This window comes from Amblyomma americanum, chromosome 1 (genome assembly GCF_052857255.1).
Source record: "Amblyomma americanum isolate KBUSLIRL-KWMA chromosome 1, ASM5285725v1, whole genome shotgun sequence".
Taxonomy (NCBI): Eukaryota; Metazoa; Arthropoda; class Arachnida; order Ixodida; family Ixodidae; genus Amblyomma; species Amblyomma americanum.
The window spans coordinates 276,357,502-276,419,543 of record NC_135497.1 but is presented as its reverse complement, the minus strand read 5'-3'; the positions used below and the strand labels follow the sequence as shown (position 1 = coordinate 276,419,543).

Here is a 62,042-nt window from a genome sequence, read left to right as displayed (position 1 = left end):
CAACAATGTGGCTCCTATAAATCATGAAGCTGCCCAAACTGTGCGTTGTCAAATAACATGTAGGAGTCGCTGTGGCGAGGGCTGGCAACGTCAAGCTCTGGCTCCCACCTTAGCTTTAACCTATGGAGTTTCTCTGGGTACAAGTTAATAATGATACCAAGAATGAGCATAAAGATTTATGGCTTCCTTTGGTTGAAGCTCCGCTCAGAGACAAGACACCAACGGTGACAGCAGAAAAGTGGAGGAATTGTGCACACCACGCCATGAATAATGAAGAAAAATTCAGAGCAAACTCTGCCAGCGGCCCTCATGTTCATTAACACATACGTGTTTCACAACACATAACTATGTAGCACATTGGCTCTGGGATGCATCACAATAGTAAACCAGCGCCGACATTTCTTGCACTGCAAATTAAGACTTTACATCACCAAGGTATCAGGCTTCCAAACTTTGGAAGTGGTATGCCAGGTTTAACATCCTGCAGCAACACATGGGCTATGAAGAACACCACAGTGGACGGCTCCGGATTAATTTATACCACATGGGGTTCTTCAACGTGCATTCACGTCACACAGCGCACCATTGTTTTTATGTTTTGCCACCGTCGAAATACTGCCACTGCAGCAGGATCGGGATCAACCCCGTGAACCTGAGATCAGCAGCCGAACACCAAAGCCACTAAGACATGTGGTGGGTGCTTCTAAATTTTCATCTAACTGCTTTTTCTATGTACTGCTTTCCTGTCGCACTAAAGAATACAATACTTGCTTTAACTATTCGCTTAATAATTCTTTAGGCATGCTGTTTTGTCTTCGCTGAGAACGAATAAACATCTGAGGCTCCTCGGGAACAGTGGCGTCTGTGTGATCAGTAAGCATAATTTCAGGATGACTGCTGGGGTTTATTACTTGCCAAAATTTTCGAGGGTTGTTAGTCAGCATAGATGATAGGTCAGGGTTAAAAAAGGATTTAAGTAAGGCCTGGCATTCTTTGTCGCACTGCTTGTATTTAAGCCACGATGATGTACGATTGCTCTTGACGGTTTGCCTGTATAATCACTTTTTTTTGTTGTTTAAGCATCGAAGTTGCTTGTTAAACCATGGTGCAGAACTGTTACTCCTAATTGTTATGGTGGGAATATACTTATCAGCAAGGGGGGAGAACAAATTTTTGAATGCAATCCAGTTTTCTTCAACTGTACGGGACGAGAAGCTAGTAAGAAGAACGTCAGTAAAGAGAGATAGTTCAGCATTCATTCCATCGAAGTTAGCTTTGCTATAGGATTTAATTTTCTTATTAGTCCCCTTCCTACCTCTCTCTGAACAATGTTTCCAGTAATGATGTCATGATCGGAGGGCCCATCAATATAACTGATGTTGGTGCAAATGTCAGGAATATTAGTAAGTATTAGATCAAGTATGCTGGAGCATGTGGGAGTGCGCCGTGTTGGTTCCATGATGAGTTCAGATAATGAAAAATCTAAACATGACTGAAGAAATGTGTTCGATTCTCTTTCACTCGCCGCGACAGATAGTGTAGCTAAATTAATATAGGGGTAATTAAAGTCACCAAATATCAATAAAGCACAATTTGGAAACTGGTTGCACACTTCACTCAGAATGCGATAAAATTCTTCAGCAAAAACACTGCCTGAATCTGGGGGTCGAAAAAAAACACCAATAAGTAGGTTTCTAGTACTGCATTTTAGAAAATTTGCCCATACACATTCATGAAATGTAGAAACTATAATGGGTACACAGGATGTCTTTTTTTATTGCCAACAGAACACCGCCGCCTCTCCGATTCGCCCTGTCACAGCGAAATATATTGAACGTTGCTTGAGTAAAAAAAATTTTGTCGTCAGGAACGTTGTCCGTAAGCCACGTTTCCATGAGCGCGATTAATGATGCAGAACATGAGTCGATGAGCGAGGAAATAGGAACGGCTTTCGAGAGGATACTTCTAACATTTGTATAAAAGAAAAACAACGCGTTATCATGACTATGCTTATCAAGTGGTGGCAAGGAAGAGTTACTTGAATGTGGTAAGGCAGGTAGGTGATTGGGTCAGTCATTGGGACTTCCCGGGGTCCGAGCTTCTACTTAAGGCACATCATTTCCTGACGTTGCCAAACCAACTGTGCAGTTGGCATCCGTGTCCCAGACGTAAATATTATCGTTTATAAACAGCTTGTTGAAGACAAGGCGGGCACAGTCACTCTCCTTCTTAATCAACTTCGAGAACTGCCAAAGTTTTCCACGCTTATCGCGCACATCAACCGAGTAGTCACATGCTATCCTGATGTCTGTTTCCTTAAGCTTGTTGCCATTGCTTAGCAAAGTGTTGATTTCTTTTTCATTGTAGAATTTCGCTATTATTGGTCGATTTTTATCAGTTGAATAGTGACCGAGACAGTGGGCCCTTGCAATAGACTGGACTGAAACACCTAGCTTATTTTGACAGAATTCACGAACAAGAGCCTCGGTGTCTTCCCACGTTTCAGAACAGTCAGTATCTTTAACACCAAAGAACAATGCATTCGACCTTTTTGAACAGTTTTCCAGGTCATCAATTTTTTCCTAGAGTTTGCGAACATCGCTGTTGCAGATTTCTGGGAGCTGCTTACAAGGCATAGGCACAAGCTTGGTTTCCAGTTCATCGACACGTTAAGTTAGCGTGTCTAAGTCACTTCTAAGGGTGATATGCATTTCTAAAACATTATTAACAGATTTGGGAAGGCTTGCATTATTTGTCTCTAGACGCTGGATTGCATTGCACACTGAGTCAAGCTTATCCTCTTGCACCTTCGTCATCGGACCAGGGTTCGCCTCAATATCACCAGCTAACAGCAAAAGGCGACACAAGTACAACGCCGCTGAACGAAAATGCTTGCAACAATCGGGTGGCCACGACACCGCAACAAGACAGACATTGTTGTCGCGAAAAGTGTAGGCATCGAGATAACTAATCTGTACAAATGTGAATGGTGAGAGCAACATCTCAACTGCGAAAGAATGGCAACTGGGAGAGACCTTTTCCGTAGATTTTGCACCATTTCGAAGCCGCTCATGGCGACTGCGGGAGCGGCAAAAAACCAAGCGGCAAATGCCAGTTAGTTTGGCTTCCTCGCAAAGCACCATAGCACACGGATGTGGCAGGCCAAACGCCAGCTAGGCTGGCTTCCTCGCATTACAGCAAAGTCGCGTAAGAAATCGGATGCCAGGGTAAAAGCTATCGCCGTTTTCATCACCTGCGCTCCGTGACAGTCTATGTGAGCAGAGGATGGCTGCTGGAAAGCTTCAACAATATATACCGACCATGTCGCTGGTTCCGGGGCACTATCTATGGGTGTGAGAGGTGCAAATGAGCACCGATCACCTGGCTACCAACTTTTCTCACCCATATATCTTCTGTGGCGCTGTTAGCAAATGCGCGATAAAGTGGGAACCATATATGGCGCTACCGCTTGCGGCACGACCACTAGTCACCTGTGTAGTGAGGCAAAGCCTGCCGCCAGCTATCCAAGCAGGCACAGTTTGGCGCTCGCCAGTTGGCGAACCGCGTACGATACATAAAATGTTTGCTGAAAATAATTAGGAGCAGTTCGATATTGCCAATAATTTGTAATATCCATGCTCTTTATAACGAGGTTTGACTACGTTAGTATGGTCTGTGTAGGTGGATTGTACACAAGGCTTGTACACAAGGATTGTACACAAGTAAATAAAATACAATCAGATAACTCAAATTAACTAATCAACTTTTTATTTTTGGTTTTAGAGTGTCAGATTATATTGCGAAATTGAAGGCCGTCAGCACAGAAGACGAGTCCAGTTTTAAAATTTTCTGAATTGGCACTCTGGTACGTTTGAAATATCGAAGGTGAAAAATGCACCTTTGAAAGCTTGTTAAGTCGGCTGTCCCACATTGCACAGTGAAAAAATGGCATTGCTCACATTTATAACGCAGCAAATACAGATGTAGTTTGTGTATTTTATGATTTAGAACTTATTGTGATTTTGACCATACCACGCACAGCGATGCCACGTTACAAATGTGCAAAGAGGAAAATTCAACTCAATGAGCTTTCAAAAGTGCTTTTTTGATGCTCGACATTTCGAACCACAATGCCAATGCAGAAAATTAAAAACTGGGCTCGCCTACGATGTTGACAGCCTTCAATTTCAGAATATAGTCTTGCACCCTAAAACAAAAAATTGAAATTTTGATTAGTTAATTTTAGTAACTAATTGACTTTTCATTGAGCTTTATCGCATACTTAATGCCTGCCTTGCAGTGAGATCCACATGAACAGATGTCACGACGTATCTCTCATGGTTTTTAAAATAGAAATCTGTAACGGTTAAAAAAAATTCACCCCATGCATAAGTATACTGCGTTTTCAAGGGTATTATACTGTCCTCAAATAGAGCGACTGATGGGTGTCCTTTACATCACTGATAGACATCCAAAAGTTTAACAGGGTGCTTTGTCCCCTGGATGCAAAACTTCAGCCTGAACAAAGCTAGCTGCTTAGACAACTGGCACAGTATGATGTAAAAGGCTGGCTGTTGCGCCTTTTATGCTTGTAGATGATGCCTACAGCAAGGAATTAGAATGATGAAGTGGGTCCAGCGAGCAAAATATACGAAAAGGAATATGCAAATAGGAAAGACAAGACACTGGTGAGGACATGAAGCTAATACAATATGCAGCTGCGCGTATCTCTGAGCAGAATATTAACAAAGCACACAATTTGAAGTCATTAGTTGGGTGCCAAATGATGGTTTGCACACCATTCTTGTTCATTATTCGATTCATTCAAGGCCATGTTTTTCTGACCTTAAAGGGGCTCTGAAAGGAGCTCTAATAAGGTTGCCGTATGCCTGGGATGTTAAAGCACGCCGCTTCATGAACGTTGTCCAGCAAGAATTTTTTTAATGCACTTTCTAGAAGCTGAGTTATCTGTAGTCAAAATCTGAATTTCAGCGTCTTCGCGCCTTTCCCTCTCCTCTTGTCACTTTCACTTTTTGCACGCTGGAAAGCTGGCGCTCCTCCACCGCCCCACCTCTGGGAGCGGAGCTTCCTGACCCGCCGTAGCTATGCAGTTTATTGGCCGCGGCCATGTGTGAGGTGCACAAAAGATCCTCACAGGATTTGTGAACGCGGTGCGTCGACAGTGGTTCGTCGGACAGCGGAGAGCTGCACGTGCCAGCCCAGCATTGCGCGTGTTCTCGTGCGAAGGGTGTGTGCGAGGCAACGGCGACAAAGTGCGTGGCGAGCATGAGGAGCGGAGAGCTGATGTGTCAGAAAACCGAGGTGTAAAAGAAGACAGCGCAGTGGAGATCAGGTGATTCAAGCGTGGAGGTGGCAGCCGTCGGACGTTGGGTCCGTGCTGCCGTGACCTCCTTTGGATCACCGACGCAAGCCTACTGCGTTCCTTGCAAGAGTGGAGGAGGCAGCCGATGGACTGAGGGTCCGTGCTGCCAAAAGGCACACTTGGATAGCCTGCTCTAAGCCTCCGGTGTTTCGTGACGCCGTCGACAAGACCTGGCTACGTTTTTCCTGCCGCGGCCAAGTTCTTCGGGATGTGGACTCGAGACCACCGGCGTTTTCCTGCAGTTTTCTCCGCTCCTAATACCACCTGGCTCTCTTTCGCTGCTTCTGTCAACGCAACGCCAGCGACATATCGCAGTTCATCAACCAGCATTCCGTCCTGTCAACAAGGCATCCCAGCTTCACCTGGGACACTCAGTACCGGGTGAACTCTTTTCTTTCTGTAGTGTTGTACGGCGTTGAGTGTGTTTTTCTTGTTTTCGTTTCCGTTTCTTATTGGCCCCTTTCCTTTAAATTATAAATACGGCTTCATTTTGTTTTGTTTGATCTCTTTGTCCTCTTGTTCGAACCTGCACGTGATAGCGTTCCGCTTTGGAAAGTCGGGGACGCGCTACCAATTCACCACAACTGGCGTCCGTGACAGGACGAAGCCGTACTTGTTTTCTCTTTCCTTTCATGGGTCCGTAAAAAAGAAAACGATGGCAACACTAAAGGATTTGGTCGAGTTGGGCGAACACATGGGGCTGGAAGACGCCGAGCTGCTCACGTGGGTGGCTGCCGAGCAAGAGAGGGAACACGCAGCACATGCTGCCGAACACGAGCACGCCAAGGCGCAAGCAGAGGCTGAGGAACGCAAAGCACAAGTCAAACGCGAGCACGCCAAGGCCCTAGCAGAAGCCGAACGCGAGCATGCCAAGGCACAAGCAGAGGCAGAGCAGCGCAAAGCACAAGCCGAATGAGAGCATGCAAAGTCGCTAGAAGAGGCCAAAGAGCGTAGATTGCAGCTCCAATTAAGGCTCGCAGAAGCTGGTGGGGGAAATCGAGAACCCGCACCGGGGCCCTCAGCAGCGGTTAGCCCACACAAGTTGATCCCGCCTTTCGACGATCGCAGGGATGACTTAGATGCATACCTCAAACGCTTTGAGCGCATCGCAGAAGGGCACAGCTGGCCCAAGAAAAAATGGGCTATAGCTCTCAGTATGTCTTTTACTGGGGAGGCTCTCTGTGTGTTCGGTCAATTGTCTCCCACAGACTCAATGGATTATGATAAGGCAAAACTAGCCCTGCTCCAACATTTTCGGTTCACAGCAGAGGGTTATCGTGAAAGGTTTCGAGAAAGTAAGCCGCTAGATAAAGAAACAGGCAAGCAATACACAGCACGCCTGCTCAGTCTTTTCGATCGATGGGTCGAGATGTCGGGAACGGCCACAACGTACGATGATTTACGCGACTTGGTGGTGGCCGAACAGTTCATGAGGAACTGTCATAGTCGTCTGGCGATTTTCTTCGAGACAGAGAGCGCAAAACACTGGACAAAATAACTGAGGCAGCAGACAACTTTCTAGAGGCCCAGCGGCAAAGAAACTTGTCTTCGTACAAAGAATCGTTCGAGGTGGGCATTCCAAGAGAGAAGGATATACCATCGAGTAGACAGTCAGGAAGGTGCCTCATTTGTAACCGACCAGGACATAAGGCTGCCGACTGTCACTCTAAGCCAAAACAGCTTTATTGCGTTTATTGTTGGAAAACAGGGCATGATGTAAGTTCCTCCTCAAGAAAGCATGAAAACCAGAAGCAATCATCCTGTTGTGTTCAGCCAGAGTGTGTTGCGCCTGAAACGGTGTCCACAACAGCAGAGAGGCTTGAACCAGCTGAGGATAAGGAGGTGGTCGGACTTGTCCGTAAAAAACCTGCAGACGCCCAACACATGCCTGTACTAGTGGGCCTACCCGTACGTGTTTTACGGGACACGGGGAGCAATACAGTGGTGCTGTGGAGAGCCCCAGTTCTTGACTCAGCTCTCACCGGCTCGAGATCTACGGTGTTCCTTGTTGATGGCAGTAGTCTAGAAATTCCCCAGGCAGAAGTCTATATCGCTTCCCCTTATTTCACTGGCACGGCCCTGGTAAAGTGCATGGAGACAGCATTGTACGATGTCATAATTGGAAATATACCAGAACCCCGTGAGCCATCAAATACAGATATTAATTGAAAGAAATTGGAAGGCATTGCTAAATTATGTCCTGACATAGTCAATGACGAGGTCGCCAGTGAAAATGGTGAGGGTGAGGGCCCAAAAGTGGTGTTGGCTGGAAAGGAAGTTTCCGGGTGAAGGAGAGAAAGTACTGCTTTAAGCGTTGGTCCCATGAGGTTCACCAAGGAAATGTTAGAAGCAGAGTAAAGAGACGATGAGTCATTGAAGGCATGTTGGGTGAAAGTATGGAAGGTGTTCCATGGCAAGCATGGCACTTCGCACTCGTATTCTGTTGAAAAGGGTTTGCTGTACCGCCTCTATCACCTCGCCTCTGACAGAGAGGTTCGGCAGGTAGTACTTCCCAAGTCTTGCCGATCACAGGTGTTAAGGCTTGCCCACTATAGCCCGTTGGCGGGGCATCATGGCATTAAAAAGACTACAGATCAAGTTCTGGAAGAGTTCTACTGGCCGAGAGTGCAGGAGGAGATTAAGAGGTATGTCGGGTCGTGTGACTCCTGTCAAAGGACGTGCCCAAAGGCAAAGTAGTGAAAGCTCCATTGGGACGCATGCCTCTTATCGACACTCCATTTGATCGGGTCGCTGTCAATATTGTCGGTCCGCTGTTGTCCACGTCGGTGAAAGGGATTAGATATATTCTCACTCTCGTCGATTTTGCCACGCGGTATCCCTACGACGTGGCTCTGCCAAAGATAGATTCAGCGACCGTGGCAGAGGGTTTGGTGGAGATGTTTTCGCGAATAGGTTTTCCGAGAGAGATCCTTTGTGACTAGGCTCTTGTTTCACTTCCGAAATGATGAGAAAGCTCAATGATCTCTTGGCACTGAAACACCTCAGCACGACCCCTTACCATCGAATGTGCAATGGGACGGTGGAGAAATTTAACGGCACACTCAAGCAGATGCTGTGGAAGCTCAGTGAGGAGCAGCCCAAAACATGGAATCATTATATCGCTCCGCTTGTGTTCGCATACAGAGAGGTGCCGCAGGCGAGTCTGGGGTTTTCTCCGTTTGAGTTGATATTTAGACGACATGTGCGAGGACCGCTCGCAGTCCTCAGAGAGCTCTGGACCAGGGAAAAGCTGGGAGAAGATACGAAGACAACATATGGTTACATTCTTGACCTAAGAGAACGTCTAGAGCAAACTGTGAGAGCGGCACATCAAAATTTGTTGCGTGCCCAACAGTCTCAGAAGAGATACTATGACAGGAACAGCAAGAAGAGGAATTTAATGGTTGGAGATAGCGCCCTCATTCTTTTGCCGAGTAGCCACAATAAACTCTTGATGCAGTGGAAAGGTCCATTCGTGGTTTCTGGCAAAACGAACGACGTGGATTATTGGATCGACTTGGGCCACACTAAGAAGCTATTCCACATCAATATGTTCAAACGGTACGAAGAGCGTGCGCCCCAAGAGACCGTGCAGGCATCATCATTCGTCGTAATCGAAGAAGGTGACTCAGAAGAAAGACTGCCTACCCTTACCACGAACCACGGTAAAGGGATTGAAGCTGTGCAAATCTCCAACAAGCTCGATGAAGACAAACAGCAGGAGATTCGGAGCTTACTTGACAAGTATGCAGACATCTTTTCTGAGATTCCCGGGAAGACTAATCTAGTGGAGTGTCAACTCAGGCTCTCGACTTCTGAAGTTGTGAGTACCCCGCAATACCCGTTGCCTTTTGCCATGAAGGACGTAGTCGAAAAGGAGATACACGAAATGATCAAATTAAGGGTCATTGAGCGTTCCAAATCTCCATACAACTCCCCTCTCGTTCTGATTAAAAAGAAAGACAACACCTATCAGACTTGCATAGACTTTCGACGCATCAATGATGTTTGTGTGTCTGATGCAAAGCCCATTCCAAGAAAAGACGTAATATTTACCGAGGTTGGAACCAAGGTGTACTTTTCAAAATTTGACCTGGCTAAAGGCTACTGGCAGGTACCCTTAGAGGAAGCATCGAGGCCAAAAACAGCGTTCTCTACCCAATCTGGTCACTATCAGTTCGTCTATATGCCCTCCGGCATTAAGACAGCATCGGCTATCTTTACGCGACTGATGTGCATTCTATTACAAGGCATGGACAATGTCGTTCATTACATCGACGATGTTCTCATAGTGACCTCTACCTGGGAAGAACATCTTTGGGCTTTAAACTGACTATTTAGCAGGGTGCGTGAGGCCAGCCTCACGATCAAGCCGCAGAAGAGTAAATCGGAGCAGCTAACATCTCTTTTCTTAGACACCAGCTTGGAGAAGGGTCCATCTGACCATTGGAAACGGTGGCGGAAAAGCTTGTCAACGTACCGCTTCCAAAGACGAAGAAGCAAGTGCGTTCCTTCTCAGGGCTTGCCGGATACTACCATGATTTCATCCCTGGCTATGCTGACAAAGTCCAACTGCTCCTGGAGATGACACACAAAAATGAACACAACCTTGTCTCTTGGACACCACAGCGGCAAGCCGCTTTTGACGAGCTCAAGAACGCATTAACCTCCAGGCCCGTATTAAGAGCTCCAATTCTCAGTAAGCAGTTCGTGCTTCACACGGATGCTTCCGAGGTCAGCATAGGTGCCGTTCTCCTGCAGGAGCATGATGGAATCCTCTACCTGGTATCATATGTGAGTCGAGAGCTGTTATCTCGCGAATCTCACTACTCAGTGATTGAACATGGGTGTTTGGCAATAGTCTGGGCTGTTGAGAAATTCCAAATCTTCTTGTACGGGACACTCATCATCATTCAGACTGACCACCAACCCTCGGAATATTTAACAAAGGCAAAGGACTTGAACAGCAGGGTACTGCGTTGGAGCTTAACATCACAAGAGTATAGCTTTCATGTAGAGTACATCAAGGGCTCCGAAAAGGTAGGCGCCCATTGCATGAGTCATTTGTAAATTACCGGAGGGTGATGCCCAATGTACAGTGCTACTGTCTCGTGTGTTTCCAATGGTTACCTCTGCAAATGTAGTCTAGGAGTGTCTAAGAGTTGTTTTTTAATTCTCTTCGTTTCCCGGTTATGAGTTGTTCAGTGTGTAAATTTCAACCTTTATGGTACAGAGGTGTGCAAAGTGTGTGTCCGATGATTTGTAAGGTTTCTATATTTTCTCTTGTGCCAGATGTATAATGTTGGGCCCCATGTTCTCTCTGGGTGTGTCACTATGTGCCTCCATGTGTCACGGTGTAAAGTGCCTTCAGTGACTTCAACAGCGTCTACCTTGTTCGTTTACCATGTGAACATTAGTGTTGTGTGCACCAACAGCAGTTTTTTCTATGTGGAAAAAACGTTTTCGAAGGGGGGGCATATGTGAGGTGCACAAAGATCCTCGGAGGATTTGTGAATGCGGTGCGTCAATAGTGGTGCATTGGACAGCGGAGCGCTGCGGGTGCCAGCCCAGCGTTGCGCGTGTGCACGTGCGAAGAGTGTGTGCGAGGTGACGGCGACAAAGAGCGTGGCGAGTACGAGGAGTGGAGAGCTGACGTGTCAGAAAACCGAGGCGTAAAGGAAGACAGCGCAGCGGAGATCGGGAGATTCAAACGTTGAGGTGGCAGCCGTCGGACGTTGGGTCCGTGCTGCCGTGACCTCCCTTGGATCACCGACACAAGCCTACTGCGTTCCTTGCAAGCATGGAGGTGGCAGCCGATGGACTGAGGGTCTGTGCTGCCGAAAGGCACTCTTGGATAACCTGCTCTAACCTCCGGCATTTCGTGATGCCGTCGACGAGACCTGGCTACGTTTTTCCTACCGCAGCCAAGTTCTTCAGGCTGTGGACTGCAGACCACCGGCGTCTTCCTGCAGTTTTCTCCGCTCCTAATATCACCTGGCTCTCTTTTGCCGCTACCGTCAATGGAACGCCAGCGACATGCCGCAGTTTATCAACCAGCATTCCGTCCTGTCTACAAGGCATCTCCGCTTCACCTGGGATGCTCAGGACCGGGTGAACTCTTTCCTTTATTCTGTAGTGTTGTATGCGTGTTGAGTGTGTGTTTTTCTTGTTTTCATTTCTGTTTCTTATTGGCCCTTTTCCTTTAAATTATAAATATGGCTTCATTTTGTTTTGTTTGATCTCTTTGTTCACTTGTTCGAACTTGCACGCGATAGCGTTCCCCTTCGGAAAGTCGGGGACGCGCTACCAATTCGCGACACCATGGTAGCTGCCTGACGTCTGAAAGAATCGAACCAATCGCCACCTCTCAACTTGTATACGCAGGTGCGAGCAACGGAGAAGGGTGCGAGCATGAAAAAGTCGCCAGGAAGGGCTTGCCAACTTTCGCGAGTGATTGTGGGTCCTCTGCTGTGTGTAGAAGTGTATTATTTGGCTCATGTTTTCATGACAACACAATGCAGTGATTGAGCGAGTTGACGTGCTCTCCATAGAAGGTGTTTCAGAGCCCCTTTAAAATCACAAGTCAATTCCACTGGACTGCTGAAAAGATACAAAAGGCAATTCTTTATAAGAACACCTTGTTCTAAAAGTGATTAAACACTCTCACAGCTTTACAACGTTGACTTATTTGCTCTAAACTGAATTATACACTCTCAATTCTATACCAAATAATACACGTTCAATTCTGAAAAGCAGCTCTAACAAGCGCCTTCAAATAAAAGAAAGGTGCAAATGATGAAAAAAAAAAACATACAAGTATGACTGCAGAGTCACTATATTGATGGAATATGCGTTTGGTGCTGAGGCCCTGCACACGTGAGGTTTATGTTTATGAGGAATGAAGTTTTCCAGGCATTGAGTTTTGACATCATTCCCATGCTGCCACATGTATAAGAGGAAAAGGTGGGCTAGTTGGTGGTTCATAATTAAATGCATCTTGTAACCATGCGTCCCTTTTCCTTTGTGCAGTGTAGCATATGTGCAGGTTTGTAGCATTAATATGGCAACACCATATCGTACTCTTCACACTGATGACACAACATTATTTATCTGCAATAATTATATAACTGACCTAACTACAAAAATCAATATAAACTTACAAAAGTGTTTCACGGTCTTAATGTAGCATTCTTCAAATTAATGTGACTAAAACTAGTTCCATGATTTTTCCCTACCCGCCGCGGTGGCTCAGTGGTTAGGGCGCTCGACTACTGATCCGGAGAACCCTGGTTTGAACCCGACCGCGGCGGCCCATTAAAGATCCCCAGGTGGCCGAAATTATTCAGGAGACCTCCACTACGGCACCTCTTTCCTTCTTTCTTCTCTCACTCCCTCTTTTATCCCTTCCCTTAAGGCGCCCTTCAGGTGTCCCACGAGATGCGAGACAGATACTGCGTCGTTTCCTTTCCCCAATAACCAATTTGATTTTTCACTCACGATCTCGCCAAAAGCAAGTTACATCACACGCCCACATACCTACTTAGGTGATCACGTCATTCCTATTCTTTAATCTGCTACAAGCCTTGGCATACTCCTTAACCAATATCCAAAATTTAATCTGCATATATCAAATCAACTGCTAAAAAAGATTTCTTTGAAATAAGGAAGGAAACAAAACCTACACATTATTTCCAGGAACATTTCATTCACAGTCATTCAACAATTGCACATAATCATGGGTACTAATACTATGCTTGTCATCTGTCATGCCCTTGATTACTTTCAAAATAATTAAAGCACATTGTCCATATACAGCTTCTACCTTGTACATTTATTCCAGCCTTGTTCTGTTACCATGCAGTCACAGATCACCAATACTGAAAATACTCATGCAAAGCATTTAAACTGTAAACAAAATAAAAAAGAACTGAAAAACAATCAGCAACTTGGTTCTACATTACTAATACCAAGAATATTGATGATGGTGGTAAAGGAACAATTTCTGTTGTGGTGCTCAGGCAACTTTCTGGCTTTTTTCAAAAGCTGTATCCTCATAAGCTACAAAATGCTTTAGTACAAAGACGCTAAGATGCGGTGAGTGCTGTGTTGTATGGGTAATAATGCACCCTGACGGAATTTTTATGTGGTAAGTGAAAATAAACAACATTAGGGGTTTTTATCAAAAAATATAAACTTAACATCAATAACTTTATTGGATGTCTCATGTAAATGGCAGTCTGTTATGCCCCATAATGGTTCATACAAATTACAAGAGAAAAGTGTTTCTGGATCTCAGCTGGAATATTACAGGTATCTGGTGAAGCATTAGGCCATAAAAACTGACCCACTACAATGTGCACCAAACCAGTGAAAACTTTCAATCAGAAAGCTAAAAGCAAAATAAAAAAAATACAAACACTGAGTAACTGTATTGTACATACCAACTCCAACTTTGAGCACAAGAAAATCAGGTGCTTGGAGAGATGAATATGAAGTGACAATTCCAAAATGATTTTCAACCCAAGAAAACACTCTTGAAAAGGGGCCTGCCTTCTGCATCACACGAAACTTGACATGGCCCTTGGAGGACACTTCAGAGCCAGCATTCACCTGCACGCATAAGGACAGCAGCATTAGTGGCATTAGTTGTTTAAGGGGAGACACGGGTCTTGAAATGAACATTTTATTATTAAAGATATCCTAATGAATCTAGGTGTGTGTATGTGTTTCTTCTTCCTGTTTTCAAAAATGTAATTAATTTCAGTATATCTCAATTAGTTCCCATATTATATGAAAATAACTGAAGCCTATTTAAATTCTTACTGGCTGTTAAGACACTTTCCTTCTAAATTTTTTGGTTTCAGTTGAAATGGGGCTGTAGCAAAGACCTGCCATCTGGGGCTATGCTAATTATATTGTTGTTAAAGTACATCACCATATAAAAATGTTAAACTTCGTCCAAGCACTATAATTATGAAGTATAGTTAGGCTCTATAGGTGACAACATGGTTCGCAAAATTTGAAATGTTTGACCCAGCCAAACAAAAGCAGCATAGCTCTACAGTTTAGTTCTTTCTGAATTCAACGATATAAGATTAATTGAAATTGCACCACAAAAACATAACAAAAACTTCCGTAAGGATAGTCATGTTGGCAAAAGATACGAAGCTGGAAAAATCACATTTGAAGTGCGCGCGCCAGCCATTTGGAGCTCATTGCAGAGGCCTCAAAAACAGCGGAATGTGGACGTTCCAAAAATATTTCACAGTAGTGAGTAACGTCAAGTACTGGGGAAGGGGCTTAGCTTTGAAACAAAACCAAGATGGCGGCCACCGGGGATGTGGTCGTGGCAAGCAATGGGCGTGAAGTCCAGTCGCATTTTGCTCCGAAATCACCATTTCCGGACATCGTAGGTGCAAAATATATACAAATTTTAGTAGCTGCAGGTCCAATTTAGACCTTAGAACTTTTTAGGCTGGAACTTTAAGTGTTTTGATTCTGAATACTCCATTTTTGAAAAATCGAAATTTTCACAATTTTTTTATCGTTTCAAGACCCGTGCCCCCTCTTAAGGTGCTTCAAATGAGCTTTTACAGTAATTTAATTTCTGTAGGGAAGCCTTAAGGGCACAAATATTAAAAAGAGACAAAAGCTATAAACTGACGTGACACAAAACAAAATGTCTATTTTACAACCAAGCTGTCAAATTTGATTAAAAGAAAAGTTTCCCATGCTTGCTGGTCTTATTTACTTGCTGATGAACCTGTAATTAATACATTCTTATAGCATAAAGAAAATGACTAAAATTGTACAGCTAACAAAGGGAACTTTAGAGCTGTGATGAAACAGCTTTCACTGCTTAAGTTCACGATGTAAGTGGTCAATAGTACCAGATATTGGCATATACACTCCTGCTTAAATTCAATGAGCAGTATAATCTTTTAAAGCGACACTGAAGACAAACTGAAACCAGCTTGTAGCAACAGGGCACCGCTTTCTAATCACAATGACACCGCTTTTGCTGAAAATGGATCATTAATAAGCTAGAAAAGACTACAAAACAAAAATAGTGTTGGTATCACCTATTTTTTGCTTTTTACTGCAACAGAATTAAATTTGAATAGCATTTTGTCATTTTTTTACAGTTATTTTACTGGACCAGCCCAATTTTCAGACTTAATTGGGCAATACTCTCAATGAACTTCTACAATTCTGCTACAGTAGACCCTCCTGTGTGTTTATAAATGGGTAAAAAAAAATGCTCCCAGCTTTGGGGTTCCTCAGATAAAGGAACAAATGTAGCATAAATTGATGTTCTGAGATAATTGGCTCTAATGTGATAAACAGAGCTTTATTACAAAATGACACTAAATAAAAGCATCTTGATTTAAGCCTTCAATAACCACCAGCCAAGTAATCATACCCAGAATCAAAATTTCTCTTTGCTTGCCGTGCAGCTTGTTCGGCCTCTTTTATTATTACACATATGCGTAGCCCTCTTCACAACATACACAGTCATCGCCAGTCAGCCTCATAAATATGTTGCACTGTCTAGCATCCTGGACAAACAACAAATGACTTTAAAACATTGGCTTAGACAATGCTCCCACCAATAAAATTATGCACAACAAATATCCTGGTAATTTTCAGCATCTGTTGACCAAAGAGCACATCTGTCACAGCATGCTCCCAAACAAAATTTTTGAAGACCAATTTGTGTTTTGCGCCTTCCCATGGAGGCATTTCTCTTTCTTTCTCACCCAGTGCATTCCCACAGTCAGTAACAGTATCCTTTGCGTAATTCAGGCAGTACCTGGAGCTGGATCTGGCTAAAACAGAATGACAGGCAGCCATTTTGTTGTTTCAAAACGACCACAAACAATCCCTTTAAGCCTGGATAAAGCTGGTGTACTTGTTTTGTAATTCTTATTCAACACAGGAGTGCTTATTTGCGCACAAGTATAAAAAAAAGGGGGCGTGGTTGGTCACCACTCATACTCCGTTTCATACATCATCATGTGCAACCCTGTCAAAGCTAGCGCTCTTGTTTGCGCTGCCTGCATCCGTGACCAAAAAATAGTGCGTTATTTGTGGTGAGCGAAATATAGTAAATGCTTTGCCTGCAGGCTTACTACATGACACATTTGTCATCAGCTTAATTAAATGTACTCTTACTGCTGATGGCATGCTGTCGCTTTCTCTTCACTTAGACCACTCGGCCACAGAACAAGTGCGGAGTAACACGCCTCCCTTTATTTTCCCATCCGGGCTACTTCCGCACCTTTCACAGCGTTGAACCTTATGTATGAAGCGGAGTCTAGGTTTCAAAAAAAGGTCATATGTTGTGTCGAAAAATTCACTGGCACACAAGTGAGACACTGAATCTTGTTTATGAAAAAAGCAAAAATTTTAAATCTTGAAAAAATAAATCAACTGCTATCTGAATTTTTGCCGTACCCTGTTCCCTTAACCCATATATGGCTAGGGTCCTACATGCAGAACACCGCTTTTTTTTCGCAGCAATTCTAAAGTTTTTTGTGTAAAAGCTTGCGTCCACTAGAGCAGGTTCAACAGGGTCTGAACTTTTCCTGAGCAAGGGCTATGTTGCGTGCGTTCAGAAATACCTGCCAATCTTTTCTGGATGCCATTTTTTAAATTTGGACCCATAGACTACATTGAAATTCTGCAAGAAAAACAATTAACTTTTGCACATTGTCATAAGGAAACCACCGCATGTGATGAGAAGTGTGATTTTAAAGTTGATGTCAAATGTTTGAATCTTTACCACATGTAACAGGTAGTGAATCCGCCTAGTATCCAACATTGTAGGACGGCTCAAAAGACGATGTTAATAAAAATATTTCCATCAATAAAAGAGTGATTCTGAATTGTGAAGCAAAAAAAACATTTTATATCAAAAAATATTTTGATATTTCAAATTGCTAAAGTTTCGGCATATGTAGGTTAAAGGGACACTGAAGAGAAATTGAAGTTGGCTTGTATCGATAGAATAGCAGCTCCTGATCACAAAAACGCCACTCTTACTGAAAACAAAGCTCTTGTAATGTAGAAAATAGCAAGAACCAAAATACAGATATCGCCGCCACAGGCCAATCTCGCAAGTACAAGCATGATGACATCATAGGACAAGAGACGCCACCCTGGAGGAATTTTCCTTCCTACTTGGACACCGCGAATCTCTGAGGCTAGCAAAGGAAGGTTGCACACCGCACCGCTAGCCGTCAGAAATCACGGAGTCTGCGTTTACGTCACGTATCACGTCACTCCGTTCTGTGACGTCATAAGAGTTCTCCGTGTCATCATAAGAGTTCTCGAGTTTGAATCAGAGCGGCGGGAAAAACTTTCTCAACTTCGAATCCAAATTTCTTTGAAATAAATGCATCTTTCGCGCACGGACAAGCGGCAACAAAGCCATGAAATGCCGAAGTATCAGATTTTGCTAACAAAACAAAAATGATAGAGTTCTCCTCAGTGTCCCTTTAAGGTATGAGGCCATTTTTGAAGCACAATATTTGTGATAAAACTAAATCTTTCATATTTTGTTTCATAAAAATACCAGTTCATTCCTGAATAAACTGAAAAAAAAAAAAGACATTACTAATTTTAACCCCATTACAAAGATACAGCCAAAGTTGTAACCACCTAATAACTCACAAAACCAAAACTAAATATTTTCCAAACAAATAAAAACCTAATTTTTGCATTATTAGTTATTTTTTCTTGTTCACTTTTCAGTTTAGCCTTATAACTGTTTTTTGACATCTGTCTATTTTTGTTTCTATTTAATAACTAAAGTGCTCAAAAGAGCGACACAAGCGGTTCGGGACACATTAAATGGTTCTGTCAGGATACCAACATTAAAGTTTGGTTTGCATGATGGCATGTCCCGTTTCAACAATGGTAACAGAGGTACACTAGATGCTTTGAACCACATTAGGATCAAACCCGGTCCACGTACCGAAAGCTTGTCTAACAGGTGACCAAAGCGTATCTGAAAATCTAGCTTCCAGTCTACTGATGCTGCAAAAAACACAACAAAATAAAGTGAGCAGCCACGCAAGCAGAATCAAGGAAAAGCAAGAATAAGGAGGAGCTGAGCTACAAATATGGTGGATTTTACCTCTCCAAGACATTCCTTTATGGTATTTGCAGTTATTTCGAATCTTTTTTGTCGTTTTTTCTCGAAACTCACTTTTTAGTCAATCCTTCTCGCCCGAGCAATCCTAAACTTCTCCCTGCATAAGATTTTTCATTCAAACTCTGTACACTTATTTCTTATATATCTAGCTGTGTAATGAACCACAATAAGTAAAATCATGCTATTTGTTTTCTTACTGCTGAATTTTTTCTCAATGGATGTCTACAAAAAAAAAACTGTTTTTGGTAATTCAACTATTACACAATGACAATTAATGGTATCAAAATTATCATGGTTCACTGCACAGCTCCTGTACTTATGTGTATAACAGCAAAAGCAATTTGACTTGTGATGAACTGAATTAAAGTTATGACTGCCGGCGTCAGATGTACAGTACATTTTTAAAAATAAAAATAAAATAATTTTTCTTCCTCTTTTTAGATTTTGATTGCAAAAAAACCATGTTCTTGTAAAGACAGAAAAAGCATTCCTGTTTTTATCTCCAATGAAAAATTTTTTTACGGAAAAGTGGCCTCATGCATACATATAATGTGTTATCATGCATGATGTGAACAGCTCAATTTTCACTATTATGTTCAGGTCATCATGAACACACTTTTCTGGAATATAAATATACAGGGTGTCCCAGCTGACTTTCGCCAGGGTTTAAAAAAATGCCGCGGCTCTCTAAAATGATGCGACGAGATGCATGTTGCTGGCTATTGTATGGAGCAAGTCACACTATTTTTTGTAATGTGCGTAATTGCATAAATAGTCGAGAATAATTAACCAACTTCGCAAGCAATGAAAATAGGCAAAAAATTCCAATGCGAAAGTTGTAGAACGGTCCGCAAAACGTCCGATTAAACAGTTTCTAACTTCCCATCTATTAACGTATATTATCTTTTTTTCGCTCACTGGAGGTGCCGGCGAAAAAAAAAAAAATACCACATGACATGCCCGCTTGCGCGCCGCAGTTGCAGCACTCTCAAACATTCCACGTAAGAATGAAGAGATCATTTGGCCGGGTGTGCTGCCGCTGCACTGGTGACATGCATGGCTTCGAGGCAGGCGCTGGCAGTGCGTTTACGCCAGCGCAAGCGATAAGGGCTTCGTCTGCTTATCGCTATCATGAAACGCCGCAAGGGAAGCATACCACTGGCGTAAATCGCACAGCCAGCTGCTGCGTCGCTGCCCTGCCGCCTTTTAAGCGGCAGCACAACAGGCTAAATGATCTGTGCATTTCTACGTGTGACGTTTGAGAGCACTGCAATCGCGGCGCGCAAGCAGGCATGGCATGTGGTATTTCTTTGTATTTTGTGGGCATCTGCAGCGAGCAAGAAAAAGCTAATACGTAATAGATTGAAAGTTAGAAACTTTTCAAATGGACGTTTTGCGGACCGTTCTACAACTTTCTTATTGGAATTTTTCACCTATCTTCATTGCTAGTGAAGTTGGTTAATTAATCTCAACTAACTATATGCAATTGGGCACAATACAAAAATATTGTGAATTGCTGCATACAATAGCCAGCAACATGGATCTGGTCGAATCATCTTAGAGTATTGCGAATTCACTGTAGCTGCGGCATATTTTTAAACCCTGGCTAAAGTTAGCTGCAATGCCCTGTATATGCCAAGCATACACACATCCTCTACATAATTTTATGCTGAGGAAATGTGTGATCGCTCATTCCAACAAGTTCTAACAACAAGAGCAAAAATTATGATGATTAAATCAACGACCACAACAGTATTATTTGATTTCTTACAGTAGCCTGGTCCATTCATGTTTTCCATGATAAAAACACAAACAAATGCCCACACTAACTCAAGACTGAATAGACATATTTATGCATTCCCGGTAAAGCCCTTCTGGCCTATGCAAAAATAATGCAACCGTGTTTCACATAAGCAAATAATTAGACTAAATAAAAAACACAAATGAAAAGGGATTTTCAAGGCACATTTGAACCTGATCTATCAAGGCAACACATAATGTCAGAAGATGCAAGATGGATGACACTCTGACACTGCATCTAGCTTACCATGAAACAGCCTAAAAAAATAACATGTGGTAAACCAAAAACCTATTATCAGTATTATAACATTTTCATATGACTACACAACATAGCTTGGGTTGCCCTAGCTGTGGCCACTTGGCCTCACTGCAGAGACTTATTTCCCTACCCCTGGTGTCTTGTGTGCCTTTCCTAAGAACTCTAGATTGACATCCACATCAGATCCTCCACCTCAGTAGGTCCTCAGATCCTCAGGTCCTTTAGACTTCAGATCATATTCCTGAACTCTGTGCAACTGCACTATGCAAGCTTAGAACTGCAGTTTTAATCACTAAACTTTATATACATATGATGTCCATATCAGAAGTAAGTTAAAATATAGATCCATAATATGGGAGCCAGCTATTAAGAAAGACTAAACATGTAAAAGGGAAAGGAGTTAGATTCATTTTTGGAACGAGGCAATTTGCCAACTGATTTATTGTTGTCAAATAATATCCAGATGTTGGAAACTTGTCAGATGATTAACAGACCTTTTTAGTATCTTAATTACAATGTGAAATTAAACAAAATATTTCCAAGTATGTGAAGTCTCTTACAACTAGCAGAATTCACCAGTAACCAGCTCCCCTTAACTCCTGTTTCTGCAAATACTAAGTCGCAGGTACAGTTTTTCCTAAGACTATAGAAAACTGAAATTTTCTGCCCCTAACTGTCTTTGAAGCTCCAGATTTTGTGCCACGATTGGAGCACCGTTTTTCCTATTCCTGGTGTCTATATTTTTTACCCTTGTTCTTTCCTTGCACCTACTGTGGTTCTTGCTTTTTATTTTGCATTTTCGTTTTATGCACTGACACCTGCTTAGGCGAAACAACTGGCATGCAAAATAATGAAATAAATGAATACGATAAACAAATCTGCACCCACTTAAGCAGGCTAAGGGGGGACCACAGCTCTCCCCCCCACCCTGTGCACACAATTTCGGGCAGCTGGTGGGATAGGTACTAGTTGTACTTCATTCGTTCACTTCCTACAAAAAAGCAACCCACTTTCCCGAAAGTGATTTCTGGAAAACACTCACAATGACATCTATAGTGGATGGAGCTGGCAGTCTGTGTTTCAAGCTGACAATGGGCAGCCCATGGTGTCCACAACAGCAGCACCAGGGGCCTTGCATGGGCACTGTGATTCAACCATGGTTTCACCAGCAACTGCACAAGCCCGCCCTTGGCCATTTGTTCCATCATTTGCACTGCATGCACCTCCTGCACATCAGACCACCCAGATCTGTAAAGAAAATGTGAATTTGAGAAGCAGTGCAAGTACAGGCTTAAAATCAAGAAATCGTGAATTTATTATTTTATAATGAGCACATTTTTGCAAATATATATCTATAGCCCAAACTTTCACTTCCAGGAAAACACACTTAAATGTAGCAATTGGTCAGCTGTCTTACTCTGCCTGTGCTCCAACCCACAGCTACACATTTTCATTTGGTTTAGCCCTTGGACTGAGTAGGTCTGTTTACTTGGTTTGTTGAAATAGTCTCGAAGTAAACATAATACGTCTCTGAAGTTTGACAAAGAACTAGGTGCTCCATTCAACTTTGGTGTGATCTGGCTCAGCGTAGTGCACACCGTTGCCTGCTATCGCCCCTAGATAGAAAAAAAAAAAACAGACTACTCTGTATTTCTTGTTGACACACGTAAGGCAAACACAAGAATTTGTTAACTTGTCTTAATCTCTCCTGCAGATTAACGCCAGTTGCAAACAATGCCAGTGTGTAAAAAACAAAACAAATCTTTACATGCCTATAAAAAATTTGTAATTTCGTTACTACATCAAATAGCACATCACAGTCTGTACCTGTCCACTTAAACATGCATGCTTGTATGTGGACAGAGCAACCCATATGTGTATGCAAAATAAGTATGCATAAATACAGCACAGATCTCTCTCAATCTTTCCAATCACATCAAAACTCTATCACAGTGAATGGTACAATGAAACAGCACTAACAGACGGGACGGAAGAGGAGACATACACATGCACTTGAGAAGGTTGACACATACAACAGATGGGTGGAGGCAAGAGGCGGAATGGAAAGTGCCCGATGTACAAGAAATGAATCCAAGGAGTGGGATGACTCCTCTTACATCCCATCCGTTAGCGCTGTTTGGTCATACTGTTCAACATGAACCAACCAGGCCGACTCAGCCCTCTCCTTGGATTGATTTCTTGTACATAGGGCACTTTCCTTTTCAAGTCTTGCCTCCACTCATCTGTTGTATGTGTCAACCTTCTCCAGTGCATGTGTCTGTCTCCTCTTCCGTCCAGTCCATTAGCGCTGTTTCATCGTACCATTCAACATGAACCAACCAGACCGACTCAGCCCTCTCCTCTATCACATCAGTAACTATAAGGGCTCGCAAAATTATGTAAATACTTTCCTGTGCCTATGCTTATCTAAATGGGTATACATCGATGAGCAGCCACACTAGGCATTTAGTTCAAATATGTTGGCTATCAGGGCAGGATTTAAAGAGGGGCAAGGGGGACGACCCCTGCCTCCCCCCCAACCAAACATTTCAAATAAAAACATGCTGAACCCCAATTTTTTATGAGAAAAGTCCAAGAAATACATGGTTCAAACAGGACCTCCCCTCTGAACTGCCCCCTCCAAGAGTGACCCATAGATCCGCTCCTGTGAACTACATGATGGCGAAAACTCGATATGTGTGATCTGTGATCTAACATTACAGAAGAATCTCGCCAATCATTTCCCTTTTTTCCCTGCCTATTGTAAATGAAAAGTGTGAGTACGAATTGACATGAGCATGAACACAGGTGTTGCAGTGCCAACCTCAGGTTTGCCAGGAGCACATAATTCCTCGCCTTCTGTCAATGGCACATGTGAAAGCAGCCTCAGTTTAGGCTCACTCCGTAATTGGGTCAATGCTGCAGGTCTCTGCACACCACTTCTCTTCATTTCCTTAGTGTGCCTACAGACAAAATTTTTTTTCTGCTTTTCCACACGTATTTAATACTAGCGTTCAAGAATTGATTGACACAGTGGTCTGTAAGCTTCCCTGTAAGCTTGCTTGGAAGTTAATAGAAAGCACTATTCACCAAATAACAGCTGATACAACTTCATGCCAGTAGCAAACAACAGAACCTAAAAAAGAAACAGGATGGCATCTTATCGTTTCTTTTTTATGTCCAGTGTTCTGTGCTGTTTGCTGACATGAGACACATACTGCATTTCTCACTCCCTTACACAAGGATTAAGGATAATTGGACTCCATCAACAACCTGTGCACTCCAGCTTTCGAGCGCACTTGACAATGGAATGTCACTAACTTCCTGGAGGTGCAGAAAAAATCCTATATATTGACAAGTGCAGCTTGCTATAGTGTAGTTTTTTTTTTCATTGTGGAGTTGTATTTTGACTTGAACAGTTTTTAATATGTCCTATAAATGATGTATAAAACTTTAGTTATGGCTAAATTGTTTTATTTGAATCACTTCTTTACTTGAAGTCCTTGACCTGCCAAGAGTAAGAAAGATGAAAAGTTTGAGCACGGAGATTCCAAACTCCTAAGAAATGTAGAACTGGTAAACAAAGCAGTACCATTAATGAAAAACAAAGAAGAAAGGAATGAGGCAGAAGAGTGAGAAAAAGAGAAAAGAAGTTTTTAAATGGTACCATCAGGGTGGCACAAAAGGCACAAAACAATGTGCATGAGAAGAGGTTGGCTCAGTTATAATCCAGTGCATGATGCCAGCTGAGCCAGAATATAGCCCAGCCAGCCATGCTCTGGTCCTTGTCCCTTCTGCATCCTCCTGCAGCTCCAATGGCTACAGCCTTGACAAGCGACAAAAGATGCTAAAGCTGATTTTGCTTCCAGAGCCAAGACACGCCAGTGTCAGTGCTAGCAACGTCACATCAATGCCATATAGCTATGGTGACATGAGACTGAGTCTTAGCGTGGTGCTCACAAAACCCTCTCACAGAGCGCAGGGGAGAAAGAAAAACTAAAGTTTCTGTATTTGCTCCCTAAAGGAGAAAACTTGCATAGGTGTGCTGTCTCACTCTCCAAAGCATCCAAAGTTATGATGAAGAGCCACTCTTTTTGGCAGCAGAAACCATGCTGCTGTATGCTCCTACAGCTAGCCGATTTTCAGCAATCAAACTCATAATCAACTACCAGACAAAGACCATCTAATTAGAGAGACAATTAAAAAAGTTTCTTGTTTGAGCACATGTGATACCAGCCTTGAATAGTTACTCCACGCATTACTTCAGCCCCAAATACCTTTTTAAATCTCATGCGCACAATAATCAGTCCATCGTAGTAGGGCCTTCTGAAAATTTGCTTTACTAAGGACACAGGCACGATATTTGTCCACCTAGTGAGGGAAGGAACACGAATTGTTTTTGTACCCTGAAGTAAATCACTGCTGAAGAAAAGTATAGATATTTACACAGCTAACCTGCTTACTCCATAGCACCAGACTTCACACAGATATGGCATATATCTAGTGCTAGGTGTTGTATGGCACATTCCTTTATTAGTGTGAAAGCACTCATGCGCTCACCTACCCCGACCATGAATCTTGTCAACTGATCTTACGGTCTTGAGCCATAGCTAGCAACTGTGACACCACGTTAAGTTTCTCGTGTGTGAAATAAAGAAATAAATAAAATAAATATCTCCACATTTGGGATTTGAACCTGTGGCCGCATGAACAGATCATCTTCGCTGGCCAGTGCAACAGAGCACTATGCTATCGCCGCAGCCAATCATGCCTCGTATTAAACTGCTACACACTCTCATGCTGTGGACTGCACGTCGTCATCTTCATTAACTACCATCTGCGGCGTGAAAAGATCAGATGTTAGACCCGAGTCTAATATTGTTGCCAGATGTGCCGGCGACCCAGCAAAGCAAAACCACGAGCCAACCAGGCTAAACACAAGCTTTTGCATGTCTACTCAGTTTAACTACGTTAAAGCCCTATCATTTTTCATTTCTTAAAACACGTCTAAGAGGGGGCCGAATTTAGGGGCACATAAGAGTGCCCAAGGACTCCAGAACTTTTTCTGGAGTGGGGGAGGCCAAGGCTTCAAGTTTGTTTTGTTATTTATTTAATCCATGCTTTACTGTATCTTTTATAGAATTTTATTTATATTTTTCTTATTTTGCACTGTTAAATGGTTTATTTGTCAATGATTTGAAATGGGCAGCTTTATAAAGATGTAAAAAGTGATCAACTGCATTAGAATTAGAAAAATTTGTGCACCGCCTGTTTCAATTTCGATAACAATTCTCATGAACAGAGGTCAGTCAATGAACGACTTCTGTTGGGACAGGATTGCTTTAGGTTATTGAAACGAAATACTTTACGACTGGCTAAAAAGGCAACTAGCTCAGCGTTGCTGTGATTTACAGCAATAATGTCCTAGAATTGAAGCATTTGTCAGAAATATGATTGGGATGCAGGGCTTCATAATTTCAAAGCTGACAGCACTTTGCAATATGGCTTCACAGAATGAGTAGATGCAGAACCATAATCTTGAACATGTAAATTCCCTTCTGGCTGAATATATCAACGCAGAGGACATAGGGAATGCAGAGGACACAGGGAAACGCAGAGGGCACAGAGAACGCAGACAACATAGAGACAGAGTAGAGGCTATATGAGGCCTTACAATTTGCTGAGGGCAGTGCATCTGTTTATGTGCCAAGAAAAGGCACCATTGCAAGCCTTTAGCAATCCATTATTCTGAATGACACCGTTAACTATGTGAGTACGTTAGTATGCACACCTTCGTGTTTCCACTGGTCAAGTGTGGTACTGCACAATTTCTACTATTTCTTTACCAACTGAGGCATCATTACTAACTTAGTAATCCACATAACCAGACATTACAAGCTGTTAGCCAGCCAAGTCTGTTAGTAAGCAAGAATAAAGTCAGTCTTGCTTAATAATTCCCGAAATGGTGTCTTCACTTTCAACATTTTCCGAGTTGCATCCACTGTGGGATAAAGACTTCTCCCAGTGACCACCAAATGTTCCTATCCTGAAATGGGCGTGGCCACATATACTCCCAGCAAAATTTCCTCAGCTCACCACATCATGTGGTGCTCAGTCATCCGTTATTACATCTTTCTTTCCTTGGTGTCTGTACTGTCACTTATAGACCACCGGTTACTGACTTTGCACAATAAAAGTCGTGCCCATTTCTATTTACTCATATTAATTAATGCTCCAATGTTCTCAACTTGTGTTTGATCTCCCATCCACAATGCTGTCATTCAGTCTGTTAGTGTAATGGTTAAGCTTATCATATTCATCTGCTAGTACTCGCTGCACTGTTCTCAGTTTCATTTTTAGCCTTTTTTGTTAGCGTCCAAGTAGCAGTCTCAAAGGTGAGTTCTCACAAGATACATCAATTATATACTACTCTCTTTTTTAAGCTGCTGTCCACAATTTTGCACTCGCAGCCTTTGCACTCAGCTTATTATTAGCCGCCGCGGTGGCTCAGTGGTTATGGTGCTCGGCAGCTGTCCCGAAAGACGCGGGTTTGATTTGGAGGCAAAATTCTAGAGGCCCGTGTACTGTGTGATGTCAGTGCACGTTAAAGAACCCAGGTAGCTGAAATTTCCAGAGCCCTTCACTACGGCATCCCTCATAGCCTGAGTCGCTTTGGGTTTAAGGATGTTTAATGTCCCAAAACGACTCAGGCTATAGGGGAGGCCGCAACGACAACGAAGGGCTCCAGAAATCTTGACCAGCTGGGGTCTTTAACGTTCACTGACATCACACAGTACACGGACCTCCAGCATTTTGCCTCTGCAGCGGCCGGTGTCAAACCCGCGTCTTTCAGGTCAGCAGCCGAGCACCATAACCGCTGAGCCACCACAGCGGCTTGAGTCGCTTTGCTTTGGAACATTAGGGACGTTAAACCCCCATAAACCTTATTCTTATCTGCTTGATATTTATTTAACGATTCAGATCTGTGCTCATCACTTCACCTATGGATGCCTTCACTGCATCCACTACCTTCTTACCTGCCATAAACTTTTACTCCTTTGCCAAATTGTTCAATATTAATTTGGTTTTATTCACATTATTATTTAGGCCGACCATTGCATTTCACGTCTACGTTCTCATTCACTGCAGTTCATCCCCCGAGTTTGCTTCCAGGGGTGTGCCGTTAATCCTTACAGCTATCTCTCCCCAGTTTGATGCTCTGAGTACTTCTTGCTGACTTGTGGATAAAAACAACATAAAACTGTGTCTCCTTATCTTAAACCACTTTGAATTGTTGTTTTACTGATCCCTTTATCGAGTACTAAGGTCGCGTATGAGTCTGGAAATTGGCAAATAACTCCTTTTTCAGTTTTTTTTTGTGTACTACAGCATGGGCTTAACTCTGACAAGACACCCAACTAGTTGAAGCTACCTAAGAGGTAGGTGCTTCATGGATTCATTGGTCGCTAAGGAAAGCTAACTTTCTTTACATGCATAGTATTGTTAGAAAGAGCAGTTACATAAGACATAAATGGTGCCAGAACAGCAAACACGCATTACAGCTAACTTCTGTTCATTCAACATCAGTTCATTTGTCTTTTAATTTAGTTTAACTTTACGAACAGCTTTTCCCGCACAAAGAGATGGCCGTGCACTATTGTGCTTATCAGCGCTCATTTTCAAGTACAAGCCCCCATCACAGGACAGATAAAGTAAAACAGGCTTAATATATTGCAAATTTTTTGTAGTACATTCTATACTGTGAGCCACCCACCATAATAGCTGAGCACGAATTTCGTCACAGCTGTGAAAACTGCCTTTTAATGGCAGCGATATATGAAAATGCTCGTGTACTATTTTTTCAGCATATGTTAAAGAATCCCGGATCATTCAAATTGATCTAGAGGCTTCTACTATGGAGTCCTTCATAACCTTATCTTAGGTCCGTAGCATTACTTTAGCAAGTAAAAGTGCACTAATCAATTATCTCCTACCATAAACGCCATATCATTAAAACTGATTTTGCCTGTTCCAATTAGGACTATCAGATGTCAACTGTATTCACTTTCAGGCATGTGTGTCAACATACAAAGATACAGATGCAACCTGAAAGTGCTTTTCTGATGCCTAACCACATCTATAGAAAATAGGACACAGTGCTACTACTTTTATACAGCAATAACCAGAGTTAGCTAGTGTAGTATCCGGTATTGCAACAATATAAGCTTGGATAAATACTCCACTTTCATACGTACGCAGCTTTTGTAGTAAGCTCTTGAACCCTGTCTGCCAATCCAAACATTAACTCACAGTGGAATCATAGATATTCCACATCCAGAGATAGCATTAGCAACCTAAAATGGGAGGAAATGTTCTTTATTTCAACTGCAATAGACAGAGAACTACAAAAATTCCTGAATTAGGGTTTGTTGTGTCCCCTGTGCTGTGTCCCCTTTTTCGTTCTGTTCTGTGCCACCAGTGTTCTTTTCTAACGGCCACTTGCCCCTCTTCGCGCGCCGTCGCAAGATGCCCCCACGGTGGGCCCCCGCGCCCTCTTGTTCTGGGAAGCCACTCCCTCGTGTGGACGCCGCGCCGTCCACTCTGTCCTTCGGGCAGCAGTTCAGCTTAGGACTCGGTCGACATTGGTCGCACCCTCTTTAGTAGTAAATAAACAGTGTGAAATTATCGCGTGTCTTTTGCTGCATTGACAACAACTACCGGACACGACAGTGGCGACGAGGATGAGATTTGACCTGCGCTACACAACGCTATTGACAAGTCATGGCTACGCGAGGGTTTCCCAACCAAATACCAGAATTCAACGGCTCATTGTGGGTTGGACGCCTCCAGTTCTACTTTGAAGCTAACAACATCACAGATCCAGCCTTGAAGAGGGCCAACCTGCTGACGCTGTGCGGGGAGCAGACCTACGACACTGTCTGCGCCCTTATTCAGCCAAGCACACCAGCAGCAGTGTCTTATGACGACATCGTAGCAGCACTACAAAAACACTACGACCCAAAGCCATCTGAGGTCTACAGCCGGGCTCGCTTCCAACGAAGAGATCAACTGGAAGGAGAAACTGTGAGCGCCTACATAGCAGCGCTCAACAAGCTTGCTGGCCACTGCAATTTTGGGACGCTGACTACAACAGCTACCGGGCAGGAAAGAGACGCAGCTTCTTCTGCTAACACCATGCTTCCCTTGGACGTGATGTTACGTGACAGATTTGTGTGCGGACTGAGTGACGAGTCACTGCAGCAGCGCATGTTCGTTGAGAAGGATTTCACGTTCAACAAAGCTTACAACATCGCCGTACGAGTGGAGAGCGCCGGTCACCAGCAGAGAGAGATTCGCCGGAACACCGAGCCGGTACACCAAACAAGCAACCAGGTGCGCAAAACTTCTGCTGTTGCGAAATCGGTCAAGAAAGCACAACGCTGCTGCTGGTGTGACGACCAGCACAACCCCCAGGAATGCCGATTCCAGTCAGCCACGTGTAATTTTTGCCACAAGCGAGGACATATCGAGAGAGCTTGCATCAAGAAACGCAAGCTTGTCAAGATAAAGTCACCTTCCCAGCTTAATCACAGCGTCGACGCCTCAGAGAATACGCCGCGATCTGATGTCCATGGAACAACATCAGCAGCACCATCTGTGTTGTTCGACCTGAAAACCATGACTCTCGGCACGCGGCCAAAGATTTTTATCGAAGTAAGCGTACATCATCGACTGATTAAGTTCGAGGTGGACTCCGGCGCAGCCTGTACTCTGATCAGTGAGGACACATTCCGAACTTCGTGGCCATCTGACGCACCAACCCTGCAACAAGACGACACGCACCTGCAAACGTGGTCAGGACAAAACCTGCCACTATTGGGCTCTGCCAACGTGTGGGTTAATTACAACATGGCAAAACCCATACGCTACCTCTGCTTGTTGTGAAGGGCTCAGGATCAAGCCTTCTAGGTAGAAACTGGTTTGCGTCATTAGACGTGACCATATGCGGCATACACCAGACGCCGAGGCAGGATGTGGTTGAGCAACTGCAAGAGAAATACGACATAGTATTCTCGGAAGAAATTCCAGGAAACGAAGGGCCCCCAGTCACACTGGAGTTGTTGGGCAATACGCAACCAAAGTTTTTGAAGGCCAGGCCGGTGTCATTTGCTCTCCAAGCTTCAGATGAAAAGCAGTTAGACAAACTGGAGCAGCAAGGTGTCATCGAGCCGACGCAACATTCACAATGGGCCACACCACTTGTGGTAGTTCGCAAGAAGAACGGAACCATACGCCTCTGCGGAGACTACTGGAGCACCGTCAACCTTGCGACTAAAGCATCCTCTTACCCGCTACCGACACCTGAGGAAGTGTTCAGTATATTACGAGGCACAAGTGTCTTCAGCACATTGGACCTCACCCAGGCGTATCAGCAGCTGAAGGTGAGCGAATCAACGGCAGAATTACTGACAATTAGCACACTGAAAGGCTTGTACAAAGTCAAGCGACTGCCTTTCGGCGTAGCTGCAGCCCCGGCCATATTTCAAAAATTCATGGAGACAGTGCTTCAGGGAATCACAGGAGTTTGTGTCTACCTTGACGATGTCATCATCAGTGGCGCTTCCATTGAAGAGCATGCAGCGCGCCTAGAGCTCGTTTTTCAAAGGCTAGCAAATGCAAATTTGCACATAAGCAAAGCGAACTGCTGTTTTGTGGTGCCAGAAGTGCATTCTCTGGGACACCGAATTGATGCAGAAGGCATCCATCCTTCCGAAGACAAAGTGCGAGTGATCCCCGAAGCGCAAGCACCAACAAACAAACAGGAGCTAATGGCATTTCTCGGACTATTAACGTTTTACGACCGGTTCTTGGAGGCAAGAGCTACCATGGCCAACGACTTATACCAACTCCTTCGGAAAGATGTGACATGGACATGGTCGTCACGCCATCAACGGTCATTCGACGCCCTGAAAGACCTGCTTCGAAGATGTACAGTCCTCCGCCACTGCGACGAAAGGAAGCCTCTTCTTTTGGCTTGCGACGCATCTCCGTACGGAGTCGGCGCAGTTCTGTCGCAGACTGAAGACCAAGGAAGGGAAGCCCCTATCGCCTTCGCCTCACGTACGTTGTCGCAAGCAGAGCGCAACTACGCGCGACTTGACAAAGAAGGGCTAGCCATCGTCTACGCGGCGACACACTTTCGCCAGTACATTGCCGACTGAAAGGTGACGTTTATAACGGATCACCGACCGCTATTGGGCATTTTAGGACCAAAAAAGCCTATGCCGTCAAAGTTGTCTCCACGAATGACCCGCTGGTGCATCAAACTCTCAGCATACAACTACGATCTGGTCTACCGCAGTGGGAATAAACATCAAAATGTCGATGCGCTGAGCCACCTGCCACTGGACGCAGCTGTTGATGAGCCACCTCCACCTGGAAACGTTCTCATGTTCGAAGCACTGCCAGATCCTCCGCTTACAGCAGCCACAGTTGCAGTATCTACGCAGAAGTGCGCAGCTCTCCGCCTAGTTTACACAGCTGTTCAACAAGGCAACGTGCACAAACTCAAAGGGGACAACTTCGACGCTTACCGCAGGCGAGCTACAGAGTTGAGCACCCATCGCGGCTGCATCATTTTTGGGTCTCGAGTTGTTATTCCGAGAGAACTACACACACAAGCCACGTCTCTCATCCACGCTGGACATAGGGGCATCGTTGCAATGAAAAAGTGTGCCAGAAGCTACATGTGGTGGCCTGGCATTGGCCACGACATCGAAACAGTGGTCCGAGATTGCAAGCCTTGCCAGAGCAGCCGCAGCGCCCCGCCTAAAGCTCCTCTCCCAGAATGGGAAAAACCAGACACACCCTGGCACACCTTGCACATTGATTTTGCAGGACCAATTGAGGGCTGCACCTTCCTCGTGGTCGTAGATGCCTACACCAAGTCGCTTGCGATAAGAGAAATGAAACAGACGACTTCGGCAGCAGTCATTGACAACCTTCGATCACTGTTCCCAACATTCGGCCTGCCTCGCAAGGTAGTGTCGGACAACGGAACACCGTTTGTGTCTGCGGAGATTCTCAAGTTTTATCGTGACAACGGGATCTCATCAGTCAAATCAGCCCCCTACCACCCAGCGACAAACGGACAAGCCGAGCGCTACGTGGCCGAGCTAAAACGCGCCCTTGAAAGAGATAATACAGGGTCACTGCAGCGCCGCCTTGCGCGCTTTCTCTTCAGGCAGCACACGACAGTTCAGAGCACAACGAGCCAGACCCCAGCAAAAATGATGTTTGAGCACGAAATGAGAACCCAGCTCACAGCCATCCTCCCCGAGCCCAAAGCGGAGACGTTCCGGGAAGAAAAACCAATTCCGCACTGCGGAACGTTTCATGAGGAGCAGCGTGCCCTCGCCCGCCAATTTCTCAAAAAGCCACGCTGGGAGGAAGCTACGATTGTCAGACGCATAGGCCCGCGCTGTTGGCTCGTCAACATACATGGAACAGTAGCACGCCAACACCTCAACCAGCTGCGTGGATTTACGACGCCTGCTGACAGCAGTCCGGCATCCGAGAAAACACGAGCACCGTCAAACCACATAGCCTGGCACCTCTTCCCGGAGGAAAAGATGTAGCGCTGGCATCGCCAGCGGCGCTGATGAAGAAGATCTGCCTCGCGCATCAGAGAACACTCTCATTCAACCAGCCCGGCCAGGGGCCAGCAACGTCAACAGCCCGCTCCGCCGGCTTAACAGCCGCGGCTACCGGGACGTCCAATAAATGTGGACTTCCTACCACTCTGGTGACACCGGACGACAGCTCTGACGCACGCAACACCGCTCCCACCGGCTCCGCACTTCTGCCCGTCCTGTCCCTCCACCCAGCCTTGCCTCTGCACGCCCACTGTTCGCACACGACTTTCGGCAGCTTTTCATCGCAATGTACGCACCTCCCATCACATCCGGTGAGCTCCTTCAGCCGTATCACCGCCCCTTCCTTCCTCGGCTGCCCGGCCTGCCCGCGTTTTATGCCAGGGACCCCGTTTTGTGGCTGGTGCTGCTGGACTCGCACTTTCATGTCCACAACGTGTCCAGCCAGCTGCTACGCTATCAGCACGCCAGCCACGAACTACCACCCAGTCTCCTGGCACAGCTGCGGTTGCCGCCTCCCGGTCCCGACATATACGCCGATTTCACGAAGGGTTTGACAGCATATTTTGGCTTGGAGCTCCCGCCGACTCTCTGCGCTCTTGTTCCGGACTCGGAAGCTGCGGCGTCACTCGACTCACCGCCCCTGGCCGCATTCTTGACCCGAGCTGCTTCGGTTTTTCCTCCACCAGCTTATGCACCAGAGCCGCTCCCCACACCGGTGTGTCCACTATTGCCGCCACCGAATGAGCCCCCACTCACGGTTCGGCAAGTGCCACGCGAGGACGCACCAGTCTCTTGCCAACCTTCTCAACCAGCTGCCTCAAACTACACCCCGATCTCTCTCAAGTTTGCTTCACCGGCCCCTATGGACGGCCATCCACCTGTGATCTCCCGTCCCACGGCGCCTCCTGCCCAGCCCTGCTTCCCAGCTGTGGCGCCTACCCTTCGGCCATCACCAGCAGCACCCTCTCTCGATCCAGGCCCGGACTTTCTTCTAGTCCCACGTTCGCCTGCTCCCTCAAGCCCGACCACAGTGAGCACAACTGTCATTCCTGTCGCAAGGCCCGCATGCACGCCATCCGAGGACCTTGTCGCATCTCACGCGCCACCCGCACCACCTGCCCCACATCCCTGTCTACCTGGCACCTTCACCAGTGCCTGTGCCTCCGCGACAAGCGAGACAGCCCTACCGTATGCTTGCGATTCCGACAACTACACCCCGGACTTGCTTCTTGTGCCCCCAGCCACCCGTTCCACTACCACAGTGTGCTCGGTTTTGCATCAAGCTGCCCCTCCCCGTCGACCACTTCGACCACTTCCCTACACGGCAGCCCGAAGACCACGCAGCAGACCTCCAGCCCAGTATTGTGTTCCGTCTTTTCCCCGTCGCCAGCGGCTGAGGCATCCCCTCCTCTTCTACGGCAGGTGTTTACGCACGCCATCCCTTTGTCTACACCCGCTGGGCCAGCGCAAAGCCCTTATCGGCCGTAACTCCCGCCGTGGGTGCATTTTCTGCAAAGATATTTTCCGGCCCGCTTCGACCCAACGCCTAGCTCGCCTCCCATTCCTCGATGACTTTTCCCGCCTTGTGCTTCCGTCATCCTCATCTTTTGGCTCCCCTCGCCCTTTGCGAGGCAGCCAGGCTCGACCGCCAGAGCTCTTTTCTTCCGCCCGACAGCCTTCCCCAGCTCTGACCCGGCCTTCACGAAGCTGTGTCCTGGACTTGAGAACCTGTACAAACTTTTACATACTGTTTTTTTCTCTTTTATCGCGCATCGCGCTAGGGGGGGAGCATCTGTAGCGCCGCTGGCATCGCCAGCGCCGCTGATGAAGAAGATCTGCCTTGCGCATCAGAGAACGCTCTCATTCAATCAGCCCGGCCAGCCACCCACGTCAACAACCCGCTCCGCTGGCTCACCCAGCCACGGCTACCGGGACGTCCAATAAATGTGGTTCACCCTCCACAAAGACTTCGCCCAGGGCAGACCTAGAAGACACAGTGACTAACTGCCAGCCTACAAGGCTTCTCCCCCGAGCGCACAAAGCCAGCACGCCTCCACGCGTCCGCGCAGACCCCCTGCACGCTACCAGGCAACTTTCTAAGGGGGAAGGAAGTGTTGTGTCCCCTGTGCTGTGTCCCCTTTTTCGTTCTGTTCTGTGTCACCAGTGTTCATTTTTAATGGCCACTTGCCCCTCTTCGCGCGCCATCGCAAGATGCCCCCCACGGCGGGCCCCCGCGTCCTCTCGTTCTGGGAAGCCACTCCCTCGTGTGGATGCCGCGTTGTCCCCTCTGTCCTTCGGGCGGCAGTTCGGCTTAGGACTCGGTCGACGCTGGTCGCACCCTCTTTAGTAGTAAATAAACAGTGTGAAATTATCGTGTGTCTTTTGCTGCATTTACAACAACTACCGGACACGACAGGGTTATAAGCACAAAATGAAAAATTAGGAGCCAAAGATGGGTCAAAAGGATGTAAGGTGCATTTGACAGTAGCTCGTCATTTGAACAGGTCATCAACCTCCGCATGCACTACTGTACTAAGGTTTAAAACCTACTGCTTTAACACCAAATGCTAGAAATTCATAGAAAAAGATTGCCTGCCCAACTATACTTTCTAAAAGACAAGACAAATGTTACCATAGCAATCAAAATGTTGCCCCCTTTGATTTTGCACAATTCTGGACTTGTAATTACATAACAGAGTAAGCCAAGGAAAAGAGAAGAACAATTGGAGGAGACACTTAAGCTCAGCCTTAAGGGTACTATGCGATAGTGTAGTGGGCTAATTCCCATATATGCACAAGGTCATTCTCTACTTTTTGTTCATAGATCCCTGCTAGTCCTCATACTCCTCCTGGCACACTGAAGAAGCGGTTAAGCAATGCGCCACTGCCCTGCGACGGCAGGTGCTCCCAGTGGTGGGCCTTGTGAGGTCCAGGATGCTCTCCCCGAGCGACCAATCATAAATTTAACTACCACCTACCATGGCAGCAGGGACCCCAGAACAGGGGGTAAGGGAAACAGTCGCCCCACCCAACATTTTTCCAGAGGGGGCACTCCCCCCCAGTCTCCAACTGCTTGCACTTGGATCAGATTTCTGACAACTGAAACACTTCAGTTCTAGGATTCCTAATGCAAATCACAATGGGGCTGAGCTACTTGGCTTCGTAGCCAGTTGTAAAGCATTTCGTATATGAGTAACCTAAACCAGTCGTGTCCCAACAGAAGTCGACTGTGTGACCCGTGTGTGTGATCATGATTAGCAGAATTTAAACAAACTATGCACAAACTTATGCAATTGATAACTCCTAGTGCGTAAAGCTTCCCATTCAATTCGTTTTATATTGCCATGAATCTTTGCACCGTTTGTTAGTTCGCACTCAAAACTACTGCGGCTTTATCATTTGGTTTTGTAATGCGAGATGCGACCAGACTTATCTCCATTGATCGTGGCCAGGTGCAAATGCTTCCACATTTTTCCAGATTGTAGTAGTAAGTTGCTTTTGGTTCTTTACCTCGAAGGTTCCTTGCCAGCTTTAAATTGAGTGTGGCTAAGAACTGCAGGCATTCAGTTCGATGACCGCCGAGCACGCTTGAGGCTATCGCCGCCGTCGAGTCATTCAGTTCTTAGTGGGCGCGAGTCAGCCCTTTAAACAGTTTCTTTTGGAAGCCTTTTCGTTGTCTTCTTGATTGCTGGAGTGTCGTTACCACAACGTGGCAGTTTGCATCAACCTTTGAACATTGGAAAATAAAAAAATAAAAATAGAAAATTTATTATTAAATGACCATTAAATAAATAACAAAATAAGCTTGAAGTCTTGCCCCTCCACTCAAAAAAAAGTTCCGGAGTCCCTGATTGGAAGGCTACAACTGACCATGCTGCTGGTTCCGGGGCACTATCGACGGGTGCGAGATAAAGCGCGAACCTTGGCGTGAACGCTTGCCACATCACCAGCAGTCACTCGTGTAGTGAGGCAAAGCCTGCCACCTGTCATCCGAGTGGGCACAGCTTGGCGCTCAGCAGTTCGATTTATCCGTTTTACGATCGACCACGTTCGATATATAAAGTTAGAATTGCATGTGTGTCAAAAATATTTTGGAACAGTTCAATATAGCCAATAATTATTCAATTCCTCGGAAAAGAGTTACTTTCCAAGAAGTGCTCCCTGCATATTGCAACGTGTAATTGCTGGACTGCTGAATGTGTAGCAGCAAGCACACAGTGAGCAGCTGTATGAGCTTGGCACAAGCATCTGCAACAGTTCAGGGCCCACATACATTGATTACGCTCAGTAAATTATTTAAAAAATACAGATGACTCAATGAAAGCTTCTGTTCTGTGCCAAATGGCCCAGAAATATCTTTAATGTACCAATAGTCAGTCTCACAGAAAGTGAGCAACTGAACGTATAAAAGGACTCCAGTTCAACCAAGAAATGGTATTCACTCTATTTCAAGCAGAAATTCTTTTAGTTTTTGCATATGCATGCAACAAAACTGCCCCAAGGAAATCAACGAGATCCCAGATTACTTAATTTGGAAAGTTAGATCTATTCGATCTTTAAAAAAACTTCAAATGTAAAGTGTCAACGAGCAGAAAAAGCTAACTTTCTGCAATTAAAATTATGAGGACTCAACCTTTCACAACACCAGGAACTTGAAAAATTACTTCATGATAAATAGCTGGCACACATAAATAGCACCAGATTTTTAAATACGACAGCATTTATTAACTCATTCCAACAAAAATGAGGTAGTGTTCAAGAATATGTGTGTGCCAAGAGAGTATGGCTGAAACAATTGCTACCACCCCACCTACTCTCCCAAGCACTCACTCTTAAGAGACCTAGTTTTGTATCGCACTCCTCCAACAGGCAGAAAGGAGTTGGAGTGCACTTGCAAGGTGATACAAAAGGCTTCTCAGGAATGTGCAGTGTAGCCCACTGCAGGTATTCAACACAAGATGGCCAGTGAAATGGATAATCAGTGGCAACTTGACCTGAAACACAAACAGAATGCTGCTCACGTTTGCTTCATATTCCCTTATTATATTTGAATACAAAGCATGGGCAGCAGAACAGTGCCATTTTTTTAACAAGCAGTAGTGCAATTCTGCCGTCATGTCTTTATTTTGATGTAATGTTAAGTCCTGCGATGAGCCCATAGATCATGTCACGTTTCATATTAATCTGCAATTTAGTGCACAGAGAGTGTGCCTAGTTTTTTACGAAACAGAATTGCTCCAAATTCACCCTCACACCATTTTGGTAAGGCATTCTTTTAAGGCACTCTCAAAATTTGTTGCACAAACACCACATGACCTGCACAAGCAATGAGTTTATGAGTTGAGAGTTAGCGCTCGCGTTGTCTGTCCCATCCTTCGTGGTGTTTTCAAGAAGCACATGATAAATTAAAATATGTACACATTGGTTTTTCACTTTACAAGAGCTGATTTAGGAGAAAAGTTACCATTTTCAATAATCTTTGTGAGTTCAATTCAGGAATACAAGAGCTAAAAACAAGACTCGAAACATAAAATAAAAAAACTCGGTATGATGCCATCTACCCAAACACAGATTCCTTGCCATATAATCCAAATGCATCCTATGCTCTAGAGTGTATTTTGGCTTAGCATATGAGACATGTCTATGCACTCAGTTCCCAAAATTCACCCTAATTTATTAAATTGCTATATGACAACACAACACTTTTGATGACGCGTCTCACTGTTAAAAAGTAGGCGTATTTTTTACATACTACTCAAATAGCTTTGCAAGTTCTCACCTCAGACTGATGAGAGATGTTCCTGCTAACACAGCCCGTCACCACAACAGGCTGCTCCAGCAATGGCTGAATGATGCTTGGTCCCATCTCACATGTATCATTCCACCAAGTCGTCTCTGTGTGAGAAGAAAAGGAAAAATATAAAGGACTGGTACTCTCCTGACACCCATGCTTGCTCAAGGCTGAAAAACACTTGAAATACGCAAATGTGCACACAGTATAGTGCCCTATAGTGCAGGTTCGATCCCAGCCGCGGCAGTCGAATTTCGATGGAGGTGAAATTCTAGAGGCCCGTGTACTGTGCAGTGTCAGTGCACGTTAAGAAACCCCAGATGGTCGAAATTTCTGGAGCCCTTCACTACGGCGTCCCTCATAGCCTGAGTCGCTTTGGGACTTTAAACCCACATATATATTGTTACGGCCTTTGCTCAAGGTCGGTACGCCAGGCGTACAAGTCAGTCCCCAATATCGTCCAACTTATCTAACTTCCACCTCGTACTCACTTCGACTGCTTCATCTTCGCTCGTCCGTGACAATATATATATACAGACCAGTGTTGGCGGTAACGCGTTACAAGTAACGGCGTTACCGGTAACGCGTTACTTTTTTTGGTAACTTAGTAACGTACTCGTTACCATTTGGGAACTGTAACGGGTGACATACTTACATTAACATTTTTCGGTAACATGACGTGTCACGTTACTAGTTACTTTTTCTTCCAATTGTCCCCAACTCCGCCCCTTTTCTTAGAAAAAAAATGCGCTGAGCACAAAGTGATGTTGCAAATAAACAAAATGTACAGGTGCTCTCGACGACCCTTGTTGAAGCTCGCGCATACCAGAAAACACCTGCCCTTGACGATGCACCCAACTAAAAAAACATACAATAGCCATAAAGCACGAAGCACGTGCACGAACACGCATCCACGCACTTGCCTTCACCTGCCTCCCCTACCGAAACCACTCACACACACACACAACTCTTTAAAGAGTGGAAGCATGCCGAACATTTTGAAACATCACATTTTTCAGAATTACTGTAAACTTGTTGAGTGTTAAGCGATGTTTTATTTGTGAAGTTATAACTGGGGATGAAGTGTCAATTTGTGCTTAATGCCGCATTCATAAAATGGCTTCACAATGTGCCACAGAGATAGAAGCCATCACATGTAACTCTACAGGCAACTTTAGGCCACTGTTGGTCAAATGTTTAGGGGAAACCCCCAAGGTGGAGTAGATTTGTAATAAGGGAGTAATTACTAATTGGCATCCAACCAAGCGCAGCCAAACGGCTTTCCTTTGTAGCCGTTTGGCTGAGCTTGGGTGGGTTCCAATTAGTAATTACTCTGTTATTGCAAACTTTAGGCCACTATAACATTTCTTAGCTCCTGCACATTTGTGTAAAGTTTTCTCTTTAAATCAGGATTTCGAGTAAAATCGTTGTTCGGGCTAGAAGTTTTAGGTGAAATATGAGGTTTATGAAATTCTTATCGGGAGTTCTTAAGGCGAAGACGCCCTGATTAAAATTTATGGCTATGAAGTAACGGGAAAGTAACGTGCGGTACTTTTTTTCGGTAACGATGACGGTAACGCATTACCTTTTTTTGTAGCTAACGTAGGGCAGTAACGATTTCCTTTTTCTTAGTGTAACGAGTAACTTATTTAGTTACTTTTTTTCCGTAACGCCTACAACACTGATACAGACTTAAGGGCAATCCTGTAATTTTTTTTTGTCCGCAAAGGCTCCCACCGTAGCCCTTGGGCCATGGGCCCTGGAGTGGCTGAAGCCAGCCTACCTTGTCAACGATTCTGTATCTCCTCGCGTTCTTGCTCAATTCTCCGCAATGACCCCAACACCTCGCTCAGTTCACTGGCACCAGCATTACTCTCACTCCTTGCACAGCTCCTCGCTAAGGGGGCGAGCCCTGTAGCAGCGCTACCTCTTCACAACGGATGGCGCTTGGGAGATGAAGATATACGAGCCACATGGCAGAGAAGCTCGGGCGCTGGGTCGGCTCATGGAGATTAGAATAAAACCTGTTCTAGAGTTCACAAGATGGCTGGGTACGAGTCCTGTCTCCACCTGCGCTCTACAAGGTTTTGTACTGGAGCTTTAGAAGCAAAAATAATAGCACTTCCACAGTTTCATGGTAGCAGAGCGAAGAGAAGCGAAAGTCTTAAAGGGCAAAGTTTCTTTTAACATCTTGAGTTGACAGTCACATCACATTCCCGTTACAAAAAATGTAAGGCGAGTGGCAGCTACAATCGCAAGGTGGCGACCGGTTTAAATGGGAGCATGTGAAAACTGCGCCTTGTGGAAATTATCACCTGGTGCTCGTAGCTTGCACTCTATTGCCAACAAGTTTTCAGTTATTTTTTGCAAATTTGCATGTTCTGCTGAGTCCTTGCTTTTATTGGCTTATGCTTCTCAGTTCTTTTTCATGTGTGCTAAAGGGCTGCTCTCGAATTCGAGAGCACAGCAGTATTTACTTTCTATGGTATGCCCTTGTAATTAAGACAGTTTTCCGCAGCTTGTGGTTGCAAGTGACGCATAGATCGTGAGTTCGGTTCACACTGGCCACTGGTGCTGCCTCCAAGCGCTCCCTGGCAGTTGCCTTATTCAGTGGGAGGGACAGTGACAAAAGGTTTTGGGGCAACTCTTGGAGCAGAAAAAGCAATGTTTTGTAGCAACTCTGGAGCAGACAGTGGTGCTACCGACAAACTCTGATTTGGAGAAATTTTCGGAGCCCCCAAAAATGCACTTTGGAGGAATTTGAAGTAGTTATAGAGTTCTCTTGGAGCACTCTGGAGCAGCAGAATCAGCATTTAATAGCAATTTGGAGTAGCTGTGCTCCATTTATAGAAGTGACTTGCCCCTAAGATGCCTGCTTTGAAACAGGTAATTATAATGTGAAAAAAAAAACTGAATTTTGGCTAACATTTAGCTGCTTCAAGAGAGTCTGTTGTCTGGGTACTTTGAAAAAATCATGTTCAAAACACTTTGGATACATTTTTACATCGCAAATGCTTCTGACAGTTGAAATTTTCAGGCTTGCACGTTTACTTGCAGTGCATGTGTTCTCATTAAAGCAATGCTCTCAGCCAGCTTTCCCAATGTGTCAGAGGCAGCAGAGCACGTACCAACACAGAGAGCAGGGGCATATTTAAGCTCATTCGTTGTTATGATAGATGTCAGGATACAGACCCAATACAGAAACAAACCAGCTGTTATGCTCCCAGGTGTTGTGTGTTCCTGGCTGCTACATCCTTGCGTGCCGGTCCCACAGTATAGCATCCATGGCTTTCCACGCAAACTCGACTCTTACATCGCATTCGTGGGAGCGTTCCTGCATGACAGGTCGCGCCTGCCCCGCAACGAGTGTCAGAAGTCATTTTAAATTCTGACACAGCCTGGCCTGGCTTGACTACAAAAGTATCAACTGCAGCGAGCACTACGGAGGGTGCACGCGCCTCAAGACACGTTTAGCGTGCCCGCACGGCACGGCAGTGCACCGGTCATAGCGGGACCCTATAATGCTTATCAAAGCTTGACCACACCCCACGTACTGTGCTCAGCGGCTTCCATACGCGCTCCTACAAGCTGACGGACCAAGCGTTTCCAGGCAGTGTGAATTATGTTGCGGCTGTTGATGAAGTTCCATCGCCGCAGTAAGGCAAGCGGACGCAACCTCAAGGGCGAAAACGAAACTATGCCTCGAGTGACGCCGCGCACGCAGCGCTGTACGAGATGTTATTGTGCAGGCTGTCTCCGGGGCTTTAATTCTGCAGTCCGCTTTTTCTTTGTCCCCTGTGGCTTAAAAGACAGAGTTTCTGGCTTCTAATAGATGAGAAGTGGATAGGATTAAAACGGCTGCACCGAGAACTGCGCAGGATCGTACGCACCCCGCTGCATTGCCCGCTCCCCTCCCCTGCTCCTTTCCCGCCACTGCTTCCTTTAATCGGCAGCTACTTCGACGGATGATGAGTCACCACCTTCAGCGTACGCAGAACAACCGCAAGTGCTGATCACGAGTGCCATAAAGACTTGCAGGCTCTAGAAAAGTATGTTGTGCTTGAAGAAAATGGAGAAAAAAGAAAGCGGCAGACAATGGCACACGAATTTTCACGCGCTGAGATTGAAATAAACTTCCGCTCAGTTCCCTCCCGCCACAATTCACTTTTCAATGTGTTTGGCTATTGTTTTTCCCGGCTGGTGCACTTCTTTTTCTTTTTTTTCTCCCACTGTCCCTTGAAAAACGTGCGTATGTGACAGGAGGTTATACCCTGTCAAGGTTACAGCTGGCTGGAATTCGGCTTGTAATACAGGGGATGCAACTCGTCAGAGGGATGCTACTTGTCCGTTACTGAGCCTCAAAATTTCGAAATCCCAATCTATTCAAAATCCCAGTTCATTCGAAAATTTTTTGAGCTCCCAAAATTTGAATGTCAATTCCACCGGCTAATTCGAGCAGTTAGCGAATTCGGTCGTGGCCTCCAAGCATCCCTATGTGGCCGAACGCCACGCAGATTCAGCGCCGCTGCATGCACATCTCAAAACAACTCGAATAATATACTTTCGGCGGTCCCAAAATTTACATCGTGAAAGTTACACTGCAGAAGTTGTGAAGCAGCGCGGCAGTGTGCACAAAACGACACAGTACACCACTTTAGCACAGCAAATTATTCACCGAACTCTTCGATGCTCCAGGAGGCGTCACGCGGATGGCGGCGAGCAGCCACGAGGCTTGCCGATCGTTCCGTTTATATGTACGAACGTGCCACGTAGACGTTACCGACTTAAATTCTGGCGCGGTAAAATTTCTCGCTTACCGTTTGCTTGCTTTTAATTAGTAAAAATCAACAGGCCGCTAAATGTGGAAAATTCTAGCATTCAGATGGGCTTCAGTTCTTTTCCCTGAGGACGTTTTTGTGGCAACGGCTGCGCTGCGACAGGTCGCGCCAGGCCTGGCATTATCATCATTGTCCAAAACATTGATTTTGGTGCAGAATGGATAGAATGGCGCAATTGGCTGAGTAGTGGAAGCACTTAGCAGAAAAAATGCGTGTTTAAATGTGCGTTTACAATTTCTATTGCTAAAACGAACTCATATGTGTCTCGAAATATCGATGTGGTCGAAAGTTGTTCTAGCCCTGTTACTGCTTATCTTGAAAGGTTTTCATGATGATATTCGGATGTATGGAAGTCTGGCCAGTGGAAATTCGTGAAAACTATCATCGGCCAGCGGTTGGCGCGGTCCGCAGGTCACACCATACCTCGAGCGAACTTCTGCCCTCGCGAAGCCAAGCAGAGCGCCGGCTGCCGCGCCAAACGCGCGCCGTTCTCAACAGGCCGTATGTAGACCGCCTAGCCCTCGTTAATTTCTCCTCACTGCAAGCCGCGCGATGGGCCAAAATCGCCAAACTCATGTCGCCAACCGCAAGCATGAAAACGAAACTACGTCGCGAGATGCAGCACGAAGGTCGCGCTGCATGAGACGCGGTTGCGCGTGTTGGCTCAGAGGTATCTGTTTGTCATCCACTTCTTTCTTGCCCCCTGCGGCTTAATATCCAATTTTTAGGTTTTAATAGGCGAAAAGTGTGTACGATGAAGGCTGTCTCCACAAACAGAGCATACTAGCCCATGCATGCCGCAGCTTTGCCCGTTCGACCAAACAGTGCTAAACTCCGAAGAGCCACTTACATGTGCGCCGTGTCGTTTGGTAGCAACCGAAAATGATAGTATGCACCGACGCTCGTTCGCCTGCCTTCGCCGACGCGTTCATTGCCACTGAATCGAGGCCCGATGTCAGGGCGCGCCATTTGGTATGGACCTCCTGCATGTTTGTAAACAAACAAGGTGGCGCTGCAGTCGCTAGCGAGCTCGTGGTAGGCAAAAGGTCGGGGAGTGGCGTCGCGGATAGGTGTTGAGCGCGGGTTTTCAAGGCTTGTAGGCCCGTTTCCAGTTTCTGCGAATCATAGCAATGGTCGATGCTTCCAACTTAGTAATTTGTCGAAGTACACGAGCTCGCGTTGGTCACGTGCGGCCTATAAAGAGAAATAGTTTGCCACTGTGTATTGTATATATGGTTAGTAGTAAATATGTAGAAAGCGTTCCTGCCGTTTATTTATGCGCTAGGCATTGAATAAAACAAGTTTTGACACTGCACTAGCCGGAATGATTTTACTTCGGGACAGTAGTGAGGGGAAGTGCTGGCGTTGTTTCGTCGGAGCAGACATGCGCTCATCGTCTGCTGACATACGTGGCTGCGTTCCAATAGTCCCAAGTAGACGGCTACTTAGACGTCTAGCCGGACAACCGCCATCTTGGGACGCGTTCCATTTCTCGGCGAAGCAGTCTCATAAGACTGCTTCGCCGAAGTCCACATCGATGCAGGCTAACTTGCTGTCTAAAGATGGCGGAGCTGATGTACGCGGATGAGCGAGTCGTGCTCTTGCGGGCGTCGGACTGTTAAAAATGTGAGTCATTCCATTATGTTATTTGGTACGCAAACTTGTGGCTAATTAATCTTCGTGGACGTGCGATTCCTAGCAGTGAATCACGCAGGAGAAAATCGTGCACTTGAGAGCTTTGCTACAGCAGCGGACGCTGTAGGTCTGTTTACGTGATCCGGCATCGTCCTAATACCTTAATTTAGAGAATACTCGTCGCTGTCGTTGGTTTCCTCGACGGGCGTTAAGACGGCTGGCGTGACGGTTAACAAATGTGTTCTTCTCTTGCTGTGTTAGTGGCATCAACTCTTTCGCGTGCATTATTTTTTATCTCTACACTCTCAGAACAAATACACCGGCATGTTGCGAATTGATTTTAGTCTTTGTAGGATTAAAGATCGCTGCTGTATTTAGGTCTCTCGCTGTCTCCGAGTGCCCCGTACGGCAGACAGCAGGTTTAATGTCACGTATGTGTTTTCCTGTTGCAGTGTATATAGCCGTATCGCATTTCGCGCATATTGATTACAGTCTTTCGTATTCTTTTTTATGTTTACAGGGCCGTTTGGACGAGCACGTTCGAGGAGCATGTACAGTTTAGCATCAATAATAAAAGAATAATCGCATATCTCTTTAGCGTCGTCTTTGGAGAGCGGCCCCGTCTGCTACAAGTAGACTAACCGATAGGCACATCCACCAGTCCGGTTTACGCGCAAAGTCATTGCAGAAGAAATGTGTAAACTTGTTGAAAACACGTTTTTAATTATCGTTATTGTTCAGTTTGTGAAAAATAGTAGTACAACTGTTCATAAGCTTTAGTTGCATTATTATGCCGCGAGGCGGCGTGAGCAGTAGACAAGTTCCAATACATGGACATGTAGACTGCTTCCTAGACGTCACACTAGACGTCTTGTTCAACGTTTTTAGATCTCTTTCAGTTTGAAAGCTCCGGCGCGCGGAGTGTCGCCTTTCTCTTTCCTGCCGCGCGGTGGCGCTCGCCACACTGTTTGCCCCTCCCTATCGTCGCCGCCGCTGCCGCCGCCTTGTCAAAGTAGCGGATTGGTGCGCTCATTTGGAGGCGACGAGTCACATCCGACAGTCGTGAATTTCACACAAATATTCCGACTGCTTACTCTGTACACACCTATAAAGACCGGTCTGCGTGGAAGTGTGGAGGGTGCACCGAGTGCTGTGCTTGTAGGTATTCAAGACACACTGAAGAAATCGAGAGAATCACACCGCTGTAAGCAAGCACACCTGCATGACCTGATTGAATCCAGAATTCTTGAGTTAACCTCTGAACCTAATGACTTGCCCCAGCACAGTGGCAGTGACCACATTTACTCCAAGGGAGAAGTAGATGAAAGCATATAATACTACTTTTCGGGCTATGTGGTGCATAAATTCAGCAAGAGTACAACATGCCCTTCCTGCATAGAGGATATCAGCTCCCCAGTGCCAGTTGTTAGCAGTGACTCGTACCTCACCGTGTACAGGAGCTTCGAGCAAGGCTGCCTAAAGCATCCTACAAAAAAGATGTTAGAGTTTACAAATATTGTAAACAGAGCAGTTTCAACTTCATTGAAAGAAGGCCCACTTTTCGCAGATATGTTTTGGGAGGTGTTAGACGAGTTGGAATTGAGAAACCTTGCGCGGCTTGGATGCGCAGAGCATATGGCCTCTTTTACATGCCAGGTGCTGAATTTTGTCATAGTTACACGCATGCACTTCTACGCGAGAGTTGTGAATCGCCGGCTGGAAAGCAGAGAAAAAGTCACCATTGCAAATAAAAAAGCTCGTCTTCTGTAGGCATTCCTTCCGTGTTTCGTAACAGGTGTGTCTGCATTCAGTGTTTGTGTGCATTTAAATAAATGCTCTAAGTGAACGTGAAAAACCCTGCTCTCTGTGCTGTGCTCCTTACGTCGGTAACAGAGCGCGGAATTTCGTGACTGTTCTAAAAACAGAACGGAACATGGATATTTTAAATCTTCCATTATGGTTCGTGAACTATTCACAAGAACTATTGATAGCGTTACGCCAACAGGCACTAAACTATCCAGGATAAACATCGTAAATACGATGCGATAGATAAAGCGCGAAGCAAGTAAACGATCGCAGTTTTTCGCGATCTTGCTTCAGCCTGCTCTTTATGTCACCCTTACTGCTCAGGCCAAACAGTTCTTTAACCATGAGACTGAAGTTTCTACGTGACAATTAAAAGACGGCCAACAAATTTGAATTCTGCGCGTTCGTTCGCGACGTTATAGCGGATGAGATCCGGCGGAGAAGGCTGCCGCAACCGCTGCCGAGCGCGAGCTCTCCGGGCCGACAGTGACAGCAGCGCCGCATGGTGAGTGGAAACGGAAGGGGGCCGCTTTCTCGTGCGCGGCTCGGTGGGAGCTTGCAAACTGAAAGAGATCTAAAAACGTTGGTCTTGTTAGACGTCTAGAGTATTGGAACGCAGCCCGTGTCGCTAAGGTGGGTGTCGCGTTGCGCGAAAAGTGGGGACAGCGTCGTGTCCCCGATCTCCTGTCTCGCTTAGCGCTGTTTTTAGCCGCATGACCACGCACCAGCCAGTCCGACTTGTCCTCTTGTTAAGCTGGTAGATTTGGTGAAAATTTTTGATTTCTAGAATTATTTTCTTTCCTAGCCCTGAAGTCTAGTTTCGTGACGAAAAATTATAGCAAAATATTGAGTACAAATTTATAAATTACGCTTTTTAGAAGTGTGGTCGTCAAAAATTGTGAGGTAATTTCTTTGATTTCAGTGCCGCATTTCTTTGACCAAAGCGAAAGCGAAGATGCCATAAACGAGGGAATAAACTTTAAGGTTCGTTTTCTGACCTCTCACATTTTCTGCGACTGGATCACTCACCTTCGTAATTCGCATGAAAATCAAATGATTCCATTTGTCGCAAACTATTCCTGAGACGTTGAGGAGCGTAATAAATCTCTCGGTTTTTTTTCCCTACAGGTGCAGTATTGTGTTAGTTATTTTTTGTAAGAAACGTTTTCATGTAACTATGCATGCATAAGTACTGATCATATAGAAAAAGAACTAATCGCGTCATCATACAGAACAGGGCTTTATGTACATGCTGGCATAAAAAAACTGCGCACTATCTACTCAATTATTTGAGAGCTTGGGGGGACTTGACGACGGTGTTAATTATAATTGCCCAGAACTGCACCAGGTATAGCTATAAATAAAAGGAATGACTGAAACTAGCGTAGGAATTTCATATTTGCACCAAGTTTAGTTACATATCACATGCATGAATAACGAAAACACTTTTCATGCCGCGTCCCCTCTCAATCTCGCCACGTGTCTGTTAGTAGCACGCCTGCGGCTGCTTCTTTCCAAACAAGCTTCGCGATCATGTATTACCTCTTGAAACATGACACATGCATGATACAATGAAAAAGCATATGGCGTTTAGCACACTTAAGGTACGCGACCGCGCAAGATTGACACAACTTACCAGACTTCTTTCTACTCAAATGAAATAATTATGTCGTCATATCAAGAAACAGTTTCAAGTAAATATTGAATGCCATAAAACGCGCCATTAAAACATGGTGTGCTATTAACAAAAAAAAACGCATTCCTTGGGGGCGAGTGAACCTGTCGGCGCACCGTGCACTCCGGCTCAAGGTGATAAGTATGTGTGCAGCTACATATGTCTTTTTTTCCTTGAGCAATTATCAGCCTATACTATCCTGAAGTTCAGGTGAATGAACGCAGTAACTTGCATGCTATTAAGTGCATTGAGTGGGAGTGCCTATCGACTCCCAGACATCGCGTTTTACTACCGTGGCCCAATGCCTGTTAGCCAGTTTCCGAATGCGGCATTTATGCGCGAGAAACCTATCGAGGCTAATTTAATATTTTTTTATGCTACTACGCGGATCCAGCAGTGACGCAGCTGGTCAATATATGCTGCTTCTGCAGTGCACAGGCTTGAAGCAGCCGCCGGTAGCTGCGGCAGCTGCGGTAGGCACGGGAAAGCGGAACCTGTTTTGCCTACCATGCGAAAGTCGCTGCTAACATCAGCGCCACCGCATCTTCGTGACGTCGCGGGGTGAAGGAGGTCCTCCGACCCTTGAGCGCGCAGCGGCCGCTCTCTCTCTCTCTCTCTCTCTCTCTCTCTCTCTCTCTCTCTCTTGGTAGCCGTCGACGCGTTGGTTTTATGCAATAACTATCACGCGTGCACTTTTCCCGCGTACTTGCAGTTGATTCTAGTAGGAAAGAGCAGGTTAAGTGATCTGACAAGCGCGTCGATGCAACACCCTCTCAATGCTAAGGCCTCTCCACCGGCCGCGTGACGTCACGCCAAGGGACCGTGCAGGCCCCGCGCTCCGCGATTTCAGCGCGCCGCGCCCGTCTGCACTATTCGGGTACTGCCGTACGTAGCTGCCTTATAAGTGATTCCTTCATTTTCATTTTTGTCGTTGCTGCAGAAAAGAAATTCGCTAGTTTGTGCGCGCCTTAGGCTATCATTTTATCTGCTTTATATATTTTTTTTATTGCAGAACACCTTATTGTCAAGAAAGTTCGAGCTGCTAATACAGTTTTTTATAATAAACAATTTAGCATACGGCCGCCAATTTCGCATTATTGGTCATTATAATAAAAAATTGATTAGTTAATTTCAATTAATCATCTAATTATTAGGTTCTATCACGTACATGATGTCTGCCGTGCGGTAAAATCCATCCGCACAGACCGCACATGCGTATATCTAGTTGTTAAAGTAGAAGTTCGTGAACATTGAAAAAAAAAACACCGTCTACTGCGCATTGTGTTAGTTTTATTCTGTATTGTGTTTTGCTTAAAGCTTTCACACACAGCAATAATGACACTCACAATAATGTTGCGCTGTTGAGTATTTGTACAGCTAATCTGACCCTTACAATAAAAAACGACGAGACACCAGCAATGAAGTGTGCGCAAAGCATTTTTATTGCTTGGGAATAAAACTTACTTCTTCTTAAGCGTTGCTGCTTTCCGGGCTGCGGCCTTCTGCTGCGCATTGTCTTGTATGGCATCATTTCTTAGTTTGCAAAAGTTGTTTAGAACAACGTTGGTTGCAACGCGTACTACCAAGCGCAGGAGAGTTTGTGCAGTGTGGCCATTTTCACATGTCTCAATGTCGTGTTCGTCCAGGAGGGAAATCGTCTGTGAAATCACGACACCACGTTGATTTCTACAGGAGAGAAAATCTTCCGCGGTTGCTCCAAAAGACAACTTCTCTGCAACTAGTTTAGTCATCAGTACCATGTGAACTGTGCATGGCTGGGGAAACTTCAGCCCTCCTCTCGACAGGTTAGCTATCATGGCAGTATTTTCCGCTTCGATCTCTCGATTTTCAATCACCAATGTGCTGAAGCAAGCAGAACATGAAAGCTTCTTTAAAGCAGCATGAGCAGCGTATCCTGCAATGTAGACAATAGCATCCATGTCAGAGTGGGCGTGTGTAATATCGTCGTCGCTGACAGCCACAGAAAAGTTGCATGGGACAAGATCCTCACTTACGTCTTCAAACTCTGTTTCCTCGCGTGGAAATGTCAAAAGTTTTTGAAGACGAAGCTTCTTCTCACATTCGTAGAGCTGACGCACGGAAATGTGGTACTGTGATCCTGCCAGCTGGCGGTAACGGCCGAACCGGTCTTCTAGCGCATCCGTCTGAAATTTGCCCAGCAGTACGTACTTGAAGTGAAGTTCTTCTAAGCAGTAGCGCGAGAGTTCTACCAGAGAATAGCATGTCAGTCGCAAAGCACTGTGAGTCTCTTTCGTCAGCGAGCCACTGGTGATGTTTATTCTTGCCCAAGCGTCCAACCAGTCCACAACGCCGCTCAGGAAAGCTAACTGTGTGTCATCAACAGACCTTACAGGGTCTTGCATGCTGTCCCTTAGCCTCTGGCCTTTGCAAGGGGTCTTAACATTGACTATTTGCCACCATGTGAGGATAACGTCAATGAAAAGAGCAGTCGACTCAGCTTGAGGAATCTTGAACGCGGAACCATGTGTCCTGAGGGCATTTGAAACAAACTGATTAATGACGTCGAGAGCGAGCTTTACATTTTGCCGCTCCATTGAGGTTGGATTCACGGCTTTTGCGTTCAGTCTGTAAGCAGCCTTCACAAGCGACGTCTTCTCTGAAGAATAAAGCTGCCGCACAGCTGCGAAAGAAGCAGCTTTCATACGAGGAGGCCCTTCGGGCATTGCTCCACTCAAGTCCATTTCAGGGAAATAGAGGCATGTTCCAGGGTTTTTCTGGTTAATCCAATTGTTCCTAATGCACTTCAAGAGATGCACAGGATCGACCACGTAGAAAAGAGGGCGAGCGTTATCGGCTGGATGGGGATAGACAATGCTCACCTGAGGACTTGTAGCAAATAACGACATCATCTTGCGGTTCAGAGCATTGTTGTCCGTTATCACAGCGATAATTTTGAGCCCCATTTTCTCAACATTAATGATTATGTTCTTAGCATGCTCGTGCAAAATTTCTGCGCTCAGTTTGCTCACAGGTAATATGTGAATGACGTCCTTGTTTGCAGAAAGGAGTGATTGTACCATGAACACATGGGCTGTTGTTGCTGGTTCCGTTGAATGAACCGACGATCCTACTATTGTGCCCCCTTTGTAGTCGAAGTATGGTTTTATGTGGATCTCATCGATCATCAGGGTCACTGTCTTCTCGTGGTCTTTCATTGATTTGACTCGTTCTCGGATGTAGGAGAGACAGTGCGGTTGATTTTGCTCCACAAGAGGGTCAGCTTTGTAATTTGAGCAAACACGGCGCAGTGTGGAAGGATGGGGCAGAATGATTCTTGATGCAGCTCTTGTGAAGTGATATGCGTGAGGAGAAATTGAATTCAAAATACTGGCGAATACCAGCAGCTCTGCGCTATACACATGCTGTTTCGCGAGGAGAAGCTCTATCTGCTCAACCAGAAATTTCAGCAAAGAAGACTGTTCTTTCGTCGTATCACTGTCCTCAATGAGGTCTGCAAGCAGTGAACCGACAAACTGCAATACTTTAGTATGTTTCGACTCTTTCGTCACCTCAGGTATATTATGCAAGCCTATCTCGAGTTCTTCTAGCAGCAAGGACAGGCTGGAGGTGTCGCATACTTGAGCTGGCAGAATCCTGCCTGAAGGAAGCGACAGAAGCTTCACTCCATTCAAGAAAACAGAAAGTGACAGATCAGGGAGAACTACCAAGGCGCATTTCACATTAGGTGAAGGATCATTCTCGATGAGAAGGAACCTAACGCACTGCTCATCGACAGAAACGGTCCAGAATTTCGTGTTGCAGATTCCAGGCAACTTAGATTTGAACTCCTCGTAAGATGAAACTTTGTTTCTTTTCTGTTCAAGCTCATTAGACTGAATGACTTCCTCATAGCCTCCTGCAAAGCAGCGTTTTCCCTTCTTGCTTTTTTCGTCTCTGGCGATTCACTCCGTCCAGGCGTTGAGGACAAGTATTTTGGGCAGTTTGGAAAAACAGAAGGCGCAGCATCAATCTTCAACTGTAGCCTGTCACGCTTCACCTCTATTATTTTCCCTGTCAGTTCATCTTGGTGTGACAACGTCGTAATGAAGTCGCCTGCGTGGAAGTGCAGTTCACACACCTGCACGAGAAAATGAAGCAAGGCCATTCGCCATGACTCTCCATTGCCTAAAACACTAAGTAAAAAGAGTCTGAATAGTGAACAGCTTTTACATATTTACACAGCTTTTACACAAGCCTTATGCACATCCACAGAACTAAATGCTTCCTGGACAATTCATACATAAGTGTAAGAAGTGATATCATTGCCTACAAAGACAGCATGCCTTTCCGGGAGCGACAGCTCACAACTAAGATAATTACCAGCGCCTATTAAGCAATATTTCAGAGTCTTACCCTCGAATGCTCTGTAGGTGTGAAATCCTTCCGTGGAATGGCTCGCAACCAGGCTTTTCTTCGTACTTCGTCTCTTGGGAAGCAATAAACACGTACTTTGGGACCATTCTGGTAGTTCCCGCGGCACCCGGGAACACAGCACCGGCCCATGTTTCACGAAGTTGCACTCGCTACACGGCAGGCAATCAGTTTCCCATTCGTGCGCTAGCACAGGTACGCACGCCACACAAGAAACGGCCACACGAAACAGACACAGCCGTGCGAGGAGCGAACGGAAATGCACCCAACGCCAGGCTGAAAGACTCAAGCAGCAGCTAGACGCTCACTGCAAGACTGCGTTCGTGTCTGTGCTTGCCCGGGCAAGCGCGAGCACATCGAGGGAGACAACCGAGCGGAGCGGAGCCGCGCTTGGTGAGCAGCCTGACCGGACACTTGGCGTGACGTAGCGCGTGTGGAAAGGAGGGCCTGGAGAGGCCTGAAGAAAGTATTTAGAGGGTGTTGGTCGATGCCGCAAGCGTCGTTTGGAAACGCCGTGATAAGTGAAAAGTCGAATATACCTAATAAAAAGATGCGTTGCGAATCGCATCGAATATCAGCGTTGCGAATATCGCATCGAAAACTTCGAACATTCACCCACTTACTCATACGAGAACGTGAAAGCCGAACAGACTAAGCAAAAAAAAAAAAGCGTTGGCCGCACTATGGCCTTCGGCGACACTTGGCGCAGACCATCGCGTTTATATCAAAATGGCGCAAGTGGCGCTGCAGGCCCACCCCGTCTCACTGCTCACTGCAGGATGCTGTTATAGCCCCAGGTGCACACACGAGCCCAACGAGCAATAAGTATGGCGATGCTGAGGTCATAAAGCTTTGTACAATTTAAACTATGGCTAAATTAATATCCTTCTCCAAAATAATGATGATTAAGACTTCATCTAAGCGTTACTTGGCTTCAAAGAACGCATTCCTAAACGAGCCCCTCATTACCTCTATCTCTGTCCGTTTGTCGGTTTTTACAACGCAGTTGTTACTGACTCGTTTGCGGGTTCAGCGGCGATCGAGGCGATGAAGGTGGCGTATAATAGATCACGTGACCGTAAAAAAAAGACGAAGCTTCTCGCACCTGACGCCGCACGATGCGCTCGTTTGTGGAGTAAAGACAGACGAAAGCGCTCGCGCACTTATGCGCCTCTCCACGTGCAGCCTTCCTCCTCTCTGCTGAAAATAGAGACATTTAGCACAGCGTGTACCGCCCCCGCTTATCGCAAGCCGACAATGCGCATGCGCAGATATCGCCCAAGCCATGTGCCGGCACCTCGTGCCTCTGCCCTTCCGCACTGGCATTGGCAGAGGCACTGGAACTGCCAGCATGCGGTGGTGGTAAACGCTATGCTAAAAGTCCCTAACAAAACATCACCGCCAGCACATCGCCATGAAAGCCGCTTGGGCAGAGGCGCAGTGCCCGCGCCGTCAAGGCTCCACCGTTCGAGGCGTGCGTGCGTGCGTGCGTGCGTGCGTGCGTGTGTGCGTGTGTGTGTGTGTGTGTGTGTGTGTGTGTGTGTGTGTGTGTGTGAGAGAGAGAGAGAGAGAGAGAGAGAGCAATCTACCAGCCCCATGCGTTAGAGCGAAAAACAGCACGGTGCACAACAGATTAACGCCATTTTTTTTTCGGACGCGTATTGTTTTAAGCTCCGTCGTAGTCATGCCAAAAGATTCCAGATGAGTAGTCATTTAGAAGTAATTTTCGGAACAGGAATATTATAAGCAGCTGCTTATTCTGTTTCCTAGGGAGTAAAAATTATGAGTGCTCTAAGAACGCGTCGGCACAATAACCGACAAGGTGTGACATATTTTGTGCTTTATCCGCCAAAGAAAAAGAGGGGAGTTAATTTGTTTTAAAAAATTTCGGCAACATAATAGATATTTGCTTTGCTACGCAGGAAGCAAGCAGCCATGCAGAGTGAAGTTTTCGGCATCTTGTGCACGTTGCGTCCCAGAGTACTTTTATGCCCATGGCACCAGTATGAATGGCGGACCCCAGTGTGCACACCACACTGGATTCCGCAAAGGGAACGATTTTTTTTTCTTTTTGCCAGCTTGCTGCGTCTCTTGACGATGTTTTAGTAAATGTCTGGCGTAAGTGCTCACAACAGCGAAAAGACTGGCTTCGTGCGATACAAACCGTGCGTTGCGATACAGAAATAAGTGGGAAAAGGTTTTGCGACCAATATAGTGGATTTACACTATAGTGAACTTAATTTCCACATTTAGCTTTCCAATGGAAAAAAAACCATTTGTGTATACTGAAACAATAAGTGGAAGCTCGAAGCAATTTAAAACCCTGGATCAATTAAATGACTATAGACACCAAATTTTTGCTTTTGCGTTTTTTCTTTTCAAACGATGCATTAGACATTGGTATACAAGGTCACCACGTGGTATGTGATTACGACCGCTAAATAATTTTTATAACTGAATTGATTCTTGACGCTGTTTCGGTTTCGGTTTCATCAACTGAAGGATGGGTGTGACGCGCAGTTAAACTTTAGGTCACGTGAAGCACAAAAAAAACGGCAACATAATTGTGTTGATACGTCGGCTGTTGTAATTCCAGCTCTTGAAGCAGGCTGGTTTAAAAGCTGCAGTGAGTTAAAATACGTATCAGCGTTTTTATTGCAGTTTTTCCGTGCCTCACGTGACTTAAGTTCAACTACACGTTACAGCCATCGTTCGGTTGATGAAGCCGAAACAGCACGAGAGAAGAAATTCAATTATAAATTATTTAGCGGTCGTAAGCGAATGCTATGCAGTGAGCCATGTATTCTAATGTCCAACGCATCAATTTAAAGAAGAAAACATGCAATAAAATTAGGTGTCTACAGTCCTTTAAGTACTGTAATTGTCATAACCAACATTTGCGTTTCTCGCGAATCGCGTAGAACTGGACAAAAATTATCTTAGAAGCGCACGTTGGTCCTTTCCTCAACATGCACTTGATATGAGTGAAGGATTATGCCCAAAAGCACTCAATTCACAAAACCTCCCGCAGCGTATTCCTATTTCTGCCAACGTCTTTGCGCGCTTACATTTCACGACACGCTTCAGTTATCGACGTCGCGTGAATGGGCCTCATCACGCTTGCTCTCAAGTCCGCCATTACTTCCAAAGCATTTGTCCCATTAGTACAAAAGCGCCCCCCCCCCCCCCCCGGTCTATGGGACGAAATTCGCAGGATGTCAATGCCGGTGTACGATGTGACAACACATAAGCGAACATGTAGTACGATGTGACAACACATATAAGCGAACATGTATAGTCACGAATGATGAAAACGTATAATGTACTATTGCCTATCAAAGTCATGACTCGTAGTCATTCTGCGATGTATCATGACTCAGCACTTTACAAGTAACGCAATGTAAGGTGCATACAGTTTGTACGAAGAATGCTTTGTCATAGTCATGACTCATTCTGCAAAGTAGCATGACTCAGCACTTGTGTAAAGTAAGGTAAGGTATTAGAGTTTACACAAAGTATGGGTAGTAATGACGCATGACAACGCACTTTATTTCTGCAACGTAGCATGACTCGGCACTTTACTAATTAATGCAAGGTATACAGAGTTGCATACAAACATTATGCATAGTCATGCCTTGTAGTCATAGTCATGACTCAGACATTCTGCAACGTAGCATGACTCAGCACTTCAATGCTTCCCCATTCTTACACGTAAGCAGTCTTAAGCGTCTCTGTCGAATTTTTATCCTTGCCCCAATGACTGTTGTACGCGTTTCAGCATTCACAAGCGACGTGAATGCGATCTCAGTCGCATTCTCGAAATATTAAGCTCGTGAAAAAGAAGTCGTTTACCATATACAAAAATACTGATGAATAAACTTTCCAGTTTGGAGACAAGTAGCAGCAGGGCCATTCGAAGCCAAAATCCTTTATTTTTTTTTCAAGAATATAAGTACGGCACTGTAAAAAGTAGTTTTCGAAAACATTCGGTGACAAAAAAAAATTTCTGGTGACGTGACCATGCTCTGAATTTCCCAGATGAGCGAAAAAAAGTTCTTATGAAAAAATTACCAAAGAATTCTCTTTTTATAACTCCGCATATTTTCTGTGCAATGTGTAAGCAATGTGCTTTCGTGTCGGGCAGCGAGAAAATAGCAGTACGTACACCGTAATAAAATACTTTTAATTCATAAATTTAGCGCAAATTTTTTTTTTGCAATTAAAGAAAAAGCTGGCTTTCATGCTCAGTATGATTTCATTTTTTTTTTTTGGCTGCCTGGGAGAGATAAAACTTTTTTTCAGGAGGAGGGGGGGGGGGGGGGGCGGGGCGGGGATCTTGACGTTGCAAAAATTTCATACTGGCGTAGTCAATGATAAAAACATGAAAGATTACGCATTTAAATTCGCATTTCGCTCTGCAATTTTCACTTACGCCGTGCTTTCACTACTCCTCTCAGTCAATTCTGATTCAAGAGACTAAAATAAAAGCTGGTCGCAGCTGTAAAACCCCGTCTGCCGTGTACTCGAGCGTGCAGAAGTTCATCCTCCCGGACTGTGTGTGCGTGCGATTTTTTTCAGACATGGCAGTAATTAAATTACTGCAATGCATTTAATTACATCTCGCGGCATTTTGCAATCCGATTAATAATTTCCAAGCGTGGTAACTTCGTAATGTAATTACTTCTAGACAGCATTTCTGCAGAAAAAGTAATTAGTCTTTCGAAACCATTTTAATAAAAATGCATCTTTGCTCTATGCGGTGTCAGCAAGCCTTCGGCCCCTCGACTGCCTGGTCGGGCGCTCCCAAAATAAAAGCGATGCGCGGAAAGCCTAGGCCAGCAAGCTAGCGAACTTCCACTCACCGTCGAGTGGCACACGCACGCAATTATTATTAAGTTTTTCGCTATGTACTGAGCTGGGTTGCTCTGAACGGCATAAGCAACGCGGCAACTCAGTGTGGCCCAGGACAGCACTTTTTCAAAACGGGGCAAAATTTTCGACGCCCACTTTGAAGCTCAGCTGCACCTGCAATACAGCAAATTAAGAAATCCAAAAACTTATAGGAGCTGTGAGCAGCATACTTTTTCTATGCGTGAAACGTAATTTATGGTTTATGTGGGTTTAACGTTCCAAAGAGACTCTCGCTATGAGGGATGCCGTAGTGAAGGGCTCCGGAAATTTCTACTACCTGGGGTTCTTTAACGTGCACTGACATCGCACAGCAGACGGGCCTCTAGAATTTCGCCTCCATCGAAATTCGACCGCCGCGGCCGGGATCGAACCCGCGTCTTTCGGGCCGGCAGCCGAGCGCCATAACCACTCAGCCACCGCGGCGGCAGAAACGTAATTTAATCGTAACAGCATTACTTTAAGGACGTAATTGTAATGTAATGCCACTACTTTTTGAGAGCGGTAATCGGTAATGTAATTTAATTATATTTTCCCGATTTGCAGGAAAGTAATGAGTACAATAATTGAATTACTTTCCAAAAGTAATTTTGCCATGTATGGTGTGCGTGCGTGTGTGTACGTGTGTGTGTGTGCGTGAGTGCGTGTACGTGTGTGTGTGTGTGTGTGTGCGTGCGTGCGTGCGTGAGTATGTACGTGTGTGTGTGAGTGTGTACGTGAGTGTGTACGTGTGCGTGCGTGAGTGTGTGCATGCGTGTACGCGTGTGTGTGTGTGTGTGTGTGTGTGTGTGTGTGTGTGTGTGTGTGTGTGTGTGTGTGTGTGTGTGTGCGTGCGTGCGTGCGTGCGTGTACGTACGTGAGTGTGTACGTGTGTGTGTGCGTGTGTGCGCGTGAGTGTGTGCGTGCACGTCTGTGTGCGTGAGTGTGTGCGTGTGTGAGTGAATGAGTGTGTGCGTGCTTGTGTGTACGTACGTGAGTGTGTACGTGTGTGCGTGCGCGTGAGCGTGTACGTGTGTGTGTGTACGTACGTGAGTGTGTACGTGTGTGTGTGCGCGCGTGAGCGTGTACGTGTGTGTGCGCGTGCGTGTGTGCACGTGTGTGTGTGTGTGAGTGTGTACGTGAGTGTGTACGTGTGCGTGCGTGAGTGTGTGCATGCGTGTACGTGTGTGTGTGTGTGTGTGTGTGTGTGTGTGTGTGTGTGTGTGTGTGTGTGTGTGTGTGTGTGTGTGTGTGTGTGTGTGTGTGTGTGTGTGTGTGTGTGTGTGTGTGTGTGTGTGTGTGCGTGAGTGTGCGTGCGTGCGTGTACGTACGTGAGTGTGTACGTGTGTGCGCGTGAGTGTGTGCGTGCACGTGTGTGTGTGTGCGTGAGTGTGTGTGTGCGTGAGTGTGTGTACGTACGTGAGTGTGTACGTGTGTGTTTGCGAGCGAGTGTACGTGTGTGTGTGCGTGTGTGTATGTACGTGAGTGTGTACGTGTGTGTGTGTGTGTGTGCGCGTGAGTGTGTGTGTGTGTGTGTGTGTGTGTGTGCGCGCGTGCGTGTGTGCGTGTACGTACGTGAGTGTGTGCGTGTGCGTGTGTGCGCGCGTGTGTGTACGTGTGTGCGTGAGTGTGTACGTACGTGAGTGTGTACGTGTGCGTGCGTGTGTGTGTGCGTATGTGTGAGAGAGAGAGTGTGTACGTGTGTGTGAGTGTGTGCGTGTGTGTGTATGTGTGTGCTTGCGTGAGTGTGTACGTGTGTGTGCGTGTGTGTGTGCGCGCGTGTGTACGTGTGCGTGAGTGTGTGTGTGCGTGAGTGTGTACGTGTGTGTGCGTGAGAGTGTACGTGTGTGCGTGCGTGAGTGTGTGTGTGTGTGCGGCACGTGACCGCCTCAGGAGTGTAGCCTGTCGCCACCGCTGCACTTTGCCTTCAGCTTTCTTTCCCACGTCTCGCACGGAGCCGCTGTGTTGTGCTGTGTTGGGTTTTATGGCACATAGGCGGCTAAGGCCATCATGCGCCAAACGCAAGGTATAGAAAATTGCCTTGTGCTGGATTTTATAAAAAAAGAAAACAAAACGGTGGTGTAAAGGACCTAAAATGTTATTTCATATCACCTAGTGAGGGTAAAGGGCAGAAAAAGTTTTAATATGGCAAATGGTAAAAGCTTTAAAGAAGGTCAGGTAACCTCAGCAGCCATCCTTTGCAGGGCAAGGATGTCGAGGCCCCCAAACAATGAAATAGACACCTCAGCCGGAAAAGGAAAAAAAAAGGGTGACGCCGATGTACAGGTCGACCGCGGGAAGCGCCCCAAATTCCCAATGCCAAGAGAGGTATAAATGCTCTGCTGGAACGCACCCAGCGCCGAAGGTTCCACCGGAGCCAGGACGGCGGCCTCCAACATCAGCATCGCGTACAGCTGTGCCAAGGTTGCTGCCATGAACGGTGCAGGGAAGGCCGCGTTCAGGCGCCGCCACCAGCGTTCTTCTTCGCTCACGGCCTGCGGAACAAAAAAAAAAGAGGGGGGGGGGGGGGGGGGGTGGGGGGGAAACCAGCGCCGCAGGTCAACTACGATTCAAACGGCCAAGCGCGTGCGTCTAAGGAACGATTACCCCACTTCCGATGCCACTCATGTAGTCGAGGAGGCTCGTCAGACGCTGCAAGCTACGTGACGCCACGATGTCTTATCCTCCCTCCCCAAGTCCTTGTCCGCGAAGAACCTCGTCCCCCCAAAGCGCACGTGACGCATAACGACGGAAGCTCGCCGATCAACACGTGCCGTAAACAAAACAGCGCAACGAGAGCATGACGCAAGCAACCCTGCAGACAGCTCAGGCACGCGTTATAGAATGCACGTGAGCCACACACCGCCGCCAGCACGTTGTTCCCATACACGCCTTGCGCCTTCTTCAGTTGCTCATGGGTTTCAGGACCACTACTAGTGCAGACGCGCGAACAAAGGCCAGTACGGCTACCAACAGAACACGAGACGCTTTGTGAGCATCTCTGAACACATAGAGGAAGCTACAAAGTCTACGGGGCTCCTGAACAAGTACGCAAGGTGCCTTTTACTTGAAGCCTTATATACGCTTGGCTGCAGAGCAGACAACGTTTTGAGACTTTCAGCGTCTACAGGTTGTGAAAAGATATTTACAGTGCGTCAATCTCATGACGCTTGCAAAGGACAAGGATTGTGGACACCGAATTGTTGGTTGCGTGTTTTCTTTCTTTGGAATCGTCAGTAAGGTATTAGCAAACATGGTACACTATGAAATTCGCCTCCCCCCGATAAATAATCCATGATTGAATTTCTTCTCTCCTGTAATTTTGGTTTCAACAGCCGGACGGTGCCTATGACGTCGTATCGCCCGATACCCACTTCCTGTCACCTGAATGGCAGAGGAAATTAAAGGGGCTCTCAATAATGTTGCGGTGTGCCTAGTATGTTAAAGGACACCACTTGACAAATATCTTCTATCAAGAATTTTTTTTTTAATGCGCTTTGTGGAAGCTGAGTTATCTGTAGTCAAATTTTGAATCTCAGCGTCTTCGCGCCTTTCCCCTCTCCTATCGTCACTTTTTGCACGCTGAACGACTCGTGCGTGAATTCCCGGGGGAGGGGGGGGGGTAACTGATAGCCATCTCTGAACACAGCGATATGATTGGCCGAAGTCACCTTGGAGCAGCTTTTAGAACAGCCTTCGGGCGGAGAAAAGCGTGCGTTTGGCGCAGATATATACCGTAT

General features: G+C 45.7%; 1 protein-coding gene across 2 annotated transcripts; it reads right to left on the bottom strand.

Annotated features, from left to right (window-relative positions):
• Positions 1–13,830: 13,830 nt before the first annotated feature.
• On the bottom strand, positions 13,831–60,789 carry LOC144097249 (uncharacterized). Of its 2 annotated transcripts, XM_077630001.1 has the most exons (5): positions 60,656–60,789; positions 39,037–39,152; positions 21,644–21,849; positions 18,363–18,424; positions 13,831–13,993 (listed from the first exon to the last, which is right to left on the bottom strand). In XM_077630001.1, the coding sequence occupies exons 1-3, from the start codon at positions 60,735–60,737 to the stop codon at positions 21,835–21,837; spliced, it is 213 nt and encodes a 70-aa protein (XP_077486127.1). In that variant the 5' UTR covers positions 60,738–60,789; the 3' UTR covers positions 13,831–13,993; positions 18,363–18,424; positions 21,644–21,834. The 2 variants fall into 2 exon arrangements, with proteins under 2 accessions (XP_077486127.1, XP_077486121.1); XM_077629995.1 differs by lacking the exons at positions 13,831–13,993; positions 18,363–18,424; positions 21,644–21,849 and adding an exon at positions 37,830–38,251.
• Between the last annotated feature and the right edge of the window lie 1,253 nt (positions 60,790–62,042).

What these genes read in the sequence shown, in the direction of transcription:
- LOC144097249 (XM_077629995.1), bottom strand. Translation starts at nt 60,737, where the DNA reads ATGGCAGCAACCTTGGCACAGCTGTACGCGATGCTGATGTTGGAGGCC. An exon ending in GGTGGAACCTTCGGCGCTGG is followed by an intron (nt 39,153 to 60,655) that starts GTGCGTTCCAGC and finishes CTTCTCACACAG; the next exon opens with AGACGACTTGGTGGAATGAT. An exon ending in ACATCTCTCATCAGTCTGAG is followed by an intron (nt 38,252 to 39,036) that starts GTGAGAACTTGC and finishes TTTGTGTTTCAG; the next exon opens with GTCAAGTTGCCACTGATTAT.